Raw genomic sequence first — 72089 nt, 5'->3', positions numbered from 1 at the left:
TCCATACTTCCTTGGCAGTTTCGGTAGAGGATATCTTATTAAACTCATCATTCATGACCATACTGAATAAAGCATTCAATGCCCTGTTGTTGAAGTTAGCCGCCTTGATCTTAGCATCATCCCATTCGGCCAATGCTTCCTTTGGCTTGGTCCAGCCTATGTCCACAGCTTGCCACATTTTTTCATCTAATGACTTCAAAAAAGCTCTCATGCGTACTTTCCAGTATGCATAGTTAGTACGATCAAATAAAGGAGGTATAATCAACGATTGTCCTATATCCATGATAACAGGGGTCAATGAATCACATAGTAAAGATTAACCTTAGTCAGAGTGAACTTGGCTCTAATGCCACTTGTTAGGCCAAGAATGTATTGACCCCTTCTGATAAATTAACAAATTAATTAGCCAAGTTAATTAATTAATTCAATTAACATGCAATACGAGTGGTAGTACAAACAAATCACCAACTAAGTTAATATGCAGCGGAAAATAAAGTCGACACGGTGATTTGTTTACGAATAGGGAAAACCATTAAGGCAAAACCCTTTCAGGTGAATTTAAGATCACTACTCCTGAGAATCCACTATTATCAAAACAAAGGGTTACAAGTAAAGGAATCCCAGTACCTTATACTAACCTACAGTTGAACCCTTACCCCAATATCCAATTGGACTTGTTTTGTAGTAACAATCTCTCATTTTCAATGCACGACTCCCAGTACGTGACTAACTAATTGATGCATGGATCCAAGTACGTGACTAACCACCAATTTGAGAAGGATATTGGCTACAAAGTTCTTCAGTTCATCAATACAATAAAGATCACGAAACTCCTTGGTTACAAAACCCTACGGCATACAAATGTAGTAACTTCTTTAAGAGAAAGATGAACTAAGGCATATGTCTCTGGTCATAATATGCCTGTGAAAAACTTTTGCACTAGGTGTCATTAGCTGTGACGTCCTTTAAAATTATCCTTATATATATTTAGGGTTGTGAGAAAAAAAAGCTTAAAAAAATATACATGAATTGGTGTGAAATTAGATCTGGAAAACTGATTTTCCTAAATCTCGATAGATAAGTTATCTATCGAGTAGTTATTGAGCATCGAGCTAAACAAGCCTTTTAAACCTCGATAGATGCTATTTGTCGAGTTTTAAAATCCAGCATTTCTTTACTTGTTTCTTGGACAGATTTGCATGGCTTAAACACTTCGACTTGAACTCTTGTTCCTTGAAGTATTAAACACATCCTAAATCTAACCAATTACAAGTAAAGTGTGTTTTGTCAAAAGATTAGCCAATCCTAAATGACCTATGTTCCTAACATAATTCACATATGTCCTAACACACATTTTCCACCCTCTAATAATCTCCCTTAACTAATCAAGCCCTTAAACCCGAGAAAGTATAATATCTTCACGATGGACAACATCATTCGTCTATCATTCTACTAAAAAAATTTCACATATTTATTATTGCTAAGTCAGAAATTTTTTTAAACAAAAGCTAACTACTGACTCAATAATTTTAAACAGGTGGAATTCTTTTAGCAGAATGGTGGACAAGAAACGTGGTTCACTATGAGGATTATATAATTTCTCCTAAAACCCTAATTCCCTCTATCTTTTGAATCACACACTTTTCTCAAGTCACCCAATTCATGCATTTATTTGACCCCCCATTCCCCCATAAATTTTCCTTGCCATTGTACTAAGTTTGTTACATATTATACAAGGTAGTTTAAAGACATTCATCGTGAAGGGTAGGATAGTCTTGTGTTTGAATTTTATTTAATTGCATCAAAGAGAAAAATAAAAATGAATTTGTTTAAGGATAAAGTTTAGTTACAAAATTGATTGTAGTATAAGGCTACAACTTTATTCAATATTTTTTTACTAGATGTGAATTTTGACAAATTTATCATTGAATTACATTTTCATAGGGACGGAACCAGGGTTTGAATCTAGAGGGGGCCAAAGCATGAACTAAAAAAATTTCAAGTCACATGGTTTATTAAAAAAAAAAAAGAATCATGGTAGACAAAACAATTGCACTTTATTACCTAAATATTTAAGTCAAGAAGGAAATAATATGAACCAAAAAAGTTGAAAGTTACAGTATGATATTCTAACATTTTCGAAGAAGAAGAAAAAAAGAAAAAAAAAGAGGACTTCGGATCTCCAGATTTTGGGTAATTGGAATTAATATGTTGATTTTATCACGTTGACCAACTCACCAATATGATAAACCCATACTTTTGGATACAATTGAAAATCACATTAATGAAGTTTTCAAAACTTTGTTTGAGGATTTTAAAAAATTGGGATATTAATATTAAGAGTTGGCAATACTATCTCATCAATATTGGCTTCTAAAAGAATTTTGCATTTTATCTTTTGAAAAAAATTTAAATATTGTAATTGACTTTCTCATAATTTATAAATCAATTAAAAATAGTCATAAGGGAATTTTTTTTTTTTCTATGAGATTTTTTTGGTTATAAATTATTGAATTATGATATTCGTGATTTGGGGATTTTTTGTTGTGCTGTATTTGGACTATGGAGGGGCTACGGGCCCAAAGAAAGAGTTAGGTGATTAATTTCTTTTGGGCTATTTGGACCAATCCAATAATTTGAGGGGGGTCAACTATAACAATTTCACATCCAAACTCTTCCCATATACTACTTAAATTTTTCAAAGAAATGGTGTGTGTTTTGGGGGGGGGGGGTGTTTAGAAAATTAAAGATCAATAGCAATGCCATCAATAAATTGTTTAAATTACAAGTTTTTGCATTTTTATGCATAAAATATAAGCTTATAGGTCATATTAGTAAATAATATCTGATAATACAAAATTTGACATGTGTATTAAGAGTATAAAGAACATGCAACTCAACTGTTAAATTTTCAAAATATATAGTAATATTAATGATATTAAGTAACAACTAATATTGTAACTAAATTTTGTTTTTTATTTAATTACTTTTTCTTTAGGGGGTGGGGGTGCTTTTATATAGTCGTCTATACTGAACCTATCATCCCACCGTTGGAGATCATTAGTACATTTTTTTTTTTTTTTTTTTTTTTTTTTTTTTTTTTTTTTTATCTCAAAGTATACTAAGGAATCAATCTTCTTCTTCTACCATTGGATATCATTAGACCATTAGTTTCTTTTTTATCTCAAAGTATACTAAGGCATGAATCTTCTTCTTCTTCTTTCTTCTTTCTTTTTTTGTTTTTTAATTTTTTTTTAAAAAAGGGTACTAGAGCATGAATGATGAATCTAAATTCCAATCTCTAGTACTTGGGAATAAATGCATCCCTAGCTGCTTTATGGAGAAATTCAAGCCTTCAAAATTTTCTAACTCATATCATATGGAATTGAACCATGACCTTCTCAAACAAAATATTGATCAATTCATATCAAATTAAGTTGAAAGGAGATTGTATTAGAAATTTTTTCCCTCTCATTTGTGTTATTTATTTTTAAAGTAGAAAGGAAATTATTATTATTATTTTTTATTAAAGAAAGAAGAGTAATTAAAGCAAACTCTAACACAACACAACCTTTAATTTATTTCATCCTTACCATTGCATACCATTGGTGCGGTTGTTACTCCACAAGTATAAGTGCTTGTGGGGTGTGGGGGGTAAAGGTTAAAGTTCAAGTTTTCAGGAGGTAGTTTTGCACACATATGCACTTAAAAGGCTAGAAAGGAAAAGGAAGAAAAGAATCGAGCCTTGAATCTTGAAAAGTTGTATGCGAAGGAAATGATTCATTTCAAATGAATGAAGCCTATACCATTTTTGGCGTTGAAATGGTTAAACAGGAGAGAGAGAGAGAGAGAGAGAGAGAGAGAGAGAGAGAGAGATATCCTTTTCCAAACTCGAAAAGTGTTTTTATTTTTAGCAGAACTTGGAAAGTTGAATATAGTATATTTATTAAATATAATATGGGTATGGGATTTACAGATTAATTATTAAATTCCATAATCAACTTCTTTGTCAACATCCTAGGGCCGTGTACAACTCTTACACCATTATGTAACTTCATGGCTTAAGAAAGATTTTATAAAGGCGTCATCATATTATAACACTGGTGCACGTCATCATAGACATCACTTGAATAATTGCACCAAATGCCGTGAGGCAAGTAACTTGTATCACAAACCATTTAACCAGATTATATATAATGGGTTCTTTCTTGGAAGGTATTAATTAACTGATAAAGTGTTAGGCATAGTTTGTTAAGTACCATGAATAGTTACATTACCATAAAAGTGTACATTGTAGGCAAAATGATAGTACACTTTCTGCCAAAAAGAAAAATATTAGTCACATTTTTGTCTATAATTTAAAATTTATACAGTATTATTCAGGTAAACTAATCAATGCCCTAAGGATGATCACAGGTCAGTTGGGTTCATGTGATAACTCTTAACCTGTAGCTCGACCCAATCATTTTGGGTGATGAACTCTCTACTTGCCTATGATCGAATGCTTGGTGGAAGTTGATTGTAACTCATTCTTGGGGTGCGAATTTAGATTTTGGTTGAATGGCAAGTAATGATGAAAGCAGTAGCATAACATGATCTCAACAATGCAAGCATGGTATGATTTGGAATTTTGGATGGTTGCTAGCATGATTTTAAAAACCGGATTGTATTGACTGGTCCAACTAGTTGAATCGAAAACTGGCCACCAGTTCGGTCAAGAAAAAATGCCAAAAATTGGCCAAAACTAGGAATCAGAGGCAAATTCGGTTTTGCCCTCAGTCTGGTTTTTAAAACCATGGTTGCTAGCATAAGATGATCTAAATGGCAATGACACGAGACATGATTTGTATAAACATGAGCATACCATGTTCTAGATGATGGTGACACAACAATATCTTGATGGTGGCGAGACATGATCTAGTGCAAAGCTCATCCTCGAGTTGATAGTCGAGATCTAAAATCTTCCGTTCCAAATAAAAAAATACTTTGAATGCTTTAGTAACTTGATCAAGTTTTGAAATACACCATAAATTTTTCTCTCATCCGCCTTCAATTTATTCGGAACATCAATCAACAAAGGTCGATAGTAAAATTAAAATTTTTTACTCAAAGAAAATCAACATATTGTGTAGTCATTTTCAACACATCAACTAAAACTTGGGGATTGTGAGTTGTGGACTCATCCTCACATTGGACGTCGATTGGATCTTCCACAATATTCTCAATAATTACCATCTATTGATTTCTGTCATTATCCACAATTAACTCAATCTTCTTTAATTTCTTTGACCTTTTCATCAAATTTTCGACAAATGGTATCTTCAAGTTTCAATTCAACAACTTGTTGCAAGTCTTGATCTTTTTCAACCACTTCAAAATTTCCTTTAGAAATTGATTTGTGCATCTTGTCAATCCTTAAACCATTTTTTTTCTTGACATATGAACATGGCTGTAATAATTTTTGTTTTGTGGTCTCTCTTTCATGTTTTGAATATATTGCTTTTCATATGAATATACAGATTTGTAATCAACACTTGTATGATCTAGTATATCATAATAGTCATTAGGAAACCATAAATCAATTAACACCTTTTTCATTCTTTACCAAGAGCGGATTGGATGCTAACCTTGACAGTTTTTATTGATTTGAATGTCTTCCCACCATTCCACTTCTTCATTGTCCAATTTATTAAATGTAAGCCATACTTTTTAATCATCACAAATCTTCCAAAAATTAAAATACTCTTCCAAATCAAGAAGCCATTTAATAAAATCCAACTTATGCATCTCTCCATCAAAGAATGGACTTTTCTTGTAGTTAGGAGTGTGTCTTTGAATATATTGATCCGTGTGTTGTGAGATGATTTCCTAGCAAGAAGAGTAGCAATCACTTGCCAGATTTCACGCATATCTTGCTGACTTTGTTCATGAAATTATTTCATCTCTTCACGAAATTGTTAGAACTCGGCCCTAGTGAGGACTAGGTCTTCAACTTTGATGTTGTTGTGGTGGTGGTTACCATCACGCTGGTTAGCCATTCGACCAAAGTAAGTCAAGGTTTTGATATCAACTAATGTCTCAGAAGCCTGAAGAAAGCACACCCGATGCTCTTTTTGATGGAACAAAAACTAAACTGTTAGTTTTTAGTAGTAAACCTCAAATCCATGAGGAGTTTTTTGAATTCAGTAGAGAAAACAATATATTCTAAAATAAATTCTAATTAATACTTAACCATAATGGAAACCAAATTTGACCAAAAAAGTATTAAAAGTACTAAGAATAAGGAAATAAATGCTCTAAACCTAAAATAACAAAAATTACATAAAAATACCAAAATTAATAAATTACATAAATCAAACAATAGATTTTGTCCTGCATAGAAAAATCCTTGATTAATATATGTTTTTCAGATAAAGTGAGCAACACACTAACACCATTTAAAGTTATAGAAATAAAATAAAATTAATGATATGCATACACTATATTTGGTTTATAATTGCTCCTCACCACCATGCCCCACATGGTATTAGTGTTAGATTTTCTTTTTGAAATGAATCCGACCACACATCGCCTAGTTTACTTGGTGTTCGTGAGTATATCAATAGCTCCGCAACTCTAACTGCCTTGGAGTTAGCGTGTTGTTGTATGTTTGTGTGTTATAAAAAAAAACCTGTGTGTGGGTTTTGTCCCACATCACCTAGTTTACTTGGTGTGTGTGAGTATATCAACAACTCTGCGACTCTAACTACCTTGGAGTTGGTGTGTTGTTGTATGTTTGTGTTATAAAAAAAAATCTGTGTGTTTGTTGTATATTTGTGTGCTATAAAAATAAACCTGTGTGTGGGTTTGTCCTACATCACCTAGTTTACTTGGTGTGCGTGAGTATATCAACAACTCAGCGACTCTAACTGCCTTGGAGTTGGCGTGTTGTTGTATGTTTGTGTAAGAAAAAGAAAAAAAAGAAGAAGAAAAACTTGAAGGCTTCACTGCCACTAGTCCAACTTGATATCATGATTAAAGTATTGCTCAAACCTAGTTTTTTATCCTCCCCCAAAAAAAAAAAAAAAAAAAATTATCATAAAAATGGTGACATATTTGCTTACTCTATGATCAACAATTTAATAATTAACAACAGTACCACTTGTCACGATCCCTGTAGTCCTTTGACATATATAAGAGATCGAAGAAGAAGAAAGAACAATCAAAGTCCAATACTCGATATACTCTGATTATCAAAAAAAACCGTTATACTTTTTTTTTTAACTGACTCCAATACCGTTATACAAAAAAAAAAAAAAAAAAAAAAAAAAATCTATCCTTGCGAACATATTGAGCAAAACTAGAATTGTCAAATCTCCGTACAATTAACAGTGAATTTAAAGTATCTCTGCTCAAAGTAACGTCTAAATCTTAGCATTACTTTCTCATTCAGAATATGGTTGTTTTTTTTAAACATGCATAGTGGGCTTTTCCTGTTTCATCGGATTTTTAAGGCATAAAGATTGAAATAATGGTCTTATTCACGTAAAATTTGAAGAAAAATTTCTGGGTTTTGACGGGTTTCATTAGTTATTGAAGAATTGATAACCATTGGTGTAAGCTATATATAGAGTTTGAAAAGTCCTTGGTGGGTTTTATAACTTTTTAGCTGCTGTTGCAAAAACATGGAGACTGCTGACCTTTATAATGCGGGAAATAGTTTTCGAAGAAACAGTTCTTCCATATGGAGGAGTGGTGGCGTGGAAGCGTACTCGAAATCTTCAGGAGACGAAGAAGATGAAGAAGCTCTTAAATGGGCTGCACTTGAAAAGCTTCCTACTTTCAACCGGTTGAAGAAAGGTTTACTAACTTCACCAGAAGGCGAGACCAGTGAAATCGATATACATAATCTTGGACTTCATGAAAGGAAGATTTTGATTGATAGGTTGCTGAAGATCCCCGAGGAGGACAATGAGAAGTTCTTGTTGCAGCTCTGGAACCGCATAGATAGGTATGTTCTTTTATTAGTTTTATCTTCTTCTTCTTCTTCTTTTTTATTATTTTTATTTTTTTAATTTTATTTTTTAATTTAATTTTATTTTTTTTCATAAAAATAGGAGGAGAGTTTAAAATAAATAAAAAAATTGTACCCAGCACACAAAACTTCCAGTTTAAATTATTATTATTATTTCGGTTTGGTTTATATCTTTGGTGAATTTTCTGTTATAAGTCTTCTTGTTTCTTGATATTTGATATTTGTTAGAGTTGGAATTGATGTTCCCACAATTGAAGTTCGATTTGAGCATCTAAGTGTAGAAGCAGAAACCCATGTTGGGAGCAGAGCTTTGCCTACACTTTTTAGCTTCATTTTTAACATATTGGAGGTAACAATTTGTAACACACAACATTTGTCACAATTATATAAATTTGATGTATTTAATCTATCATATATGTTGTCTAGAGATTTTCTTCTTATTAATTTGATTTTTACCGTTTACTTTGCCCTTTGATTTAAAAGGATGTCTTGATTTATGTCCGTATTCTTCCAAGTAAAAAGAAGCGTTTATCCATTCTTCAAGATGTTAGTGGAATCATTAAGCCTGGCAGGTGAGAAGGCAAGCTCAGTTATGAATGTGGGGAATTTTTATTCAATTTAGAATATTGAGGCACTGATTTCTTACTTTGTTCATATGCATTTTCCAGAATGGCATTGCTGTTAGGCCCTCCAAGTTCCGGGAAGACCACGCTCTTATTAGCTTTGGCTGGAAAGCTTGATCCAACTTTAAAGGTGAATAAAGTTTTGATCAAGTCTTTAATCCTTTCATTGGTTATTCTCAATATGTAGCTTTATATTTTCTGCTGATTAGTTTATTCTCCAATATGAAACTGGAATTTCTCCTCTAGTTCTCAGGAAGGGTGACTTATAATGGCCATGACCTGTGTGAGTTTATACCCCAGAGAACTGCTGCCTACATCAGTCAACATGATCTCCATATTGCAGAAATGACTGTGAGGGAAACATTGGCCTTCTCTGCAAGATGCCAAGGAGTTGGATGGCGTCAGGGTTAGTCAATTTATAGGGTTTCCACTTCATATTTTCTTTCAGGCAGTTTAATTTTCAGAATGTGGCCTGATTGATTTGTGTGTAAACTGTAAAACATGAGTCACCTGCATACGATTTCAAAAATTTGCAGAGATGCTAGCAGAGTTGTCTAGAAGAGAGAAAACAGCCAATATTATGCCTGATCCAGATATCGATATCTTCATGAAGGTAAGAAAGAAGCTGCTGTCATTGACTTATTCTCAACCTCAGAAAATGATAGGCAGTTTAGCTCATATTTTCATCAAAGATTATGCCCAAATCAAGATTCAATAGAGTAACTGGTCTAGAGAACTTGCACTCATGGTGATTGACAACTTATGTGTTTTTATTTTAAGGGAGCATCAACTGAAGGCCAGGAGACAAGCATCATTACAGATTATGTTCTAAAGGTAACATCAGCATGGATTGAAAAATTTCCAATAGGTTTCCATAATTTATTATTTATTTGAGTCCACCTCATTACAGGTTTTGGGATTGGAAGTGTGCGCAGATACCATAGTTGGGGATCAAATGGTAAGAGGCATCTCAGGAGGACAAAAGAAGCGTGTTACAACAGGTAAACTCAATTGGAAACACAAATTTACATAAAACTTTTGTTACTTGCGAATTAACTATTTGTCTCCAATAATTAATTCGAAGGTGAGATGCTGGTTGGACCAGCCAAAGCCCTGTTTATGGATGAGATATCTACTGGGTTGGACAGCTCGACAACTTTTCAAATAGTGAATTCAATCAAGCAAAACATTCACATTCTCCATGGAACTGCTGTCATCTCACTCCTTCAGCCAGCACCAGAGACTTATGATCTTTTTGATGATATAATTCTCCTCTCCGATGGCCAAATTGTGTACCAGGGTCCCCGTGAACACGTTCTTGAGTTTTTTGAATCCGTGGGTTTTAAGTGTCCTGAGAGGAAAGGCGTGGCTGACTTCCTTCAAGAAGTAAGTACACATATAGGTTTGCCTGTCTAATCGATTCCAACATAAATAATTGATCTCCAAAATATGAGCATTACCTCCACTTCCCATTTAAATCATTTATGTATAATAAATATTGTAGGTAACATCACATAAAGATCAAAAGCAGTATTGGGCACATGAAAATGAACCTTACAGTATTGTCACAGTCAATGAGTTTGTTGAGGCATTTCAATCATTCCATGTTCGAAGAGGGATTCAAGATGAGCTTGCAATTCCATTTGACAAGAGCAAGAGCCACCCAGCTGCGTTAACAACTCATAAGTATGGTGTAAGAAATGAGGAACTCTTGAAAGCTTGCTTCTCCAGAGAATTGTTGCTTATGAAGAGGAATTCATTTGTCTACATTTTCAAGTTTACCCAGGTGGATTTTTAGTTCATTTGAATCTTTAAATTACCCTTCTTGGTATTGCATGATTTTAACATATCCTTTTCTATGTGCTATTAGCTTACTATAGTGGCACTGATTGCATCAACGCTTTTTCTACGAACCAATATGCACCGCGATTCAGTAGAGGATGGAGGAATTTATGCCGGTGCTTTGTTCTTTAGCGTGATTATAACTCTGTTTAATGGTTTGGCAGAGCTTTCCATGACCATTGCCAGGCTTCCAGTTTTCTACAAGCAAAGGGGCCTCCTCTTTTATCCTCCATGGGCGTATGCACTTCCAGCATGGATCCTAAAGATTCCCATTTCTTGTATAGAAGCTGCTGTATGGGTATTCATTACCTACTATATCATTGGGTTTGACCCAAATGTTGGAAGGTGGGCAAGTAATAATTATAATCAATTTATTGCGAACTTTCAAAGATGTTTTTTTTTTTTGACACATTCTGTTCCGAATGATATATGAATGTATGTACTGCAGATTGTTTAGGGAATACCTTCTGCTTGCATTGGTTACTCAGATGGCTTCTGCATTGTTCCGATTTATCGCAGCAATGGGCAGGAGCATGGTTATTGCTAACACCTTTGGTTCATGTGCACTGCTCACACTTTTTGCACTGGGAGGGTTTGTCCTGTCAAGAGGTATAATATAATAAATTAAGAAATTGAATATACAATTTACAGTTTTTTTTCCTCTTAAATTTAGATGCACCTTCCATGATGCTTCTTGCTTTTTATTTATTTATTTATTTTTGTTTTCCTTAATGCTGCAGCGGATATAAAAAAGTGGTGGATATGGGGCTATTGGATATCTCCCTTGATGTATGCTCAAAATGCAATAGTGGTTAATGAGTTTCTTGGGAAAAGTTGGAGCAAAGTAAATTCTAAAAAAGAGCAATTTTCTGTCTTTTAATTTTGGTGTATCCTCTGATGTCTCAAGTTACTTTCATATTTAAGGTTCTCGCAAACTCAACGGAAACACTGGGAGTAGCAGTTTTGAAGTCCCGTGGGTTCTTTCCACATGCATATTGGTATTGGATAGGCGTAGGGGCAATGGTTGGATTTGTATTACTTTTCAACATCTGTTTCACACTGGCTGTTACTTACCTTAACCGTGGGTATCACAAACCTTTTCAATTTAGTTCTTAATTTTTGTTTAATCTTCTCAATTTAATACTTGTACAAGTAGAAGAAACTTGTGTTACTGTTGTACAAATAATTGTGCAGCATTTGGGAAGCCGCAGGCCATTAAAACAGAGGAGTCTGAAAGCACTGAGCACAATCACAGAACAGAAGAGGGCACTCAGTTACGACAAAGAAGGAATAACTCAACTCATGACACTGAGATAGGTGATACGATATCCTATTATTAGTGTTTTGTGTGTTTTATCTCTTTGCTATCCTTTAGGTGCCAATTCTATTTCTATTGACATGCAGAGTATGGGGATGAGATTAGAACTGGAAGTACATTGTCGAATTCATCATCATTGGTGATAGACGCTGCTGTTGAGGCCAACAAAAGCATGCAAAAAGGAATGGTTCTTCCATTTGAACCACATTCAATCACCTTTGATGACATTATATACTCTGTCGACATGCCACAGGTACTTAAATGAGTGTTTGAAATTGTTTATTGTTTTGACATCCAAATAAAATATACTGTTTTATATGTTAATAAGTGAACATAAATTGTATTCCAAACATATCAGGCCTAGTTTAATGTACTAAACTTGCAGGAAATGAAGAATCAAGGTGTCCTTGGTGATAAATTGGTGCTTCTGGAAGGTGTGAGTGGTGCTTTTAGGCCTGGTATTCTCACAGCTTTGATGGGAGTTAGTGGGGCTGGCAAAACTACTCTAATGGATGTGCTGGCTGGTAGAAAAACTGGGGGATATACAGAAGGGAACATTACAATTTCTGGGTACCCAAAGAAGCAAGAAACATTTGCCCGGATTTGTGGATACTGTGAGCAAAATGACATCCACTCCCCTCATGTTACTGTCTATGAGTCCTTGGTCTACTCAGCATGGCTTCGTTTATCCTCAGAAGTTCATTTTGAAACCAGACAGGTTGATATCTGATACCAAATCTGTTTTGAGCTTTATATTGATAATATTTCTTTTAATGCATCCCATATCTATATACAAGCCAAGACCATTCAGAATTGGTTTTTAAGTCCCCAACGTAGAGCAGTGATCAGGCTGCTGTAATTTCGATCAAGCTCAGATAATTGTAGTTTGTCTTCTCCCTGCTCAGCGTCCAACCTTGATGATAATTAATCTTATATTTACTTTACATAAATTTGTTCATCATGTAGCCAGTATTGTTTCGCTTAAGCTGATAAAATATTTAAAACTCAAGTTACTAATGAACCATTGGCTAAAGAAATTAATATCTAGACAGCCACAAGAAGCAAGAGCATTCCATAATCTTGATTTTTATTCTTGGATGCAGATGTTCATTGAGGAAGTTATGGAGCTTGTGGAGCTTAATCCATTGAGGCTGGCAATAGTTGGGTTGCCCGGTATGAGTGGTCTCTCCAGTGAGCAGCGCAAGAGGCTAACCATTGCGGTTGAGCTAGTGGCTAACCCCTCTATAATATTCATGGATGAGCCAACATCTGGGCTAGATGCAAGAGCTGCAGCAATTGTTATGAGAACTGTTAGGAACACAGTGGACACTGGAAGAACAGTTGTCTGCACTATCCATCAGCCGAGCATTGACATATTTGAAGCATTTGATGAGGTGAGAAATCTGAAAATCTAATGGATCGCAAACTTGGGGCTTATTATTTGTTCCTTCTCTTCTAATACTTTGAATATGATAAATAAATTATGGGGTTGCAGCTATTCCTTATGAAGCGTGGGGGACAAGAAATATATGTAGGGCCGCTGGGTCACCATTCTCATCACTTAATCAAATATTTTGAGGTAGAACGCAATGGACCCCAAAAGTGTGTGTGTGTATATATATATATCAGACTTTCAACTTCAAATCTTAATCTGAGCTGCAGAATATTGATAGGTATGCCTTGTTCCTTTTCTCTAGGGAATCCAAGGAGTCAGTAAAATCAAAGACGGTTATAACCCAGCAACTTGGATGTTGGAAATTACCAGTTCAGCACACGAAGCAGATTTGGGGGTTGATTTTGCTCAAATATTCAAAAATTCAGAACTCTATAGGTATGTATGTTATGCAGCACAGGACTAGCTACCAATTTTCAGATAAATGCTAAGAAACCTTGTGAGTGTTATGTGGCTTAAACTTGTTGCTAAAAGCTTATACAACTGTGTGGCATGTGATTCAGGAGAAACAAGGCACTAATCAAAGAACTGAGCACACCTGCTCCTAATTCAAAGGATCTCTATTTCCCTACTAAATACTCTCGTTCGTTTTTCATCCAATGCTTTGCTTGCTTATGGAAACAACATTGGTCATATTATCGTAACACGCATTACACTGCTGTAAAAATTTTCTTTACGGCTTTCGTGGCATTATTGTTTGGGACAATGTTCTGGGACCTTGGCTCCAAAATGTAGGTTCGAGAACTTAGAAATATATATAAGCTCAAACTCTTATTGCTTAATTTTCTGCATTATGATTCAACTCTGTTTTGCAAATTTCAGCTCAAAGCAGCAAGATCTATTTAATGCAATGGGTTCCATGTATGCTGCTGTGCTTTTCCTTGGGGTCCAAAATGCTTCCACTGTGCAGCCAGTAGTGGCCATCGAACGAGTGGTGTTCCATAGAGAAAGGGCTGCTGGAATGTATTCAGCCTTGCCATATGCATTTGCTCAGGTAAAAGGGTCATAAACTCCTTTTACAAACTTCATATAGATTAATTCTCTGTAAGTTTATTCAGTTTCTATATGTCTCACTCTCTCTTTTTCACAGGTTGTGATTGAGCTGCCATATATCTTTGTACAAGCAGTGGTGTATGGTGTTATTGTTTATTCAATGATTGGATTTCAATGGACTGTCACCAAATTCTTTTGGTATCTATTTTTTATGTACTTCACTCTCTCGTACTACACTTTTTATGGCATGATGTCTGTGGCTGTGACACCAACACACCAAATTGCTTCCATTGTTTCCGCTGCGTTTTATGGGATATGGAACCTGTTTTCTGGATTTGTGATCCCAAGAACTGTATGTGCTGCTGCCTTCTAATAATTTTTCTGACACTATGTTTCATTTGTACTAGACATATGTTGATGACTTGATAACTTTTTTTTCTTTCTGTCTCTACCTTGACAACTTCAGAGGATTCCTGTGTGGTGGAGATGGTACTCCTGGATATGTCCAACAGCTTGGACTTTATATGGACTTGTTGCATCACAGTTTGGAGATTTGAAGAACACGCTCGACACAGGTTTAACAGTGGAAGATTTTGTGGAAAGCTACCTTGGTTTTAGACATGACTTTTTGGGTGTGGTTGCGGCTGTGGTTGTGGGATTTGCAGTGTTCTTTGCCTTTATCTTTGCCTTTGCTATCAGGACAATAAATTTCCAAAAGCGATAGGATTGTCTCTTTGGTTACTTGGATAGAATTTGCACTTCACTATGTTTACAAATTACCCGTGTTGTTCCTAATGTCTTGGCATATCTGTTGCGCAGAGGGTAAAATGCCTTGCAAGTAGCCCTCTCTTCTACAATTGTACTTTTGAGTTTCATTTGTCCACAAACCTCAAGGAGGAGAATTTTCTTTTGTTCATAATTTGCAAGATTTTAAAATTTTTATTTTTATTTTTTTTATTTAAGAGATGGAATATTTAGTTAATAAAATAACGGTTTGAGAGGTATAGAATTAATTGTTGTATTTATAAAAACCTACACGGGTTGGGGATTGACATTTCATGGGGAGTGTAATTTCATATATAGTCAAGGGAGGGCGACAATAGAGGGAAGTTTGACTACTCGTGATGGCGACAAGCAAGAAGTGTTCGTGTGTGTTCCTCGTACATGCTCCATGTGTCTTCGAAGTTACTACCAACCAATGGGATTTTTAGGGTGTTTGTGATTGGTCATGTATGTGCATATAATTTCATTACTAATCCTTTTTTTTTTTTTGTTTTTTGAGGGGAAATTTCATTACTAATCCTAGATTGAAAGAAACCACAAGAAAAATGAAATAGGAACAAAATCTTAGGAAACCTCCCATCAACAAAAAAAAATCTTAGGAAACCTAACACAGACTATTGATGGATATTTATTTTCCAAAATCAACACTATTTGGTTGATTAAAATTGAGCAGATTTTCCAATTTTTGAAAAATTTATGGGTTTATTGGCTTTTTTTTTTTTTTTTTTTAATAGAAAATCAATGGTGTTTTTATTATGATTGGCACTCTTTTGACCCTAAACGAGATGGATTTTCTAAATTATCAAATCAATCATATATTCATAAAAATAAATTAATTTTGATAATTATAAATTAGGAGAAAATGCCATTTGTAGTCTCTACCTATATTTTAGGATCACAATTAATTTATTTCTTACATTTTGGTAAAAGTTAATTTGATCTCAATTAATTTTAACTAACAGTTAATTTGGTTCCAACCATTTAACTCACTAGTGGAAAATACTTACTAGACAAATGGTTTGTATGGTTAACCTAACAATATAAATCAATTAATTATACATTAAAAAAGCCACATAAACAAGTCATATACTTAACTAGCCCAATCAAATCTTGCCACCTCAATAGAAAAAATTTGAACTCACCAAAGCACTAACAAAAACCCTAAAAATCTCCCTCTAAATTCTCAAATATAGTCACCAAAATGATCCAAGTCTCTGACAAGACAAGCGAACTGTGTCAAGAGATCCTGTACACCGGAGCACGCACGGTCCCACAAGTTTTCCTAGGAGTGGAGATTTTGTTATGTTTCTTTATATTTCTCCTTATACATAACCAGTTTACAGTTCTGAAAATAAAAAGGTTCACGACTTTATTAGTTCTCCAACACCACCTTCTCGATTTACAACTTAACAAATCTTGGATTATAAATCAATGAATTTTTTATCGGTCAAAAAACACATTCAATTGATCGAAATTCTAGAAATTTCAAGTTTTGAAAAACTGTAGAAGATTATGCAGAAACAACTCAACCCAAGTGATTTCATGAATGAAATGCATGAGAATGAGTTTAAATATTTTTCAAAAACATAATTTTTCAACCCAGAACTTCAAAACAAGATTTTCAAACTCTTACTCCAAAATTTTCAACCCTTGAACATATTTTGTATCAAAACCATAGAATATATAATTTTGGATGGCCAAACCAAATTCACATACAATTTCATTTACAAAGTTTAGCAAAGAATAACTTGTGAAGTGTGTGCAACTAGTAATATCATGAGATACTTGTGGGGTGATATGTAGATAGTAATCAATCACAATATCTACATTATTCATCTCATAAATTTGAAAGTAACTATCACCTAAAGAGTTACATCATATAACTCCCACATTTCCTAGAAAACAAGCTTGCAATCATGCATATATATATATATATATATATATATAGCCAAGTATGCAGAAATTTTATTTTTTATTTATTTTAAGGCTACACCTTATTTTCTTTTTGTGCATGTGCTACACTTTCTCTAGCACAAAATCTTATGATATGCACTAAGGTGTTCATGATTGGCTAGTAAACAGTGGTGAGATTGTTATTTATGCCTTTCTCTTAGGATTTTTTAGTCCTCACAATCAAAAGCATGTGACTTCAAAATTAAGATCATGTGATCAAAAACAATAAACAACTCACTCAAACATGCACTACATAGCTAAAACTAGCAAAGTGCATAAAAATAAGCCTATCTAAGCTAAACAAGGTATATAGGCATGTTATGCAAAGATAATAGGCCAACCTCAATTACATATCCATGATGTGTAATACAAAACACATCCTTCCACTTTCCTCTTTCCTCCTTTTAATTTTTTAAAAAAAAAAAAAGAAAAAAAAAAAAAAGAAAACAAAAACAATCTAATACGAAATGCATGAATGTAATGCAATGCAAATCCTAGAAACAAAAGAAAACAAGAAAGAAAAAAAAAATGGTCACAAAGGATTTTGAGATGAAGAGCAAAGACCATGTCAGAAAGACTCAATTAGATTAAGCCTTTTGCATCCATAACTTCTTAGATGCAACTTTGGTTTTGGAGTTATTATTCAGATTAGAATGATGAGCAACTCCAGCATTGGTATAAAGGTTTAAAGCCTTTATCAATTCACCAATAAGTGCCATAAAATCTTGTGCTTGAGGCACAAGTACTTTTTACTTAGTTGCTTGCAACTTGAAATAGTTTGAGTGAGAATGCCCAGCTTTTCCACAAAAATGACAAACCCACAAAGGTTTATCATGCTTCTTACCCTTAGGTAAGTTAGGACCCTTAGGCTTAGACTCTTTAAGATCTACCCTAATCATCCTAGGAGTAGGAACTTCTTCTTTTGGCTTTACAACTTCTATCTTAGATGGTTCAGAAGATGGAACAAAGTTTGTTAAATGAGTTTCAGACTTAGAGATGCTATCAACAAAAGCCATATCTGATTTGTCTAAGGTAGACTTTTGAATACTCAACATGTGATCAAGTTTAGAACTAGCATACTTATTTGACTATTCTCTAGCAAAGTTCTAGGTTCTTAATTTTTTCAACCAACTTAATATTTTCAGCCTTCACCTTATTTACCAGTTTATTAGCATCAAACAAATTCAGCAACAAGTTTTTCTTTTCTTGTTCAAGAATGGCTATCTTCTTTAGCCCTAAATCCACACTCATTGCATCCTTTGCAGCAACTTTGCATAGCTTGTTATAAGCTTCTTGCAAGTCAGCACTCTTAGAAAGTTCCCCATCAGAAGGGTTCTCTTCAACTGAATCACTTTCATTAACTATAGTAGTTGTGAAAGCAAAGAAGTTTCCATCTTCATCACTTCCAAAATCGTGATCAGAAACTTCACCACCACAACAGGTTACAACCACAGCTTTACCCTTTGTTCTCAAGAATGTTGAACATTTTGATTCACATGACCATACTCTTGACAACCAAAACATTGTTGACCTAGAGAATTACTAGAAGATTGACCAACTTTTTCTTTTGATTTTTCAGTATTATTGGTTTTAGTTGGTTCATTTTTCTTAGAATTCTTATGTTTAGCGTTGTTTTTACTTCTTGTCCTTCTATTATTATTTTTGAGAAAGTTTCTAAAGTTCTTGGCAAGATAGGCAACCTTTATAGAAGAGAGTTCATTATCAAATCCATTATCATCAACATCATCAACTAACTTAAGAGCCATTAACTTGGATTTGTTAGTTTTGGGTAGGTCTAACTCATAGGATTGTAGAGATTCTATAAGTTCATCAACCGGGATGGAGTCCACATCCTTACTTTTAGAAATGGCAATTACTTTAGGTCTAAAGTTCTCAGTTAAGGATCTAAGAATCTTCTTAACTATCTTAGGTTGATCATAAATTTCACCCAAATTATATGCAGAATTAACAATATCATTTAGTTAAGCATAAAATTATCAAAACTTTCATCCTTAGACATTCTAATGCTTTCAAACCTAGTAGTCAACTGCTGCAACTTGCTTATTTTGACTGCCTTTGTGCCTTCATGCACAGTTTGGAGAATTTTCCAAGTAGTATGGGCAACCTTAACATTTTTGACTCTCCTCAACTCCTCCATAGAAACAACATTAAAAATAGCATTCATAGCTTTGCTATTAAAAGCGGTTGCATCTTTTTGGGCTGTTGACCACTCATTACTAGGAGTAGTCGGTTTCTCCCATCTATATTCAGCGGAGTTCCACACTTTCTCATCTATATATTTCAAGAAGGTTTTGATCCTAACCTTCCAATAGGCATAGTTATTTCCATCAAAGTGTGGAGGGATCATAAGAGAGTGATCGTGTTCCATGACAATAGGGGTTAAGGATCAACTCTTAGATTAAGAGATCTAACATAAGAGCTAACCTGTTCTGATACCACCACAATATGTTTAGCCTAATATCAAACTAAATTGATCAACAAGATTTTTATTCAAGATTAGGTTAAACACAAATAAACATAAAGCGGAAAATATAAAGAACACAAATAACTGATGACCCAAGAAAACCAAACCAGTGAAAAACCTGGGGAGGATTTGACCTAGCTATCCTCAAGGTAAAAACAATCCATTATAAAAGAATTTAAGTTTTACAAAAGGACTTAGATCACTAACATCCTAATGCTACATCGAGTAGAAAACTTACTACCACGACCACGTGCTAGCTCTGAATCCACGGATTACTTCTTTCTTTGAATCTGCTACAGCATGAGTTCTCCTCCTACTTGTTACTTTGAGACACCTCTCAAAGATTTTTTTGTTCTTTGAAGGTTCTTTATGTAGCAACTAAATCACCACCAAATCTTGATATTGGTAAAGCTTTTCGTGTGTTCTAAGGTAAACACCTCTTAAATCTCACACAAGAGCAAACACACACTTATTCAGAGACTTCTAAAATGTGATTAGGGTTTTTTTCTTTTATACTAGGAGTGAAACACTTAACCCTACATGTCATATGGGCTTGGGCTGCATTTGAAATTTTTACAGAATTTTTTGATCTGTGATTCTCGATTGATTGAGCCTTACTTTCGATCGATCAAGCTCTGCAATTTTGTATAGTAAATTTTTGCTTGATTCAAACTATAACAAATAAATTTTAAGCAAGCCTAAACCAACATATACAAAATAAAGTTCTAATACATTTAGTTCCTAAAGTCTTAGAACCTAGCATAATCAATTTATTTATATTGTTACGTTAGCTATGTGTGCGTCAATAATGTAATTGTTTATCATGTAGGCATTTTTCATTAATGAGTTAATGGCAAGGACCAATTGATAGCAAGTTAAAAATAATAGAAATTAAAATGACTACTATCAAAATGTAGGGGGCAAATTAAATGTGACTCCAAAATGAAAGAATCAAAATGACATTTTTGCCTAATAATTATACAACTATGTTATGGGGACCAAAATAGCATTTTTAATTACTCTTAAGTCTTAAGGACCGACCAAATAAATTAAATTAAATTCCATATATTCATGCAGCCATGCTTACTTTGAAAACAATTTAAACCAATGAAAATTATTCGTTCATGGCTTTATTAAAAATTTAATTTTCACCAAAAAAAGGACTATTTTGCCCTTAAACTCATGATGACCCTTTAGAGCACTAGCAATGGGGGTGTAAAAAACCCCTCAATTGCTATTTTAGCAACTAAGACTCAAAAATACAGTTACATCTGGGTATGGGAATTCCAAATTCTGAAGCATCTGTGAATGGTAGGTGTCTATATTTACAACCTACTGTTCATCAGATTGCAAACCAATAATAATATATTTTATTCCTCTCTCTCTTTCTGTGTTTTGCATTCTCTCCTCTTTCTCCCATCTCTCTTCTCCCTTAGCCCCTTTTAGTCTTTGAATCTATCTCCTCTTTCAGCTCATCCCCCTTGTAAATCATAGAATGCTTATTGTAATAGAAATAGATAGTTGGGGTTGTTGTTTGGTGGGTTTAGGTCAGATTTGGTCAGCGTTTGGGTTGGATTTGGGTGGCGTTTGGGTGGTGGATTTAGGTCTAGTGGTTGTGATTTTTTTTGATGGGTTGGGGGATTTGTTTCGATGGGTTTGAAGGTGAGTTTCGATGTTTGCTAGGTTTGTTTGGTAGTGGGTTTTGGTGAGGATGATGATGAGGAAGAGTTAGTGAGAACAAATGGGTTTAGGATGAATAGAGATAGTGACCGCAGAAGCAAGGGATGGCAGCGATGACGGCAGCGGTGGCTTGAAAACTGAGTCAGTGGCTATTTGGTGGTTGTTTGGTGTTAATATCGTATTTTGCCCGCCCTCGATTTGCGTGCCGGACCCCGAAAAATCCAAAAATATTATTTTCTCTCCATGGGGCTGTGAAGACATCCAAAATGACATGGCACAACCTGTTCAGGTATCGGAGCACCCGAAGTGCCTCTTTTAGCTAAAATGACCAAAATGTCCCTAGTTAACCCTTGGTTTGACTAAAGGCCAAACGAGGTCAAAACCCTCACAAAACAACATTTGTCATAGTTTTACATCAAACCCGAGTTTCCCGGAGATTTTTAACAACTTTGACCAAGTTTGACCCGAAGTCAATCCTAGATGGGCCCAAAAACCCTAATTTTGATTTGTCTGTCAAAACGGGTTGAAACCAACACTATTGTGAAGATTATCAAATTCTCATTCCAATGACTATTCATGGGTCAAAATTAGAACGGTTGAGATGTCATGAAAACTGGGATAATGCATCGATTGATGCACCATTAGCTTTTGAGAGCCATAACTTTTAATTCGACCGTGGATTTTCAGGATCCATAACTTTTCAAAAATAGGAAGTCAAGATCTTTCCAAGGGTGTCAAGATCAACTTGATTAGAGGAAGTTTGGGGTTGGTGCCCCTTGAAGGGTCGTCGCCTCAAAATTCACCCGGGGGCTATAAAAAGCCCTAGGCAACCTCCAGGCTAGAGGAGATTGATTTTTTTTTTTTTTTTTTTTTTTTTTTGAGTTTGGCTCTCTGCTTGGTGTTTCTACTTGTTTTTCCCTTCCTTCAAACACAAAAAACACCCAAAAAATACATCAAAGCTTCTTGATTCTTCTCTCTTCACCAAAAACCCAAGGTATTGTTCTTATACCCAATCTTCTTCTCCTTGGTTGTATATCTTGGATTTGGGGTTGAGGGGTGTGGATATACATTTTTAACTATTATCCACACCCTTAATCTTCTAAATCTTTTTCTAGCATTTATTTTGCTCTTTTAGGCCTTAATAACATGATTTATTGCTTTTCTAGAATGTTGGTTGCCTTATTTGTGTTTTTAGCTTAAATCTCTTTGCTTTTATGCTTTTTGCTGTGTTTCATGCTTAGATCTACATCCTTACATGCTTATATGTTTAGATCTCCATGCTTTAGGTTTTATGAATGTTTTCCTATGTCTTGTGCCTCTTTTTGTTCTATGTTGATGTTAGGGTTACATGTTCACATGTTGAATAATGCTGTTGGCTATGCCTTGCTCAGATCTATGTGTTTATGCACTTTTTTCCATGTTTCATGCATAGATCTACATCTGTACATGCTTATACTCGGATTTGTGTTCTTCCATGCTTTTATGCTCGCATTCACATGCTTAGATGTACATTCACATGCCTATATGTCTAGATCTATGCTTTCATATGCTTGTGTGCTTGGATATATGTTCTCTACATGCTTTATGCTATCTTCCATGTGCTTGTGCACTCCATGCCATGTTTGCGTGCCTAGACCTAGGCTATGTTTGTCATGCCATGTGCTATTATAGCCATTTTGTTGCTTTGTCTTTCTTTCTTGTGTTTTGGCCTATTGGTTCAGACCCAATCTAGACCCTATGGTCTTTGTTATTGTCCATACACCTTGGCCCATATCAAAGGGTTTGGATCACCCCTATTTGCATGTCTATGCTTGCTTCCATGCTCTATGCTTGTGTTAGCCTATCTAGTTTTAGGCTTTGCCATGTTTGATATCCTTAGCGGGTTTGTGGTAGCGTGGTTAAATCTGGTTCCCATGAGGCCTTATTTGGGTGTAACCACTTAGGATGCATCGCCACGATGCTGGTTGCTTCATGCACACCTTTCCCTTTTGTTGCTATGTGCGATGACGTGCTTACTATGCTTGTTTGTGCCACCTGTTGGCTTTCTATGCATCTTTACACGCTTGCTTACACGTCCATGCATGAGTCTTGCTTGCTATGGAAATTCGATCCAAACCTACATTTGTCCCTCGCGGACACCACCTTTCGTTTGCTTTCTTACTTGTTTGCTCGCTTTCTTGCTTCTTTGCTTGCCATGCCTATGATGCCTATCCACTTTATGCTTTTTCATATGCTCTTTGCATCCTTTCCTTCCACTGCTTGTCTGCTAGTTTTTTTGTCTTTGCCTTTGCATGCACACACATGGAGCAAGGACACTTGGAGCAAGTACACTCGGGCGCAAGCAAAAAGGGCGCGGATGCAAGCATGTAGATATAAGCCAAGCGGCATTGTTCAGTAGATTTAGGAGTTTAGCCTTTCCCTTTTTGTTTTGTACTCTTTTAAAACCCCCTTCCTCCTCCCTTGCTTTTTTAGATGGGTTGTATTAGGTATATCATGCCAGGTACCATTCGTCCTCATCTCTAGAGTATGGCGACCCTTGTTTACTTTCTTGCACCTATATTTTGGGCTATGCTCTTGCGATGTAGGCATTTACTTTCCTGCTCTATGTGCTTGCATTGTGCATGATGTATGTATGTATGTATATATATATATATATAGCTGCTTGCCCCTTCTGGTGTGATTGTCACAGTCCATGTCACCTAAGGCAAAGTGATGCTTAATTTTTGCTGCGAATGTAAGGTGACGTGCCACCGGATTTTCGTCATGGAAATCTAGCACTTTGCTCGAATGCCTAAGGAAAGCATAGATTGGGACCACACTTATTCAAAAACTAAACCTCAAAGCCCCCACGCATGCAAAGCCCCGAAAGCCAGTGCTAAAATCATGTTTTTTTACTGTCAATCTTTGAAATTAAGGTTTTATCAAAACAAAGGATTGTCCTTAGATAGGCGTTGTGGGGTGCCTAACACCTTCCCCACACGTAACCAAACTTTTGAACCTAAGAATCAAGATTTTTTGCCATCCACATTAGATTAGGAAAAATGCCCTTTTTCTTAACATAGGATTGGTAATAAAATCAACTAGAAATAGGTGACCAATCACACCTTAGAAAAACCCAATGATTGGTGGCAACTCTATTTACCTTTGGTATTCTCTTAAAATTTGGCCCAGATTCCTGCCATAATGCCAAAGGTAGACCTACCTTCCTCCACCGAGAGAGAACCCAAACTTCTGCGCAAACCATGCCACACACTACACATGCACACACCGTGCAATTCCATTCTCGAGGGAGGGGCCTCCAATGGGCCCCCTGCATGCACGGGAGCATCGCCACAGCGGGTGGTCGAACAAATGCTTGACGATGGTTCTCTGTTTTCAAGGCCGGGTGTCGACATTTGGATCGGTGATTGGCCAAATCGGTCTTAGATGGGTGGCTGGCTGTAGATCGACTTATCTATCTTGGATTTCGGGTTGTAGGTTGTTAGTGGGCATTGGGTGGTCGTGGGGCCGTGGGTGACAACTCTAGTGGGCTGACTTTAGGTGGGTGGATAAATGGTTGTTTTTTGTGTGTTTGGTGGTGGGTCTTCTGGTGGTCTTATGACGGTGGTTTGGTGGGTCTGGTGTAAGCAAGTTTACTTTGTGGTAGTGTTTGGTATGGGTATGTTGGGTTGTTTTTGAATTTTCTAGTTGAATATGGTTTTTTATGGTGGTTTGCTTGGTCAACAATGGTGGTATATGGTGGTGGTTTTGATTGGTAGCAGAGGAAAGAGATAAGAGAGAAATAGATTTTTTATTTAATATTATTTTATTGTGTTGTTATATTATTTTAATCGATTGTATGTAAAAATAAAAATTGGGATGTATGGTGTATTGTAAAGTGAGTTGGTATAATAGCAAAAGCAAGATTTTAGATGGTAAAATGTGACTTTTGTACCATACCCATTGTGAATGCTCTTATAATGTGGAATTTTATTTCAGATCAGATATGAAATTTAATATTTACCTAAAACGATGATTTAAGATTTATCCATTTCGATTTTATTTTTTCTAAAATATATAATTTCCAACTTCCAAGGTTGCAAACACGAAGTGGGATGTCTAGAAATAGCCAATTGTGATTTTTTTTTTTCTTGTTGAAAAGCCATTTGCGACTTTGGTGGAGGTAATTGAGAAATTTCATTTATAAGGCTTGACCAACAGACCAAATTCAAGCCAATGTGAAAAATTGGTTGAAATGCGCTTGAATATACTCACCAATTAAAAATTCTAGTGTTAAGCCACAGTTTCTCTGTCGCTAAGTGTTGTTGCCCATTTTTGACAAAAAAGGTACAACAGTAGAAGAAGCCCAACAATGAGGAATGATGGAAGAAAAAAGAAATAAAAGTGGTAAAAGTAAAGTAAATGGGCCGATGAAGCCCAAGGAAAGAGGTAATAAGCCTAAAGGGCCAACATGGCATGAATGACAACTAGTAGGCCCATAAGCACAACAAGAGGTAAAAGTAAAGCAAATGGGCTAGGGAAAACCAAGGGAAGAGGTAATAAGCCCAATGGGCCAACATGGCAAAAATGATAGCCATCAGGCCCATAGGCACAAGAAGAGGTAACCATTGGGTTAGTGGGTAATCTTGGAGGAATGTCCCCAAGAAAAAAAAATGGTTGGTGAAGCCTTAGGGACAAAAGGGAGAAATCCCATGGAATCAAGTAGTATAAAAAGAAGAGAGATAGCCCTAAGTAGGGGGAGGAAGAATCGATGGAGAGGATAGGAAGAAAAACTTAGAGTAATAGAACAAAAAAGAAAGAAAGTGGTAAATAATGAAGAGAGAAAACATGGCAGAAAATAGAAGCAAGCATCAGTAGACCATCTTTTCTCTCCCTCTTGACACTCTCACCCCTTGAGACTCTATAAATCGAATCCAAAACCATTTAGGCCCTTGCCCTAGCACAAATAACTTCAATGGTAGAAACCTATAATGAGGTTATCTGTGTTGCTGTTTGGTTCCCTTCTTGAACTTGTTTCTATTGAATCACTTAACCCAAGAATGGAAGGGTGAACTAATAGTATTACATTTGCCTAGAGTTGTTGCTATTGCCCTGCTATGGCTACTTTTAGCTTGTTTGATATTTTCCGTTACTATTTGTTCTGTTGCAGTGTTTCATGCTACTAGTTATTTTGCTATAGTATCTTTTGTTATATTTGTTGTATCAGTTGTTCTGCCATAGAGTCTTTTGATGTGTTAGTCGTCCTGCTATAGGATTGACTACTATCTTGCTGTAGTAGTTGCTCTGTGGTAACACATATTATTAAACTTGTTGTACCATTTCTCCTGCTTTGGCATTTCTCTACTATGTCTATTGTAACAGTTACTTTGCCATAACGTCACTTGCTGCAATCACAAGGATGCCCAGCCTGCTGCATCATTATCTGTTTTGTCTAAACATTGGGCATGCCTGGGTTTGGACTATGACCCCACAAGGTTAGTCTCGACTCCCTTACCCACTAGTTCATAGGCCTTGGTGTAGTAGAATGGGTTTTGGCCCATTAACGCTAAAAGGCATCCACACTAAGAAAATTGGCCTTTCCTTCTTCTCTTAGATTATAGAATTTTCTGTCCCTTCTTGTGAAGGCATTTTTGTTCTCTTGAAGCAACAATGTTGCCTCTTAAGCTAGTGGGTTATTTCTTTGTGGGTTATAAGGAAAAAATCTTATCATATAACGAACCTGCCTGTGTTATACATGGAAGAGTTAACGAAAACATCCTTATCTGAGAAGGAAAGCACTGGTTTAATCCTTCCAAACATGCAGCGTTCTTCTGAGTTTATCTTAACAGCAAGTTTCTTGATCTCAGTTTTAAATATGGAGACTGTAGCGAGAATGTTTAAACAACTTTGGCATTCTACCAGGAGATTGAAAATCAAAAATCAGAGAAAGTTTATGTCTAATGTTGCAGCGTCTCCCTTCATGTTGGTTGAAGGTGACAGCAACTTAGATACGGCAGAAGTCCAAGCAAATATGGAAACTGAAAATTCAGGAGGAGAGTTTAATGCTAATAACTCCTCCAAATTAAATACTTCTTCGGTTATGCAGCTTACGTTACTTGTAGCGAGTCTGGCCCAAGATACAAGCAACTCAATCCCACAACATCTGCACTCACTTAATACTAACATTACTCAGTTGGATGCTAACTTCCTTTCCAAGTTGGTAGAGAATGGCCAAGATATTCGTAAGTTTGAGCAAGTGCCTAGCAACACCACAAGTCCCCTAATGAGTCATGTGCCTGATGTGGAAAATCAAACAAGAGAGTGTGCTCCCCCAATTTTTAATTCTGATACTTTAAATTCCAAACCAAACCCTAGTCCTTTGCCACAACAAAGGAAATGGACACGCTTTCAGAGATGATAATAGCTTAATTTTGCATATTTATATCATTATTAGAAAGCATTATCATACTTATTTTGAGTTAATTCATGCATTTTATAGTTGATTTTGGAATAATGCTAAATAATCAATTTTGTGCTTAATTGAATTTTAATGCGTGAATTTGTCTTTTGTAGGATAATGGAATTAAATAAATGGATTTATGCAAAGAAGAAAGCTAATGGACTTTAAGTTTACAAGGGCCATGATGAAGTCAAAGAAGGCAACCCATTAAATTCAAGTCCAATTGGAGCAAGGAATCAAAGGAAATTTGCACCTAATCCAAGTCCAATTCAGATAAGGATTCCAGCTTGCACACCAGTTAGTATTTGGAGCATAAATTTCGACGTAGATGTCCAACCAAGACGATTCAAGTTGGGATGGAAAGCTAACTTAAAGGGCTATAACTTTGTAGTTTACCAAAAGACCAAATTCTGAAGTTAAATGGGCCAAAAACGTCGGTTAAGTGAAGCATAAAAACCTGGGATTTTCTCCAAACGGGAATTCAACTTGTAATAGGATTCCTTGACCTATTTAAAGACTCTTTAGGGTAAAATTCAGAGAGGAGCTGTGTAGAACATAATTTGGGTTTTCTTAAAGTTTCTTTACAGTTTTTAGAGTTTTATTTGTGTTATGGCTTGCTAGAAGCCTTGCTAAGGCAAGGGGTGAAACCCAACCGTTTATTGGTATGTTCTTAACAATTATTTATTGGTTTTAATGCTTATGTTTTTATGTTTTTGATTGTTATAATCATCTAGAAAATTGTTTAGTTTTGTATAATCCTTTGATTTATCGTAGACTCCGGGCACGTTAAATGCTTAGTATTCCCTACGAACTAATTCACTAGTTTTGTTTTGCCTAAAATCAATCAATTGCATGAAACTACCTTAGACAATTAATTCTTGAATTTTTATTGTTAAATTATCCGACTAAGATCATCCTTCGTATGGATTTTAGTTGAGTTATAAAATAAATATTGTTAAGACTTCCAATAGATGTGTTGTGTGTGGATCCCTAAACTTTAGCACCTTAATATATTGTTATTTTCACTCAATTTAAATTACCTTTACCAAACTACCAAAAATCTCTTTAGTTAAACTTTATTATTTTAGTTTTATTCTCTTGTGGTTTGCTAATCAATTCCCTTTTCCCTGTAGATTTGACCTCGGACTTTCCGAGTTATTACTTCGCGACAATCCTACACTTGGGAGCATTATTTAAGTCGCAGCAAGAGATCAACAATATTGGAGAACAATGAAATAGATGGCTCCTTGGTGATGTTGGGCAAACAAACAAAGGAAGCAATTGTTTCTCATCGGAGTTACCTAATAAGTTTCAGGTTTCAAAGGTGGATGGTACCACATCATTTATATTGGTGGAGGCTGTTAAGAAGCCCCGCCAAGTGCAATGAGTTTGTTAGTATGGAACTGTCAAGGACTTGGAAACCAACGCACTAGAAAAGAGCTCGAGGATTTGATATGGGCAAAGATCCCTCTATTGTGTTTATAGCTGAAAAATGGTGTAGACACCGCATTTTATATCCTTTACAACTTAAGCCCCCATTCCCCAATAATAATGAAATTCTAAAGGCCAAGGTTGGTATAGGGCTCGGTTAGATTGAAATTGACTTGAGAAAAATGTTTTAGGAAAAATATAACTTTTTTATGAATAAAATAAGCTATTTTTGGAAAATAAAGACTAAGGAAATCCTAGGGCATGTGTATGTATACGTATGCGCACACATGCTTCATGCATGCATACACATACACGGGCATGCGTACACATGTTAGGGTTCTGGAAACTATGAAAGATTCTGCATTAAAAATGGATTTTGGAATGAATCCCACATCAAATGGGAGCCGTTCCAAACCTCTATTTTCTCACTATATTAAGCCATACATAGTAGCTTTTCAAAACACACAGAAAATCCTAAGGGACAATCTAAGATTCATTAGACATAGTGAGTCAAAGAGAGTTTTTTACAAAACATCCTCAAGTCAACATTTTTCTGATTAAAACCTTTTCTGGCCTTGATCTTGGAGTTTTAGGATTACTAATCAATTTTGTATTTGATTGTGAATAGAATTGATTGAGGGGAATGGTCAAAGTTAAGCCAAGGAGCTTTGTGTTTTTGAGGTATAAGTTCTAAACTTTTTTTTCCCTTTTCTTAGCCTTTTCTTGTTTTTCTTCTTTAAATATGCTATAATTTGTCTGCTTACTTTAGGTTTTCTTTGTCTTTTGATATAAAGCATGTTAGCTTGTTAGATTTAAAGTTTTTGTTCTACTATTCTTATGTTTCTGGGTTAGGTTTTTTAGGGCGTGTATGCGTACACATTTTTGATGCATGTGCATGCATACACGAAGTATGCATATGCATACAAATTAGCTGTGTACGTAGGCCCTATGTATGCGCACGCATACTCTGCCCAGAAAACCTTAATTCAATTTTGTTTGCTTTTCTTTTGTTTTCTTTTACATGTTGAGCCTCTGTTTAATCTCTTTTTTCTATCCTTAAGTTCTCGTCTCTCTGTTTTACCTCGTTTTAATTTGTTTACCTCTTTGATGCTAGGTAGGGTTTTTGATCTGTTCATTTATATGAACATACATTCACATGTCCATGTCCATGCATTGATGCATAGGTGCTGTGGTGGAGTAAGGTAAGTTATGGATTCACTTGAACATGCATTCTGAATATGTGTTTTGATGGTGGATATGAATATGTTTGTTTGGATGATGTTTAGATGCAATCACATGTTTGCCTAATCTTACCATTCCTATGTTTCTGCCTTGATTCAATATATACATGCTTCTGCCTTGGATGTAACATGATGTTATGTGTGATAGATGTATGTTAGAATGTGATATGTAATGCAATGCCATGATAAATGTATGTTAAGGTTTGGGATGAAATGCCTTGTTGTTTGCTAGATGCATGTTAGTGTGTGTGTGAGTATAGAATGACGATATTTATTATGCCTTAAATGAGATTAAGACCTAAGACAATGAATGGAAATCTACCCTCGAGTCGGGTGGTCTTGGGTGCCGAACACCTTCCCAAGCCGTACCTAAACTCCAAATCCATACTCTAGTAGTAAGATTAGTCCTTCCACGACGGGCGCTTTATATATGGTTCCTATACTTAATCTAGGTGGCGATTCCATTTCTTTTCTTCGCCCTGGTCCACTTAGCCGAGGCATACTCCCCTCTCGTTGCGCCTACACATGGATAGATATGGCAAGGCTAGACCAGTTACAAAGAAATATTAATTTTGAACACAAGTGGTTTGTGGAGCAAAGCACTCAAGGTGGGGGCTTGGTTCTCTTTCGGAAGTCCATGATTAATCTTTCTGTGGAGGATTCATCCAAGTACTACATTGATGCACTCATAAACAAAAAATACTAAGGAGATATGGTGTTTCACAGGCTTTTACGATGAACCAAAGACTTGTAGATGGCCAAAGGCTTGGGCAAAGCTTCGAAGTTTAAATTCCTATCCCAATATTCCCTGGTTATATGCAGAGGATTTTAATGATATTTTAAAGCAGAATGAAAAATTATGAGGAGCAGCACATAATCACAGTCATATGCAACTTTTTTGAGAAGTAACAAACGAATTTGAGTTCATTGATCTAGGTTTTGTTGGCCCAAAATTTACATGGAGTAGACATTACAAAGATGGGTACTTATTTTGGGAAAGGCTAGATAGAGGCCAAGCCACAAACAGTTGGTTACTTAAATTCCCAGGTTCTTGAGTTTAACACCTAAGCTATGATTCGCCAGATCACTGCCCTTTACTTATCAATCCTATGATTATTGAATTTCCAACACAACAAAAAAAAAAATTTAGATTCTACGAGATGTGGCTTTCTGACAACCGACATGGAGAAACTGTTGAGGCAGCATGGAGACAATCTCTCAACCCAAATTCTAATAGTGAGGTCTTGAATAGAGTGAAACAATGTGGTAAGGACCTCAGGACCTCACATGGTGGAATAGAAATTGTTTTGGTAGCATACGTAGAGAACTGGAAACGAAGAAAAAAATGCTTGTTCAAGCCGAGAATACAATCCTACAGGGTGGGAATAATTTAAGACTCAAAGAGCTCAAAGCCAAGATTAATGTGCTGCTTGAAAGAAAGGCTCCAATGTGGAGCCAAAGGTCTCATGTATTGTGGGTGAGCCAGGGTGATAGTAACAAAAAATATTTCCATAGTTAGGCTATGCAGCAACATAGGAAAAACAAAATTACGGGTATTAAAGATGATGCAGGAACTTGGCAAGACCAACTGGATGATATTGCAATAGTTTTGGTTAAATATTACCATGACCTGTTTTCGTCCTTAAGGCCGAACCATTCAACATGTGTCCTGGATCAGATTCAACCCGTGATCACTCAAGAGATAAACAATCACCTCACAAGCAGTTTTTTAGAAAATGAAGTGGAAGCGGGCATTGAAACAAATGGCCCCACCCAAGGCTCCTGGACCAAATGGCATGCCTCCCCTCTTCGATCAACATTTTTGGCCAATGCTCAATAGTGACGTCACTTATGCAGTCCTTTCTTAGCTTAATTCAGGTGCTCTACTTAGCTCGGTAAATCATACCTTTATTACTTTAATTCCTAAGAGCAAAAGTCCTAAATATGCACTTGAGTTTCGACCCATTAGCCTATGTAACATCTTGTACAAGACTTTCTCTAAAGTATTAGCAAACTAGTTGAAAAAAGTCTTACCAGCTATCATTACAGAGCATCAGTCAGGCTTTCCTAAAGATCAGCTTATATCTAACAATATTCTGGTTGCTTTTGAGACATTACATTGTATGAAAAAACATAATTCATGTACCAATGGTTACATGGCGCTCAAACTCAACAATAGCAAGGCATATGATAGGATAGAGTGGTCTTTTATGGAAGACCTCATGAGAAAGATGGGATTTGATGTGAAATGGATTGGGCTTATCATGGTCTGTGTGAAGATGGTCACCTATTCCATTATTGTTAATGGCAAGCCAAAACAGTTTATCCAACTGACAAGGGAGACTAGGCAAGGAGACCCTCTTTCATCTTCTCTTTTTTATGTGTACAGAAGGGCTGCATGGGATAATAAACCAAGCTATGATCAAGGGAGAGATTACGCGTTTTTCTATCTACAAAAGAGGGCTAAAATTGACAAATCTATCATTTATGGATGATAGCCTATTGTTCTGCAAAGCAACATTTGAGGAATGTGGGAAAGTAATGCGAATCCTTTCTACCTATGAGGAGGCATTGGGGCAAAAAATTAACAAGAACAAGATAATTTTGTTTTTCAGCAGTTCAGCCAAGGAAAACATAAGAGAAATTATTAAAGATGTTTTAGGGGTTCAAGAAATTAAGCAGTATGAAAAATATTTTGGGCTACCTTCGTTGGTGGGAAGAGGAAAGAGAGCATGCTTTAATTATACTGAGAAAAGGGTTTGGAGGAAACTAAAGGGTTTGGAAAGTAAGCTATTATCACAAGCTGGCAGAAAGTGTTGCTTAAGTCAGTAATCCAAGCGATTCCTACATATGCTATGGGTGCTTCAAACTCCCTATTGGTCTATGTCATGAAATTGAAGGTCTAATCAAAAGATTTTGGTGGGGACAACGTGGTGACCGGAGAAAAATACATTGGGTAAAGTAGGATGAGCTAACAAAGGAGAAGGCAATTAAGGGAATGGGCTTTCGTGATTTGGCCATGTTCAATGACTCTCTTTTGGCCAAACAAGCTTGGAAGTTGCTACAAAATAAAACATCACTCTTCTATAGAGTTTTTAAAGTCAAGTTCTTTCCTAACTGCACAATTATGGAGGCTAAAGATTCAAGATCTGGTTCTTATGCATGGAGAAGTATTCTCAAAGGTAGAGATGTAATTCAAAGGGGCTTAAGGTGGTAGGTTGGTGATGGAAGGAAAATAAAAATCTGGCAGCATCATTGCCTATAGATTAAACACCCCACTACTCTAACTTCCCCTATCATTGAGACAATGGATGAGGCTATCGTAGATATTTTAATTGATCCCCATACTCGACTGTGGGATGAATCCATGGTAGGTGGGATTTTCATTCCACATGAGGTAGAATTAATAAATAAAAAAATTCCTTTGGCTCGGATTTCATTGGATGATGTTCTTTGCTGGCCTTTTTCTCAGGATGGGCAGTACAATTACAAGTCAGGGTATCCGTTTATAAAGCATGAGGAAGCTTTTGCTTTCAATTTGGCTTCTGCGAATCAGGACTGAGAGATGTGGAAAGGATTCTGGTCTTCATCTTCTCCAAATAAAGTGAAAAACCAGCTTTGGCGTGTCTACAAAAATTCCTTGCCCACTAAACTTAATTTATGTCGACGAACCGTCATTGATAATACTCTGTGTGACCAAGGCAAAGTAGCTACAGAAACAATACTACATGCATTGTGGGAATGTCCAGTTTTGGACGAATTCTGGTCTAACATTAATTTGTGGGATTCCCTAAGAGGGATTGCGTTTGTTGACTTCAACGATCTGGTTTTGTGGATTTTGTTGAATAATAAAAATCTGAAGATGTTTGAAATGATTGTTTGGTCGATTTGGAACCAAAGGATTCAAGTTCAAGTCCAGCAACCACACTGTAGCCTCAACCAACTGGCCCAGCTAGCTAAAGATTGGCAAGATTAATTTATTGCTGTCCAATCTCCTCTGAAATCTAGGACAGCTCGGTAGCATCTCCATTGGCACTCTCCTCCACTTGAGTGGCTCAAAATAAACTTTGATGGAGCCTTATTCATTGCCAAAAAAAAAAAAAAATCTGGAATTGGAGTGGTAATTCGGATTGGTCAAGGACTCATTCTTGCCTCTCTTTCTCAGTTGCTTCCCAGGCTTACACAACAATCGAAGTGGAAGCTTTGGCTGTAGTAAGGGCTATACAGTTTGCGAGGGAATTGGAAATTTCAAAGGCAGTCTTGGAAGGGAACTCGAAGATGATAATAAATGCTCTCAAGGATGACAAATCTTCTTTGACAACACAGCTTGGTTCTACAAGATGCAAATTTTATTTCCATGTCTTTTACTCAATTACATTACTCTCACATTAGGAGGGAAGGTAATATGGTTGCTCACAATCTAGCTATGTATGCTAGGAAATTTTCAGATTTTGTTGTGTGGATGGAAGATGCTCCACCACAAATTTACAATGTAGCTCAGGTAGATTTCACTAACTTTGATTAATAAATCAATGTCTTCTTCCAAAAGAAAAAGAAAAAGAAAAAGAATATACTCACCAATTGCACGTGAGACGTATAACATGGCATCATAACACTTTATATATATTTGGTTAGCTCTTAAAAACTAGGGGATACTTCATTTTCCACTCCTTTGTGTGTGTTTGTTTTTCAAAAAAGAATGAGTAATTGTTCTACATTACTTAAGAGATTTTACTATGTGTAGAAATGGCAACGGAGTGGGTATGAGGTAGGTTTCCTATTCCCTGCTCCCGTCCTATTTTTGCTGCGGAGTGTTTTTTTAAGTTATAAGAAATACAAAAACAATTCAAACATAGCAATATAACAATTACAAAATATAAACAATGTAAATATTAAAACTTAAAAGTATAAATTCAATAATACAATATATAAGAATACCATAAACTTAAAGTTAGAAAGCTAAAAACACATATGTATGTCTTATAAAAAATCAAAATTAAATAAAATATAATTGTTAAAATATAATGGGGCGGGTGTAGGGGAAAATGTTAACCTCCAACCCTGCCCCATTTGTTGTGCAGGTCAGGTAAAAACAGTCCATTAAGGGTAGGTGAGGCTAATACCTATAGGCACGGGTGTAGACACCACATTTTGTACCCCTTACAACTCAGGTCCGTGTTCCCTAATGATGTTGGAATTCTAAAAGTTCAAGGTTGGTTTAGGGTCCGATCATATTGAAATTGACAAGAGGAAAGCATTTTTGGGAAAAATATAACTCTTTTATGAACTAAATAAACTATTTTTGGAAAAGAAATGCCATAAAAACCCTAGGGCATGGTTATGCATACAAGCGTATGCGCATGCATGCTTAAGCTCTGCATGCGCATGTTAGGGTTCTAGAAACTATGAAAAACAAGTTTTTTTTCTACATTAAAGATTGGTTTGGAATAAATCCCACATCATCCGAGATCCATTCCAAGCCACCATTTTTTAATTATAAAAAGCCTTATATGGTACCTTTTTAAAACACACAGAAAATCCTAAGGGAAAACACAAGATTCACTAATAGTGAATCAAAGAGAGAGTTTTTGACAAAACATCCTCAAGTCAATATTTTTATGATTGAGGCCTTTTCTGGCCTTGACCTTCAAGTTTCAAGTTTACTAATCACTTGTTTATTTGATTGCGAATAGATTGACTAAGAGGGACGGTCAAAATAAAGTTAAGGAGTTTTGTGTTTTGAGGTATAATGTTCTAGTTCCTTTTCTTTTTCTTTTCCTCATTTTGATCTTCATTTTCTTGATTTTTTTTTTTTTTTTTTTTTTTTTTTTTATGTTATAATATGTTTGTTTAGTTTAGTTTTGAATAGCTTTTTTGTTTTTAAGTATGTTAGGTCGTTAGTTTCATGATTATGTTCTACTATGTTCTTCTTTTTCTAGGTTAGGGTTTAGGGTATGTATGCATATGCATGCTTACTGAATGCGCACGCATACTCGAATTATGCATACGCATACAACTATGTTGCACACATAGGCCCTATGTATGTGCACGCACACTCATGCTCAAAAACCCTAATCCAAGCATTTTTGGTTCTATTTCTTTATTTTACTTATATAATATGCCTCTGCTTTGCCTTGTTTTATGCTTATGAGTCTCTGCCTCCATGTTTGTTTACTTTGTTTGTTCTTTGTATGCTAATTTAAGGCATAATCTTTTTGTTTTGTCATGAACATGCATATTACATGTCCATGCATTGATGCATAGGTGCTGTGATGCGGTAAGGTAAGGGATACATTAACATGAACATGCATTTGTTTGTGGATGCAATGTTTTGTCTTGATGAATATGATGTGAGTTTTGATAAACATGATATGCAAGTTTATACGTCATGCCTTGGATATGATAATATGCTTATTTGATTGCTACCATGTCTATGTTTCTACCTTGGATACAATATAATACCATGTATGCTAGGGTTTGGGATGATATGATGCCATGTTGTTTGCTAGATGTATGCTAGTGTGTGTGTGTGTGTGTGTGATTTTGTAATACAAGTATTGAGTATGTCTTTAACAAGATTAAGATGTAAGACACAATGAGTGGAAGCCGACTCACGGGTCGGGTAGTGTTGGGTGCCTAACACCTTCTCATTCCCATATCTAAACTTCGAACATGTGCTCTGGTAGTAGATCAGTCGTTCCACGGAGGGTGCTGTATTTATGGTTCCTAGACCTAATCTAGGTGGCGATTCCATTTTCTTCTCCACCCCAGTCCACTCGGTCGAGGTGTACTCCCCACGTTACACCTATAGTAGGTTTAACTTGTCATCCCTAGTTATGTGTAGTATAACTTGCCACATGGCTTTTAGGTGGGTTTATAGTGTGCCTTTTTGTTAGAATCTCTTTCCCTCTCACTTGTGTGCACTTCTTTCAATAAAAAAAAGGACATTACACTTTACCACCCTAAACTAACTCTACCTATTAACTTAAATGGAAAACCATGTCATGCCCGATTCATAAGACCTTTGCATCTTACTTAAGGTTGTTGCTTCTAGTACAATAGTCATACCAACTTAGGGAATTTTTTTTTTTTTTTTATTTTTTATAATCCTACTCAAGGTTGTTTTCTTATTCCTTTGTGAATTTCTTTTATGAACTTTTGGTTGATATAATAATCTCATTTCACAATTTTTTTTTTTTTGAAAATAAAAAAAATGTTATAATCATTATATTGTTATCTCCTTATATATCAAAATTTATTAAAAGAAAAACAAATGTTTCCTATTTTGTCAATATCATTTAAGGTTTGAACAAAGAAAATTGAAGTATTGAAAAAATGAAAGAGAAAATATTGAAGCTAGAGTTGATAAAAAAGAAAGGTGGAAATTACATTTTATCACCTAAACTATCTTATGGGGTAAGTGTACACTTACCCCATAACATACAAGAATGCATGATTACTCCCTTAAGAGCATTAGCATCAAAAGGTGTAAAAATGGTTAGTTTAACACACAAAAACTCACTTTTACTACTTTAATATAGCATTTGACAATACACCATACATCAAAAGTTCTATTTTCATCTTCTATTCATTTTTTAATTCATTTATCGCTTTTTCTCTTTTCCTCTCCATTTCTTTGCTACTCTTCTCTACAACTATTGACAAAAAAAAAATCAAAACTCAAATTCACCAAACCCAAACCCACCAAAATCACCCAAAACCAAAACTCAAAACTCAAAAATGAAAACATGTATAGGTAGATATTTGAAATGAACCACAAAATCAAACTAGCCCAAAAAAGATCAAAAACAGTCTACCAAAATCACCTAAAAAGTATTGGACCACCGCCACTATTATCAAATCGATCACCTCCATGCCACTACCAAATCGGACTTCCAAACCCACCACCATGCAACTAGAACAAACCACCAAAAACACACGAATCACTGCCATCCTACTTGATCTACAAGGAGTGATTGAGAGAGAGTGAGATAGAAGGTCTGATGAGAGAGAAGAGAGAAGTGAGAAGATGAGAAAGAGACAGAGAACTGAGAAAGTCAGAGTCAATACTAGAGAGGAGAGAGAAGATTAATAAAAGTGGGTTTTAATTTTAGCATTTAGGATCATACACTTCTACTATTAGAAGCGTACGATCACAAATGCTAAAATGTTTTGGCATATGGAACATTTGGTATAATGGTGTTTTTGGTGTTCGATGTACTAAATGCTAAAAGTTTAGCATTTAAAACACTTGATGCTAGTGCTTTGATGCCTCTCTAACTTGAAAATTTTAAAATAAAAAAACATATGAGTAAATCTCTCATTAAACCAAAGTGTGAATAAAGAGTATAAAGAGTAAGTGAATCTCTCTCCAAAATCAACCAATCATGCATTAGGATCCAAAAAGAGAAAATGAGGAACCAAAAAAAGATTGGATCATTCTCAAAATCCTTCTCATTGAACGCATATTAAATCTTTCAATATCTTGCTCTATGTACAAAATATAGAGATAATAGCCCATCATGCATCCGAAAACCCCGATCTAAACCCTATTACCCAACCACAATTTGCCAACAAGGAAGAGAGAAGTTACTGTATGTAATCTGACTTGAGCCCACTGACAACAAAAGTAAGATGATAGTTGTACAAACTCAACAAAGAAGGGGAATAAGAACAACACAATCAAAAGAGGTTGTTCTTCCACCACCTCGGTGTGTGTTTGGTTGATTTAGTGTTTGGGTGTGAGGGAATCAACTTGGAATTTTGAGATTGGATGTCGGTTTGACTTGGTGTTGTGAATTGGGTGTGAGTTTGACTTGGTGTTGTGATCTTGGGTTTTATTCTTGGTTTGATTGATTTGGTGTTTTGAATTGGGTGTGGGTTTGATTTGATGTTGTGATATGGGGTTTTTTCCTGGGTTTGATTTGGTGTTGTTTGGGTTTGTTGTTCATTTGGATTTGTTTTTTATCTCAATTGGTTTGTTGTTTATCTCATTTCCTGGGTATGATGTTAATTTTTAGGTTTATTGTTCATTTTGTTCATATTTTTCTCTCTCCAACCAAAAAGGATTTTAGAGAAAATTGGGGATACATTTTAGGTTTGACAAGGGCATTTTGGTCATTTTAAGTGGGGCTAGTGGGTTACTATTTAGGCAAGTGTCATGTGCAACTCACGTGACTACATATTCCGTCCAACTTACCTGCCACAAAGTGTTACGTGGGTATTAGTTTGAAAAGGTGATGTTTACTCTTGTAGTTCAGGGGTGAGTGCATGTAAAAAGAGGTATAGTTTATGGTGATAAATTATAATTTTTCACCAAAAAAAAAAAAAAAAACATTATTGTTGTCTTTCAAAATTGATACTAAAAGATAATGGCTAATATGACCATGAATTCTTTCTGTAATAATTCATTATCGTTATAAAAATTTTATAATAGAGAATAAAATATAGCGATAATTGTACATTATAACATAAACTTATGTAAGTTTGTATTTCATATCTCTCTAACTATTAGGCTTCATTTCATTTATAAAAGAAATCTGGAATTTGTTTTTAAATAAAAATTTAAAATTAATAGCATAAAGGAAAAGAAGAGAAAAGGAAAATAGTGCATGTGCGGTCCCATTTAAAATAAATAAATAATACCACACATTCACTATTCACCCATCACCACATATTCTCTTGAGCACCTACCACTACACTTTTCTATATAAAAGGAAGAAAGACTATTTGGAAAATGACAAAGTTTAGCTACAAAATTGGTTATAATCTTAGGCTATAACCTCACTCAATAAAATAAAAATTGTTACATATTTTGAAAATCTAACTATTGAATTGCATGTTGTTTATGCTCTTAATACATATGTCAAATTTTGTATCAATTGGATATTATTTATTATATGATCTATAAGCTTATATTTTATGCATAATTTTAAACAACAAAATATTGCAATTTAAACAATTTTTTAATGATATAGTTATTGATCTTTAATTTTCTAGAAATTTTGCAAGCATAAAAGATATAAAAAGAAGATGTAATCTAATGGTAGATTTGTCAAAATTCACCTCCAAAAAAAAGATATTAAGTAAGATTATAGGTTAAGGCTACAACTAATTTTGTAGCTAAATTTTGTCCTTTGGAAAAGGGGGGCTTACTCTCCCTCTCACTATTTTCTTCTTTATAATTTTCTTAGAGCACTGACCCTTTTAGGGACTATCTCTCATTAGGCCAAGGAAATTTTCTAAAGTACTCTCTATAACCCTTACAAAGACACTTTCTAGCTTGGCTAAGGAGCATTAGGCCGAGGACTCCCTTTGGATGAGGAGATTTTACAAAGTATTCTCTCTAACCCTCACAAGTATTTATGTAACTATTAGGCTTCATTAAATTGATATGTGAAATCTAGATTTTCTTTTTAAAAAATTTAAAAATTAATAAAGAAAAGGAAAAGGAGAGAAAAGAAAGATAATGCATGTGCTAGGTCCCATTTTACAAAAAAAACAAACAGAATCACATATTCTCTATTCACCCACCACCACATATTCTCTTGAACACTTACAACCACACTTTTTATATAAAATGAAGAAGCACCATTTGCAAAAAGTGTGCTTACTCTCTCTCTCTCTCTCTCTCTCTCTCTCCTTCTTTTTAATTCTCTTAGAGTTCTGATCCTCTTAGGGACTATCTCCCATTAGGTCAAGGAGACTTTCCAAAGTATTCTCTCTAAACCTCTCCGACTTGGCCAATGAGCATTAGGCTCAAAGCCCCTTTAGTTGAGGAGATTCTACAGAGTACTCTCTTTGACCCTCACAGGTATATATCTAACTATTAGGCTTCATTTCATTTATAAGTGACATCTAGATTTTTTTTTAAAAAAAAAAAAATTAAAAATTAAATTTTACAAAAAAAAAATAAAAAAAGAACCACACATTCTCTGGAGATTCTAGCCTTTTGCCCTTAATTTTTAAAAAAATTTAGCAATATGCCCCTATTTCGAAACTATATAAGGATATGCCCCTGTTTCGATACTCAATTACCTTAAAATCGAGTTTCAATAAAATACTCGATTCGTAAAAAATCGAGTTATGCCCAATAAAACTACAACAAAAAAAAAAATGCATGGAACTCGATTTTAGGGAAGTCGAGTTCCAAAACGCCGCTATAGGGCTTAAAAACGCCTTTATAGGGCTCCTTGAACCTGGAATGGGGACTTATAAAAATTTTTGCAGGAAAACGCCGCTATAGGGATTTAAAACGTTACTATAGGGCTTAAAAACGCCACTATAGGGCTCTCTGAACTAGGGATTATAAAAAATTTTGCCAGAAAACGCCGCTATAGGGATTTAAAACGTCACTATAGGGCTTAAAAACACCACTATAAGGCTCCCTGAATATGGGGCAATTACACTTATAAATTTTTTTTTTGCATAGAACTCGATTTCCTGAAAGTCGAGTTCCATGAAATTTTTTTTTTTTTTTTTTAAAAAGTTTGATCGGGCATAACTCGATTTTCTACGAATCGAGTATTTAATTGAACTCAATTTTAGGGTAATCGAGTATCAAAACAGGGGCACGCCCCTATATAGTTTGCAAACAAGGGCATATTGCCAATTTTTTTAAAAATTAAGGGTAAAATGCCAGAATCCCCCACATTCTCTATTCACCCACCAACACATATTCTCTTGCACACTTACAACCACAAATTTTTTTATATAAAATGAAGAAAGACCATTTGGAAAAAGGGTGCTTACTCTCTCTCTCTCTCTCCCCTTCTTTTTAATTCTCTTAGAGCTTTGATCCTCTTAGGGACTATCTCCCATTAGGTCAATGAGACTTTCCAAAGTATTCTCTCTAACTCTCATAGGGACACTCTGACTTGGCCAAAGAGCATTAGGCTCGGACTCTCTTTAGTCAAGGAGATTCTAAAGAATACTCTCTTTGACTCTCACAGGTATTTATCTAACTATTATGCTTCATTTCATATATAAGTGAAATCTAGATTTTTAAAATTTTTTTTTTTAAATTAATAAAGCTTGGAAAATGAGAGAAAAGAAAGATAGTGCATGTGGGGGGGGGGGGGTCCCATTTTACAAAAAACAAATAGAGCCACACATTCTCTATTCGCCTACTACCACATATTCTCTTGAGCACTTGCAACCATATTTTTTTATATATAAAATGAAGAAAATGAAGAAAGACCATTTGGAAAAAGGGCTCTCCCTCTCTCTCTCTCTCTCTCCTTCTTTTTAATTCTCTTAGAGCTCTGACCCTATTAAGGACTATCTCCCATTAGGTTGAGGAGACTTTCCAAAGTATTCTCTCTAATCCTCATAGGGACACTCTTTGACTTGGTCGAGAAGCATTAGGCTCAGACACTCTTTGACTTGGCCGAGAAGCATTAGGCTCAGACTCTCTTTGGTTGAGGAGATTCTACAAAGTACTCTCTCTGGCCCTTACAAGTATTTATCTAACTATTAGGCTTCATTTCATTTATAAGTGAAATCTAGATTAAAGGAAAATCTAAAAATTAATAAAGAAAGGGAAAATGAGAGAAAATAAGGATAGTGCGTGTGTGGTTCCATTTTACAAAAATATATAGAACCACACATTTTAAATTCACTCAATTTCTCTTGAGCACTAACAACCACACTTTTCTATATATAATGAAGAAAGACCATTTGGAAAAAGTGGGCTTACTCTCTCTCTCTCTCCTTTTTAATTCTCTTAGAGCTTTGATCCTCTTAGGGACTATCTCCCATTAGGCCAAGGAGACTTTCCAGAGTATTCTCTCTAACTCTCATAGGGACACTCTTTGACTTGACCGAGGAGTATTAGGCTCGGACTCCCTTTGGTCGAGAAAATTCTACAAAGTACTTTCTCTAACCCTCACAGGTATTTATCTAACTATTAGGCTTCATTTTATTTATAAGCGAAATCTAGATTAAAAAAAAAAAAAAAATTAAAAATTAATAGAGAAAGGGAAAAGAAAAGAACATAAGGATAGTGCTTGTGGGGTCCCATTTTACAAAAACAAATAAAGCCACACATTCTCTATTCACCCAATTTCTCTTGAGCACTAACAACCCCACTTTTCAATATAAAATAAGAAAGGCCATTTGGAAAAAGGGCTCTCTCTCTCTCTCTCTCTCTCTCTCTCTCTTAAATTCTCTTAGAGTTTTGATCCTCTTAGGGACTATCTCCCATTAGGCCAAGGTGACTTTCTAGAGTATTCTCTCTAATTCTTACAGGGACACGCTTTGATTTGGTCGAGGGGCGTTAGGTTCGGACTCCCTTTGGTTGAGGAGATTTTATAGAGTACTCTCTTTGACCCTTACAGGTGTTTATCTAACTGTCAAGCTTCATTTCATTTTTAAATGAAATCTAGATTTAATAAAAATAAAAGTTAAAAATTAATAAAGAAAGGCTTAAAGACAGAAAAGAAAGATAGTGTGTGTGGGGGTCCCATTTTACTCAAAATAAATACAACCACACATTTTCTATTCACCCAACACCACATATTTTCCTAAGCACCTACAACCACACTTTTCTCTATAAAAGAAAGAAGGAAAGACCATTTGGAAAAAGGGGGCTTAGACACACACACACACACACACACACACACACACTCTCTCTCTCTCTCTCTCTCTCTCTCTCTCTCTCCTTATTTTTAATTCTCTTAGAGTTCTAACCCTTACAGGGATAATCTCTTATTAGGCTGAGGAGACTTTCCAAAGTACTCTCTCTAGCTCTTATAGGGGCACTCTCTAACTTGGCTGAGGAACATTAGGTTGAGGATTCCCTTTGCTGAGAAGATTTTACAGGGTACTCTCTTTGATCTTGATAGGTACACTCTCTGACTTGGTCGAAAAGACTTGCGTGAGGATTCCCTTTGGCCAAGGAGTATTAAGCTGAGGACTCTCTTTTACACTCTTAGGTACACACTTTCTGATCTTTTCAAGTAACTTCTCTTGAGGACACTCTCTATGACTCATGATGTACTTAGCTTCAACAGAGCCTCCTTTAATTAACAAATTTATTGTAAAAATGTCAACAAAATCAGATTTGAACAAACTACAGTGCCAATAGAAGAAAAAAGAATTTAAAAAAAAAAACAAAAAAAAAAGGAAAGAAACTAGGAGACAATTTGGGTAGAGCTCTATTTTAAGTATAGTTCTTAGGGAAAAAACTTCCATTTGTATTATTGATTTTTAATGGGGCCAAAAAAAAAAATAATAATAATAACCATTCATAGAATTCCAAATGGAGGTCAAACGAAAAGTTCGATGGAAACTTTTATGGAGATTTGGCCACATAGCAATCCTAAAGAAAATAAAATCACGATAAGACTTGGTTATCCTTCTTTTAGTAAATTTTTTTTTTTTTTTTTTTTATATTATACTTTTACTAAATATTATAAAAGGTTTTATTTTTATGGGATTACTAAAACAAAGTTGCTATAACAATTAGCACTTTTTTGATAAGAGTGATTTTAGGATACACTACAAAAGTATTATAAATTGTTTTATTCTTTTTTAAGAATCAAATTGGTGTGTCAATTTTGAAATACCAAACAAAATACTTTCATCAAAGATATGGCTAATTACACCATTCATATGTGAATATTTAATAGTAATATTGATGGTACCTTTAAAATTTCATTATGGAAAATGATGTGTAATTAAGTATGATTTTTTAATCCTTAAATTTTTGATAAATATGATAGTATGTCAAATCTACAGTGGACACTTGCTGTGATTATCACTTTACAAGTACAAGCTCTTATGGAATGGAGGTTAAGGGTCAGAGTTTAAGCCTCCAGGAAAAAACTTCACACTCGTACTTGAATTAGGTTAGAGTAAAATTTCTACCTACTATCAATTTTGTAGTAGAATATTGGCATGATGGTAACTCTACAAGTACAAGTTTTTGTAAGGTTGGAGGGGGAATGGTCGAGGTTCAAGTTTTTAGAAAAGAATTTCGCACACATATATTTAGCTTATGCTAAAGTAGAATTTCTACCTCTAATAAAAATATATTATAATTAGACTAGAGTAGGATTTTTACCTCTAATAAAAAAAAATTATAGTATTTTGGTTTTTTATGTATGTAGAGATTGAACCTAAGATATTTTATTTGATAATAAGAAACTTTACCAGTTGAGTTAATTGGAACCTGTTTATATATATATATATATATATATATATATAAAGTGGGATATCAAGAAATAGTCACTTATGGTAGGAATGGAAATGTTTGGCAAGACCTATGAACATTACATTGGTTTTTATGGGTTAGGGTAGGGCCTTAGTAGAAATATGATAAGAAAGTAATATGATAAGAAACGTATTAGAAGCGGGATGATGCACTTAACCCTCAATTGACATGTTTGAAATGTTAATTTATTCATGTTGATGTGAAATGACCCAATTATTCATGTATGGACTTCATCTTGGATGTTATATTTTTTTAAGAACTTCTTTCTAGATGGATGATACTACATTATGGACTTAATATTTATTAAGTACTTTGATATTATTTTGAACTTTTGGACGATATATTTTGAGTATTTGATGTTATTATTAACTTTCAAATTGTATGTTTAATATATATTTTTGATGTTATATGCTTGTATAAAATTTGTTGTTTATTAAATTTAAGGTAATATTAATCAGATCAAACATGTTGAAATGAGTTGCTTTTTTGAAGTGGTTTAAATGAGTTGTATTTGTTTTAACTCAACTTGTTTAATATCAAGCGGGTTGAAATGGGTCAGATTGCATTTGTCCACTTAACATGATCCATTTGTTAAACGTATCAAGTGGGTTGTGTCATGTCAACCCACTTCATTACCCGATCGTGTTAAGGTTAGAAGGTTATGAAACGATTATTTAATAGGTAGTGTTAAAGTTGACTCATATCCGTGTGTTTTGACCAAATTACCTATGTAATCATAGTAGAATCCTAGGTTTTTTTTGGAGGTTAATTGGGTTTTTTGTTTTTTTTTTTGTTTTTTGGGGAGGGGGGTGTCTTACAGGGAGCAACACATTAACACTATAGCTTATATTAGATATAAAAATGAAATTAATGATTTCTCCATGATACCATGATCCTTCGCATGAAGGTTTCATAATGTTAGATGTGACGGTGTTCAAACAAAAAAAAAAAAAAAACTGGTACGAAAACACTCAAAAATGGCACTGGTACCGGCCGGCAAACGATTAAAAATGAGAGTGACAGATGGAGAAGAAAAGGTGCATCCGAACATAAAGCCTGCACTGCCACTAGATTACTTGATGTTAATGATTAGAAAAGTGTTATATGTATTACAAATTTTCATGTAAAAACTTATAAATATCTAAATGTGACAAACATATGATTAACAACATAATAAGTCAGTATCTGTAACTTCACTTTGAGTGATCATTGAAGTACATGAAGTTCAAGTAGTTACAAAGTAAAATAGTGATAATTTTTTTGTAGTGTTCTGTCTGTGATTCAAACTCTCACCTATCTCCTTATCTTAAGAAGGTTGGGAAATTTTTTTTGAAGTGCATTGCCCATTATAATGGTGATGACTTTGCTTACTAATAAAGAACACTAGTGGCCAATCATGCAGTTGTTTGACAAAGTCGAATACGGTTAAGGAAAATCGGTTGACGAATCTATGCAATTTAGTGACTGTAAAGTAATATCTCTTCTCCGCTCACTGATATGGTGGTTCTCAGTCCATGGAGCCTCTAGATATTAGTGTCAACTTTCTCTTTCAGAATCTGAATCACTATCTCTAAGAAAGAGAGTTTGTGTATTTATTTATTTATTTTGAACAATTTCAAGTCATAAAGTTTGAGATGTTGGTCTTGTCACAGAGTTTGAAATCTTTGTTGGGTTTTGATTTTTAGCTGTGCTGTTGTTGCGAAAGCATGGAAGCTCCTGATCTTCATAACGCGGGTATAATTGGTAGCTTTAGAAGAGGTAGTTCGTCATGGAGGAGTGGTGGCGTGGATGCTTACTCGAGGTCTTTCCATGATGAAGAAGATGAAGAAGCTCTTAAATGGGCTGCACTTGAAAAACTTCCTACTTTCAACCGGTTGAAGAAAGGTTTACTGACTACAGAGGAAGGCCAGGCCAGTGAAGTCGATATACATGATCTTAGACATCATGAAAAGAAGAGTTTGCTAGATAGGTTGGTGAAGGTCCCCGAAGAGGACAATGAGAAGTTCTTGTTGCAGCTCAAGAACCGCTTAGATAGGCAAGTTCTTTTATCGCTTTTTTTTTTTGGTGTGTTTATTTTCTTCTTATTTAAACTTTATACATAAATGATATGTGACCACTTGCGCAATAGTGGAGTTTGCCACTATAAAAAGTTTACAAATTGTCGTGGCAATATACGCGATTAATGTCAATTCAATAACATAATAAATCAATATTAAATTACTTTTTTGTGATTGGTAACTAATTCATTTGCAACGTTTTGTAGAAAATTGTGTTGTATCCCTATCATTACTCCTTTTTATTTTGGTCTGTATCTTCTATAAATTTCAGTCATAAGTTTTCTTGTTTCTTGTTTTTTGATTTTTGATAGGGTTGGAATTGAACTTCCAACAATTGAAGTCCGATTTGAGCATCTAAAGGTAGAAGCAGACGTTCATGTTGGAAGCAGAGCTCTGCCTACATTTTTTAACTTCTTTTTTAACATATTGGAGGTAACAATGCATAAACACATTCAACATTTGTTATTAATATTATACAAATATTGATTTTTTTTTTTTTTGGTCAATAGTTTTTCTTCTTTTATTTTGATTTTTACTGTTTACTTTTGTCCTTTGATTTTGAAGGGTGCCTTGATTAATCTCCATATTCTTCCAAGTAAAAAGAAACATTTGTCTATTCTTCAAGATGTTAGTGGAATCATCAAGCCTGGCAGGTGAGAAAGCAAGTTCAGTTCATATTCTTGAAATGAATTATAATTATTGGAAAAAATTTTAATTCAATTTAGGCTATTGGTGCACTTGTATCTTATTTTGTTCATATGCATTTTCCAGAATGGCCTTACTATTAGGCCCCCCAAGTTCTGGGAAGACCACACTCTTACTGGCTTTGGCTGGAAAGCTTGACCCAAAATTGAAGGTGAACAAAGTTTTCAACAAGACTTTAATTTTTTTTCATTAGTTTAGCTTTATACTTTCAGTCAATTAGTCTTATTGCGAATACAGAACTTAAATTTCTTCTCCAGGTTTCAGGAAGGGTGACTTATAATGGCCATAACATGCACGAGTTTATTCCCCAGAGAACTACTGCTTACATCAGTCAACATGATATCCATATTGCAGAAATGACTGTAAGGGAAACATTTGCCTTCTCTGGAAGATGCCAGGGGGTTGGATGGCGCCACGGTTAGTCAATTTATAGGGGTTACTCTTCATTTTTTATTTCTCAAAGTTTAATTATAAGAATGAATCATGATTGATTTGTGTGTAATTGTAATACCTGAGTCCACTGCATACTATTTCGGAAATTTGCAGAGATGCTAGCAGAGTTGTCTAGAAGAGAGAAGATAGGCGGTATTATGCCTGATCCAGATATCGATATCTTCATGAAGGTAAGAAAGAAGCTGTTGTCAATAACTTATTCTCTACCTCAGTAAATGATAAATGCTAAATAGTGTAGCTCAAATTAAGATTAAATAGTGTTACCCTTTCTGGTCTAGAGAATTTGCTTTCATGGCGATTGACATGTTATTTGGTTTTATTTTGGCTTCTGCTATTTTAAGGGAGCATCAACTGAAGGCCAGAAGACAAGCATCGTTACAGATTATATTCTAAAGGTAACATCAGCATGGAGTGTCAAAGTTCCACAACAGCTTTACCCAATTTATCAATTATTTGAGGTCACTTCATTACAGGTTTTGGGATTGGAAGTGTGCGCAGATACCATGGTTGGGGATCAAATGTTAAGGGGTATCTCAGGAGGACAAAAGAAGCGTGTTACAACAGGTAAACTCAATTGTAAACATCAATGTACATAAAACTTTTTTATTAAAAAATTAACTGTCTGTCTCTGACATTTAATTGAAAGGTGAGATGCTCGCTGGACTAACCAATGGCCTGTTTATGGATGAGATATCTACTGGTTTGGACAGCTCGACAACTTTTCAAATTGTGAATTGCCTCAAGCAAAATATTCAGATTCTCCATGGAACTGCTCTCATCTCACTCCTTCAGCCACCACCAGAGACTTATGATCTTTTTGATGATATTATTCTCCTCTCCAATGGCCAGATTGTGTACCAGGGTCCCCGTGAACAAGTGCTTGAGTTTTTTGAATCCGTGGGCTTTAAATGTCCTCAGAGGAAAGGCGTGGCTGACTTTCTTCAAGAAGTAAGTGTAGATATAGGTTTGTCTGATTAATCTATTAAAAGAGAAGTAATTGATCTCCTAAATTTGAGCATTACATGCAGACTCTCATTTTGAATCCTTACGCATAATAAAATTTTTATAGGTGACATCACATAAAGATCAAAAACAGTATTGGGCACGTGAAAATGAACCTTACAGTATTGTCACAGTCGATGAATTTGTCAAGGCATTTCAATCATTCCATGTGGGAAGGGGGATTCAAGATGAACTTGCAATTCCATTTGACAAGAGCAAGAGCCACCCAGCTGCCTTAACAACTCAAAAGTATGGTGCTAGAAAAGTGGAACTCCTGCAAGCTTGCTTCTCCAGAGAATTCTTGCTTATGAAGAGGAATGCATTTGTCTACATTTTCAAGATTGCCCAGGTGGATTTTTAGTTCATTTTTATCTTTGCATTACACTTTTTGGTAGTGCATGATTTTGACATATCCCTTTTCTATGTGCTGTTAGCTTATTCTAATGGCACTGATTACATCAACACTTTTTCTGCGAACCGAGATGCATCGTGATTCAATCAATGATGGAGGAATTTATACTGGTGCTTTGTACTTCAGTGTGATTATGATTATGTTTAATGGAATGGCAGACCTTCCCATGACCATTGATTGGCTTCCTGTTTATTACAAGCAGAGGGACCTCCTCTTTTTTCCTCCATGGGCATATGCACTTCCAACATGGATCCTTAAGATCCCTGTTTCATGTGTGGAAGTCGCTGTGTGGGAATGCATTACCTACTATGCCGTTGGATTTGACCCATATGTAGGAAGGTAAGCAAGTAATAATTATAATCAATTTATTGAAAACTTGCAAAGTGTTTTTCTTTTTCTTTTTTCTTTTTTCAAATGATAAACGACGGATGTACATATTGCAGATTTTTTAGGACATACCTTCTGCTTGTACTTATTAACCAGATGGCTTCTGGATTATTCCGATTTATAGCAGCAGTGGGTAGGAGCATGGTTGTTGCCAACACATTTGGTTCATTTGCACTGCTCGTGCTTTTTGCATTGGGGGGGTTTGTCCTGTCAAAAGGTATAATATAATATAGTTTAATAAATTTACTGATCAAATTACTGCTTTTCTCCAAATTAGACTCCTTCCATGATGCTGCTTCTTTTTTTCCTTAATGCTGCAGAGGATATAAAAAAGTGGTGGATATGGGGCTACTGGATATCACCCATGATGTATGCACAGAACGCAATAATGGCTAATGAGTTTTATGGGGAAAGTTGGAACAAAGTAAATTCTTAAACAGAGTCCTTTGTGTCTTTTTCATTTGGTTTATCCTCTGCTGTCTCATGTTACATTCATATTTAAGGTTATTGCAAACTCAACGGAAAATCTGGGACTAGCAGTTTTGAAGTCCCGTGGGTTCCCCCGACATCAATATTGGTATTGGATAGGCGTAGGGGCAATGATCGGATATATATTACTTTTCAACATCAGTTTCACACTGGCTCTTACTTACCTTAACCGTGGGTATCACAAACTTTTTCAATTTAACACTTATAAACTAGAAGAAGCCTATGTCCTAATGCTATGCAAATGATTGTGCAGCATATAGGAAGTCACTTACTATTAAAGAAGAAGAAAATCAAAGCACTGAACACAGTGACGGAACAAGAGAAGGTAGTCACTCACTACACAGAAGAAATAGCTCCGATCACAAAATTGACATAGGTGATAAGATCATCTATTATGTCTGCGTTGTGTTTTTAGCTCATGTTATGCCTCAGGTGCTGAACTGCTGATCTATATAATCTATATCTATATATTACTAAAAGTTAAAATCGTAGCATTTATTGTTGCTATATTCTTATTAAGCCACATCAGCAGACACGTCATTTATTTATTTTTTATATTTTCTTTTCTCTATTTAAACTTTTCTTCCCCTATTTTCATCTTTAAAAAAAAAAAAAACTGTTCTTCTCCCTATTAGTTTACATACCTACTGTGACATTCTTCCAATATTTCCCTTCTTTTTTATTGCCTCTTTATCTTTCCATTACTTTACTGTTATATTTCCTTCCTCTTTTTTATATTTTGACTTTTCTCCCATCCATTTTATTTTATGTAAATTTGATATCATTATCTCATTTAATCCATATCATTATCCACTCATTCATCTCTCTCTCTCTCTCTCTCTCTCGGTGAATTTTTGTTCTTTCTTATAACTCTAATTAAAGTTGATTTTTTTTTAATATATATATATATATATATATATTAAATATCCCATCAAAAAGTCTTCTCATTCCCTTTTATAACTTTGGTTGAATTTTAGTTTGGATTAATACTTAGTTTTAGTGGAAACAAGAATTTGAATATGCCTACCAATTGTTTGAGTAATAAATTATTATAAAGCCTATTATTTATTCCTTTAGTTTCATTTTAATTTTGGCTAAAATAACATTATAATTTTGTAATGAGTTTTGATTATTATGATAATTTCCTTAATCCTTAAGAGATGAGAAATTTGAATAATAAATTTGAAACTTATAAAGTTTAGTTGTATATTAAGCAAATATAATACACTACAATAAAAGTTATAAGAATCACTTTAAAAAAATATTAATCAAACATATAAAAAAATTTTATATATTTGTCAAGATAAAAAGATTAAAAAAAAAAAAAAAAGAACTTGTAGAAATCTTTTTTTAAAAATAGACAATACTTGATGTAATTGTTACTTTTTATATATTACACCTTATTGCATAATATTTATATTCCCTTGCATCATGTGGGTCTGCAGTTATCAATATATTACTAAAAGCTGAAGCGTGGCATTTATAGTTGTTGAGCTCCTGTTGCGCCACCTTATCACCACGTCATTCGCCACATAATTAATATCTATTCCTATTTTTTTTACAAATATATATATATATATATATATATATATATATAATTCGCCACATAATTAATATTTATTCCTATTTTTTTTACAAATATATATATATATAAATAGATTATTGACTTTATATATTCATCTTTGTCGGTTTTAACATCTATATATAATTAATATTTATTCCTTTTTTTTTTACAAAATATATATATATATATATATATATATAAATAGATTATTGACTTTACATATTCATCTTTGTCGGTTTTAACATCTATATATATTTCTTTTTTATTTCCAATTTTCCTATAATTTTTTTTTTTACATTCACTTATTTTTTAAAATATTTACATTTTCTTCAACCTTTCTTCTTCCCTCAACCTTTCTTCTTCCCTCACCTTTTTATCTCCCCATTACCCTTTACTTTAATATTGCTATTCATTTTCTCTTCATCTTCCTTTATTTGTCTCTTCTTATTCCTTCCCTCTTACTATAAATTTGCCACTCTTTTCCATTCTTTGCATAATTTTCTCTCTCTCTCTCTCTCTCTCTCTCTCAATGTTTTGGTGGATTTTTATCTCTCTCAACATAAATTAGAGTTCTTAAAAATACAAAAATTTATCAACCTAAAGCGGAGATGCAATATAAAAAATAAAAAGCTGAAGCGTGGCATTTATAGTTGCTGAGCTCCTGTTGCGCCACCTCATCATCACGTCATTCGCCACATAATTAATATTTATTCCTATTTTTTTTACAAATATATATATATATATATATATATAAATAGATTATTGACTTTACATATTCATCTTTGTCGGTTTTAATATCTATATATATTTCTTTTTTATTTCCAATTTTCCTATAATTTTTTTTTACATTCACTTATTTTTTAAAATATTTACATTTCCTTCAACCTTTCTTCTTCCCTCACCTTTTCATCCCCCACTACCCTTTACTTTAATATTGCTATTCATCTTTCTCTTCATCTTCCTTTATTTGTCTCTTCTTATCCCTTCCCTCTTACTATAAATTTGCCACTCTTTTCCATTCTTTGCATAATTTTCTCTCACAAAAAGGTTCTCTCTCTCTCTCTCTGTCTCTCTCTCTCTCTCAATGTTTTGGTGGATTTTTATCTCTCTCAATGTTTTGGTGGATTTTTATTTTTTATTGCATCTCCGCTTTAGGTTGATAAATTTTTGTATTTTTAAGAACTCTAATTTATGTTGATATGATTTAGTTTTGTGTTTTAAGTTATTATTATTTTGCGCTTTGATTGTTAAATTTTATCCAATTACATTATAAAAAATTAAAGACAGTAGATAAAAATAAAATAGTATTCCATTACATAGCATAATTTGGATAATTTAGTGTTTATTGCTATATCTTTTAATTTTTCTTATTTTTTTCTTCTCTTCCATTTTACTCAATATTGAAATTCAACCACATCCTCATTATCATTAAATTATTTATATTTTCTCTCTCTTTTTGTTTTAAAAAATAAAAAATGTAATATTTTACTTAAATTCAATTAAAAGAAAATTGTGCTCATCAAATTGTACTCATTTTTTTTTTTTAACATTTACACTTTCTTCAACCTTTCTCATTCTCTTTACCTTTTCATCTCCCCAAAAATTCTACCTTGATATCACTCTTCCTCTTTCCTTTTATCTTCCTTTATTTTGTTTTTTTTATATTATCATCCTCTTAGTATAAATTTATCATTCACTCTTCTATTCTTTACATAATTTTATCTCACAGAAAAGTGGTTATTTCCCACTCTTTCTCCCTCAATTTTTTGGTAGATTTTTATTTTTATTTTTCTTGCATCTCTATTTTAGCCTAATAAAGTTTTTGTATTCTTTAGAGCTCTATTTTGGTTTATGGGATTTAGCTTTGTGTTTTAAGTTTTTATTTTTTATTTTTTATGTCTTTGATTGTTAAATATTATCATATTTCATTATAAATAATTAAAAATAGTATATAAGAATGTACTATTATTATATTACATAGAATTATTTGGATAAGTTAGTGTTTATTGTTATGTATTTTATTTTTATTTTTTTTCTCATATCATTTTATTTAATATTTAAATTCAACCACATCCCCCATATATATATCATTAAATTATTTATATTTCCACTCCTTTTTTATTTTTAAAAATTTTAAATATAATATTTTGCCTAAATTAAATAAATAAAATTGTCCACATTAAGTGGAGTAATGATAGGAAAACACTCATTCTCACACCCAATGCATCAAAGGAAGAATGAAATACAAAACAAATCAAGTTAGAAACACTAAATTAAAAAAAAAAAAAAAAAAACTAATAATGCATATTTAATGTCATAGAATCATCATCAAATTTTGGAAAACGATAGGTTGCCAATGAGAGAGAGAGAGAGAGAGAGAGAGAGAGAGAGAGATGGTATAGAAAAAAACCAATACAAAATAATAAAGAGTAGATAAAGAAAAAAAAAAACCAAACGTCAATTAGTAATCGTTGATTGGAAAACAAAGAGGTTTTTAGGAGAAGTAAAAAATAAAATAGAAATTACCGTGTGGAGAACATTAAAAACTTTACAGCGTAGTAACATAAACCGTTAAATTCACTTAAAAAATTAAATCAACAATCAACAATTAAATACAATCATAGTACTAAATTTAAATTTAAAACTAATCAAATTCTAACTATGGAAACCATATTAATCATAAATAAAAATAGATGTTCTCTGATAGTAGTAGAAATTACATAAGAAATAAAGTTAGAAAATTTAAAAATCCATTTTTTGACATTTCATTTAACCTTATATATATATATATATATATATATATATATATATATATATAATTTTCATGCACTATTACTTTCGAAAATCTAATGAATAATGCTACCTCTCATTTATCGTCTTTGTTATGAAAATCATCAGTTAGTAAATATATGATAATGGTAAGAAGCGTTACAAATGAGATCACTAAAAAATAAAAAATAAAAATTAATTAACCACTATCATTATGGAGTAGTAGTCTATAATTTTACGCATCCAAGAAAGTGGAATATATAGAGTTTTTTTAAAGGTATGTGTAAAGATTCACTATGTGTGTGTGTTTGTAAAGGTAAAAAAATAAAAAAAATAAAAATATTAAAAAAAAAGGTATATTTAAGGTTTTTGTTAACTTAAAAACTAATGAAAATCAAATGGTTAATAATTAAAATTATAGTATTAATAAAATATTTAATGCGACCATCCTAAAAAAATTACCGCGCGCAATGCGCGTGTATGCGACTAGTTATATATAAAACTGAAGTGGTTTGACTTTTTGTTGACCTTCTAATCTTTTGTAACATAAACTTTTGAAGGCTCGCAATTTTACACATAATAATTCAAGTATATATTTTTTAAATAGTTTTAAATTCTATTATATATTAAATCTTTTATTTAGAATTTTGTCACATCATATTTTGATTAAATGGTGGATAGATAGTTTAATATAGAAACAATAACATAACAAATGCCTAACAATAACTTTATATTGTTAGATATAACAATAACTTTAATATAACAAATTTTTTATTTAGACAAAATAAAAGAGATAAAAATAATATTTAGTTCAACTTTCCTTTCCGGTGCATCACACGGGTTATTACTTCATATATTTATATTGACGTGCAGAGAATGGTGATGAGATTCGAACTGAAAGTTCCTTGTCCAATTCAACATCTTTGGTGAAAGACACTGCTGTTGAGGCCAATAAAAGCAGGCAAAAAGGAATGATTCTTCCATTTAAACCACATTCCATCACCTTTGATGACATTACATACTCTGTTGACATGCCACAGGTTTTTAAATGAGAGTTTGAAATTGTTTATAGTTTTTAACTTCCAAATTTACTCTTCTATATTCTAATAAGTAAAGTTAACTTCCTGTTCCAAACATCGCAAGTGAATGTATTGAACTTACAGGAAATGAAGAATCAAGGTGTCCCTGGGGATAAATTGGTGCTTCTGGAAGGTGTGAGTGGCACTTTTAGGCCTGGTGTTCTCACAGCTTTGATGGGCGTTAGTGGTGCTGGTAAAACTACTCTAATGGATGTGCTGGCTGGTAGAAAAACTGGGGGATATATAGATGGGAACATTAAAATTTCTGGGTACCCAAAGAAGCAAGAAACATTTGCCCGAATTTCTGGATACTGTGAGCAAAATGACATCCACTCCCCTTGTGTTACTGTCTATGAGTCCTTGCTCTTCTCAGCTTGGCTTCGTTTATCGCAAGAAGTTAATTTTGAAACCAGACAGGTGATATCTGATACCAAATCTGTTTTGGGATATATATTTGTCATATTTCTTTAAGTGCAACTCATATCTATATACAAGCCAAGCCAATTCAGAATTGGTTTGCAAATCCCCAATGTAGAGCGGTGATCAGGCTCTAATTTAGCTCAAGCTCAAATGGGGAGTCTAGACATTCTCGTACAAGTTTGATCATCATTATTGTAGTTTATCTTATCCCTGATCAGCTTCCAAACTTGTTGATTATTATTCTTATTTACTCTACATAAATTTGTTTATAATAAGCTATTGTTGTTCCACTAAAACTGACAAAATACTCAAGTTACTATTAAACCATTGGCTAAAGAAATTAATTTTACAACATCCCCTATAATCTTGATTTTTATTCTTGGATGCAGATGTTCATTGAGCAAGTTATGGAGCTTGTGGAGCTCAAGCCATTAGAGCGGGCAATAGTTGGGTTGCCTGGTGTGAGTGGCCTCTCCACTGAGCAGCGCAAGAGGCTAACGATTGCAGTTGAGCTAGTGGCTAACCCCTCTATAATATTCATGGATGAGCCAACATCAGGGCTAGATGCAAGAGCTGCAGCAATTGTAATGAGAACTGTCAGGAACACAGTAGACACTGGAAGAACAGTTGTCTGCACTATCCATCAGCCGAGCATTGACATATTTGAAGCATTTGATGAGGTGAGAAATGTTAATTGATCAAAAATTTGGTGATGATTTTTTGTGCCTTCTTTTCTAATACTTTTGAATTTGATCAAAAAAATTATGGGGTTGCAGCTATTCCTTATGAAGCGTGGAGGACACGAAGTTTATGTGGGGCCGCTGGGTCATCATTCCCAACATCTAATCAATTATTTTGAGGTAGAATGAAATGGCCCAAAGGCCAAAAGAAAAAAAAAATAAAAAATAAAAAATCAAACTTTCAACTTCAAATCTTAATCTGAGTTGCAGAATTGTGATAGAATATGGCCTTTTCTTTTCATCAAGGGAATCGAAGGAGTCGAGAGAATCAAAGATGGTTATAACCCGGCAACTTGGATGTTGGAAACTACCAGTTTAGCTCAAGAAACAGCTTTGGGTGTTGATTTTACTGATGTTTACAAAAATTCAGAACTCTATAGGTATGTGTTTTACACACGACAGGAATAAATGATATATTTTCTACAACCTCTTAGAAAAATGCTAAAAACCCTTGTGACAGTTATGTCGCTTAAACTTTTTGCTTAAGCTTATACAACTGTGTGGTATGTGATCAGGAGAAACAAGGCACTTATCAAAGAACTGAGCACACCTGCTCCTGAATCAAAGGATATCTATTACCCTACTCAATACTCTCGTTCATTTTCCACCCAATTCATTGCTTGCTTATGGAAACAAAATTGGTCTTATTATCGTAACCCACCATACACAGCCATAAGATTCTGCTTTACAACTATCATAGCAGTGATGTTTGGGACATTGTTCTGGGACCTTGGCTCCAAAATGTAAGTTTGAGAACTTAGAAAATACATAAAAGTTTAAACTGTTTTGTTGTTATTTCTGATTTATAATTCAACTTTGATTTGTAAATTACAGCTCAAAGCAGCAAGATCTATTTAATGCAATGGGTTCCATGTATGCTGCTGTGCTGTTCCTAGGGATCCAAAATAGTTCCTCTGTGCAGCCAGTAGTGGCTGTTGAACGAATAGTTTTCTATAGAGAAAAGGCTGCTGGAATGTATTCAGCCTTGGCATATGCATTTGCTCAGGTAAAAGGGTCCTAAATTCATTTACAAACTTCATATATAATGTCTTAGCCAAAAATAAATAAAAAGGCCTTCATATATAATGAATATTCTGTAAGTTCATTGAGTTTCTATATCCTCTCTCTTTTTCACAGGTTGTGATTGAGCTGCCATATATCTTGGCACAATCAGTTGTGTATGGTGTCATTGTTTATGCAATGATTGGATTTCAATGGACTGTTACCAAATTCCTTTGGTATCAATTTTTGATGTACTTCACTTTATTGTACTTCACCTTCTATGGCATGATGACAATAGCCATGACACCAACTCAACAAATTGGTCAAATTGCTTCCGCTGCGTTTTATGGAATATGGAACCTGTTTTCTGGATTTGTGATCCCAAGAACAGTAAGTGTTCACTATACTTTTCCGGATTGAAGGGTTTTTAGCACTTCCAGATACTGATGACTTTTAATAACTTCTTTCACTTTGTCTTTATCTTGACAATTACAGAGGATGCCCATATGGTGGAGATGGTACTACTGGCTATCTCCAGTATCTTGGACTTTGTATGGACTTGTTGCATCACAGTTTGGAGATTTGACGAATACGCTCGACACAGGTGAAACAGTGAAAGGTTTTGTGGAGAGTTACATGGGTTTTAAACATGACTTTTTGGGAGTGGTTGCGGCTGTTATTGTTGGATTTGCAGTGCTATTTGCATTTACCTTTGCATTTTCCATCCAGATGTTTAATTTCCAAAGGCGATAGGATTGTCTCTTGGTTACTTGGAAAGAACGTGCACTTGCCTATGCTTTCACATGTCTAATTAATGTCTTGGCATATCAGTTGCACAAAAGTGAAAAATGCTTTGCAATAAGCTCTTTCTTTTACTGTTTACTGTGAGCTACTTGGAGCTGGTACTTGAGTGAGGGTTACTTAACCAACTTTTAGCCTTTAGGTCTTCAGTCAAATTGTTGATTTGTGTAGTAAAAACTTATGAATTTACTAAGAGGCTTGAGAATGAAAAATATGTGGTGTAATGGAAATGGACTGTGGTCTTCAATCTTTGTTGCAAACTAAATAATTTTCCGCATGATGTGTGGATAGTTTGCAAATTTATTTGAAATAATTTTTATGCTGTTTAACACCTATTTATAATACTCATTTTGTTGTATAATATTTATGTTTTACCACAATATTGTTGAATGCTTTGAAACTCAATTTTCTTAATTCATATTTTAAATAACAAAAAAATTGTCATAGAATTGGTTTCCAAATATTAAGTGAAATTGCTCTACTAATTTGAATTTTTGAGGTTGGAACAATCAAGATTTTTGGACATTTCTAGGAGACTAACATATCATATTATATGTAGACTTTATTTTTTAAATTGATTAAATGATTTTGAAATTTATAAATTTAAATTCAAAGTATAAAAATACTTTCATATCTTAAAATTTTAAAAATTCAATCAATCTCCCAAACACTTCCTCAACTACTCAATTTTCACAACCAAATACCGACCCACAAATCTCAAACACCCATTTCATTATATCAACGAAAGGAAATCATTTATTAATAGCGGCATATAGAGAATGTGATAAAATAAAGAAAAAAATGGTTAAAAACATTTCCATTTATAAAGATTTAATTGTCTTTAGTTAGGCTTCCACGTAAAAAAAAAAAGAAAAAAAAAACACGAAAAACACTCTAAAATCATCATACTTTCACTTTTTTTTCGTCATAACTCATATCCATATTGCACTAAATAGCAGTAAAAAACTACAAACAAACATAAAAATTATGAGTTCTAAAACATAATTAAAAAAAAAAAAAAACAAACAATTGATCTCGTCAATAATCAATTAAAATGTTTCTTTCTATTTCTATTTATTTCTAAAACAAAATACAACTATGACTTTCTCACACCAAACACCTAAAGATCCAAAGCCAATCACATTCTTTACACAACCCACAACATTTGATCTCAACATCAAAACAATAAGTCGTCGTTGTCACTCAATAAAAAAAATAAAATAAAAAAATAATAAAAAAGGCCATCTTCCTTGATTATAGCCAACTTATACGGGTTAAGATTAGATGAGACAACAAAATTGGAGTTAGGTAGGTGTAATTGAAAGGTTAAAGATATATGACATCATTCTTAGTTGGGAAGTATTTGAGATGAGATGGTATGAAGGGTTGTAGGCATCTATATATATAAAAGAGTAGAAGTACGTACAAGAGGTTTTTAGCTTGAAACATTGAACCACCAAAACAAAAAAAAAAAAGTCTTATAAAGAATCATTATTCTTTAATAAGAAAATTCTTGAAGTTTGAACCAAAGAAACCAGAAGTCTTTATTTTTTTTGTTTTTATCTTATAGCTTTAAAGATTATTTCAATTATCTCTTTAAAGAGAATGCCAGATGGCAGAACCTCATGCTTGCATGATGTCTCTGCTTATATATATATATATATATATATATATATTGATTGATTGATTGATTGATTTGGTCAATGTATCTTACACATTGGATACTTTGCAGCTAGGACTAATAAGGATACTCTTTACTCGTGAAAAGCATGCTGTTCAATGTTCATATATTTGCTTGGCACCCGGAAACTACATTTTTCAGAATAATGTTTTGATTTTGATTACTGAACAAGCCAAAATGTAATACATGGCTCAGCTTAAGTAGGCCTTCTTTATGAATTAAGTATCAAATTAAGTGAAATATGTGAACCACAAATTAATAATTAATCACTATAGACCAGTACGAAACAAATCAATAATCAAAGAGATAAACCAACTTTATTGCATAGTTGATGACAAAGTGGAAAATTGATGAAGAACTTACCAAAGGAAAAAGCATTATGAGCGTTGATGAGTCCAAAAAAAATCATTAAGGTTGTCCATTAAGATAGATGATCTTGCGTCATTAGTAGGCCATCAAAGAAAAAGATATAACCATTCAAGCACATTCAACACATTAAATCATGACAATTACTCACCAGCCTTAAACTTTCATCAAGACTATAACCGTTACACTTCAGAAAATAACCACCTAAAATTATGTAAAGGAATACATTTATGAGAAAAATGGCTACCTAGGTCATTTATAAAATGGAAATTCTACCTCACTTGCTAAGGTAAGTCAAAAAAGACTAGAAAATCTATATACAAAATATATAGGCTTATACTAACTTAAACATCGGAGGCTCCCTCATTAGGCACAACTCGGTGGTCTTTTCGATCAACTCTGCTTTTCTTGCAGATCCTACAAGATCGTCAAAACCTCTGGATTGGATGAGTGACCTAACTGATAATGTTTTACATCATCAAATGTGACACACCCCAAATAAGGAAATCCACTATAAAAGGAGTTTACATTACAAACCTTATATGGTTCCACAAATAGGTTAAGAATACAATGGACCGAATTCAATTAAAACACGAAAGTGAAACTAATAACTTGTTTGGATGGATGGGGAGTAGAGTAGAGGAGAGTAGAGTAGAGGGAGAGAGAGTAAGTTAATGCTCCGTTTGTTTCGATGTAAAATATTTTTAGGAAAATATTTTCTCATTTTACAGTGTTTGTTTTACAGTAAAGTATTTAGTTAAAAGTAAAATATTTTCTATCAACCAAATCAACCTAGACAAATTTGTGTAAAATATTTTGCTTTCAGTTCCTCACACCTTAGTCTCTCTCAGTTTTTGCTCTCCCTTTCTCATGACTACTATACCTATGTCAGCGATGAGGTGGTGCAAATCGTCGATCTGGGTTGGCGGTAGGGCGGTACAAATTGTCAATCTAGGTTGGTGGTGAGGTGGTGCAAATCGTCCTCCCTTCTACACTCTTCCTCATATTCCTAATTTCTTTCATGCCGCATCTCTCAGATTTGGATAGGTGGGTTGTCGGTAGTTGGTTTGGTTTTGAGTTTGGTAGGTGGGTTTAGTTTTGGGTTTTGGTGGCTGGGTATAGTGTTGCTGGGTTTTGTTTGGAGATTGGCGGCTAGGTATGGTGTTGGGTGACCAATGGTCATCGGTTCAATTTTGTACCTATATATAAAGCACCCACTTCTAGGTAGGGATTTATGTAATTTGTTGTTTATGTATATCATCATACTCGTAAGTGTATATATGATGTTCCCAATGTATGATTTGTTTGGACTAATGTGATTCTTAGTATTTGTACATCAGTAGGCTAGCTTTTGTTCTAATGTTAGATAATCTCCTGTGATTGGTGAAGGTTTTTTTCTTGTGTTTCACGACAAACCATAGCTTGAAGGTAGCAACAAGACTTGCTGATTTTTGGTGATTGGACACTCATCTTATAAAATCTATGGAAAATAAAGTAGAAAAAACAAATTTAGTAAAAATTTGCCATTATTCTTGAGATCTTTGGGTGAGCCTTGAGCCCAAGACGAGCTATGACTCTGATATTAGTTTCAGCCACAACATTCTAATCTGTAGATTGCTCTCTTAGCTTAATAACAATTAGTCATTTTGTAAGCCACAAGAACAATTTTAACACAGTTCAATGCATCGAACAAATTCATAGACCAATGTTCAGTTCGTTGGTAAAGAAAGTAGACCATTGTTCTTAAAGGCAAGCCCATATGTCAATGCAGAGAAGCTGAACCACTTAAATGATTATAAGAGCTGAAAAATGCTACTAGGAGGACAATGTGTTATGTTACATGAAACACCTTATGACACGGTCCATTGTCGTTCACATATAATGCAAAGCTTTAAATCAGAAAGGTTATTACCGAAGTGCTTGCATTTGTGCTTGCATTGGTGGTGGCTGATTTTTGCATGCATTTTCAAGTGTCAGGATAATCCAAACACTTGAAAAAAATTTACTATAAAATTTTTTACATGTAAAATATTTTATATTTGAAAATATTTTATTTTGAAACAAACAAAGCGTAAGTCTGCTCGATTTTGATTGATTGAATAGTCGTTAAAAACCTTGTTTGGATCGGGCATCAAGCATATAAAGTAGGAAATGATAAGTGTGCTTCTTTTGCCAATTGCTGGATTTCTAGTAGGACATTTTCCTTACGTAATATGCGGTAGCTAGAATTCTCACATCCAGGGGAACTGAGATATTTGTAGGTGTTAGAAATACAGAATGATTGTATTGTATTTCTTGAATTAAAGAATATACATCAGTGCCTTTATATAGGAGGCATATGTGTGCGGTACAAGTAAGTGTACTATACAAGTAACCTAACTGGGCCTAAAGCCCATAACATAATATACATTAATAGCCCCCCTCAAACTCAAGGTGGATGTGAGACCAACTTGAGGTTGTCAACTAAATCACGAGTGCGTCTCTTAGGAAGTGACTTGGTGAAGATATCTGCAAGTTGATCTTTGGAGGAGACGGAGAAAAGCTTAAGAGCACCATGGACAAGATGATAACGGATAAAATGACAATCAATCTCGATGTATTTAGTCCGTTCATGAAAGACATCATTGTGAGCAATATGAATGGCACTCTAGTTGTCACAATAAAGGGGAGTAGCAGAGGAGGTGGACACACCCAAATCCTTAAGAAGCCATCGTAGCCAAAGGAGCTCAGATGTGGTATCAGCAAGGGCACGATATTCTGCTTCAATACTAGAGCGGGCCACAAATGTTTGTTTCTTACTTCGCCAAGAAATCAAAGAAGAACCAAGGAGAAAGCAATAACCTGTAGTGGACTTGCGATCAGTAGGATCTCCTGCCCAATCAGCATCAGAGAATGCACGGAGTACAAGAGTAGACTGAGCTGAGTAGAAAAGGCCATGAAAAAGGGTACCCTTCAGGTATCGAAGAATGCGCAGAACAGCAGCATAGTGAGTTGAACATGGAACAGACAAATACTAGCTCACCTGATGAACAGCATAGGAGATGTCTGGACGAGTAACTGTGAGATAAACTAAGCTGCCAACCAATCGTCTGTAAAGAGAAGGATTAGACAATGGTTTTCCCCCTGAGGGTGTCAGTTGCACATTAAGTTCAACTGGAGTGTCAACAGTCTTGCTGTCAGTGAGTCCAGCTTGAGACAACAGGTCAGAAGCATACTTGGCTTGAGTAATATAAAGACCATCTATGGAATGAGTAATTTCAAGACCCAAGAAATAGCTGAGATGTCCAAGATCTTTCATCTCAAACTGCTGACTGAGAAAATCCTTGAGTTCTTGAATGCCATTGAGGTCATCACCATTTATGATCATATCATCCACATATAGAAGAAGCAAAATAGTGCCTTTATCAGTACAACGAAGAAATAATGCAGAATCATACGAACTGGCAGTGTAACCCAAGCGAAAGATAGTGGAGCTGAACTTGGCAAACCAAGCTCGTGGGGCTTGTTTAAGACCATAAAGTGCACGTCGAAGATGACAAACCTTGTTTGATTCAACAGAGAGACCAGGAGGAGGTTGCATATAGACTTCTTCACTCAGATCCCCATTAAGGAAGGCATTTTTAACATCCATCTGAAAAAGATCTCATTTACTAGCAGCAGCAACAGCTAAGAGAGCACGAACAGATGAGATACGAGCAACTGGAGCAAAAGTCTCTTCATAATCAATCTCATACTCCTGTGTAAAACCTTTGGCAACAAGACGAGCCTTGTAGCGCTCAACAGATCCATCAGAGCGAGTCTTGATCTTATAGATCCATTTACAACCAACCACAGACTGTCTAGGAGGGAGAGTAACCAGATCCCAAGTATGGTTTTTGGTTAATACATCAAGTTCCTCTTTCATTGCAATCTGCCATAAAGGGTTAGTAGAGGCCTCATGATAGGTTTGAGGCTTGTGAAGTGTAGCAAGGGCAATGTAACAATGATAATCAAGTAAATGTGGAGGAATGGATCTTACCCGGGTTGAGTGGCGAGGTGGACTGTCTTGTGGAGGATCTTCAGGCAGAGCAGGAGCAGGGGACCTAGGCTTAAGGTGGGGTAGCTCGTCATCAACTTGTTCATCTTCAACCTGTCTAGAAGAAGCATCAAAAATATCTGGAGAGAAGTCCAAAGGAGGATCAGAAGTATTTGTAGAAGGAACAAAAGACTCATCTGGAAAGATTTCTAAAACAGAGGAGTTAGTCAAGGAAGAACGAAAGTGAGAGAGTTCAACAAACAATCGGTGTTCCCAAAAGACAACATTACGAGAAACACGAAGACGATGAGAGACAAGATCATAACACCTATACCCCTTTTGAGTGTCGCCATAACCAAGGAAACAACAAAGTCTAGATTGAGGCTCAAGTTTGTTGTGCTCATGAGGCTGAAGAAGAACAAAACAAGCAGATCCAAATGAGCGAAGGTGATGATAGTCAGGGGGTGACCCAAAGAGACGCTCATACAAAGTCTGATTATGGATGACAGCACTTGGAATGCGATTAATTGCATGAACAGCATGAAGAGCAGCTTCACCCCAAAATGGGGCAGGAACTTTGGCAGAAAGAAAAAGAGCACGAACAGTGTCAAGAATATGATGAAGTTTTCTTTCGGCTCGACCATTTTGCTGAGAGGTACCTGGACAAGTTAGATGATGTACAGTGCCATAGGAATGTAACAGAGCTTGAAACGCATATTGAGTATATTCAAGAGCATTATCAGATCGAAAAGTTTTGATACGTTTGGAGAATTGTGTTTCAACCATTTTTGCAAAATTGTTGTATATTGGTAAAATTTCAGAACGAGATTTCATAGGAAAAATCCAACTATAACGAGAATAATCATCAATAAAAACAACAAAATATCGAGATCCACCAATACTAGCAACAGGAGAAGGTCCCCAAACATCAGAATGAATTAACTCAAAAATACTATTAGAAATGGATTCACTGTTATTAAAAGGAAAAGCTGGCTGTTTTCCTAACTGACATGAAGTACAATCAAAATTGTCTTTAGACACAGAACCCAACAGACCCCTAGACGTTAACTGTTGTACCCGAGAAGATGGTGCATGACCAAGACGAGAATGCCAAAGTGCAAGAGAAGGTAGGGAAGAAACTGCAGCAGCAACAGAAACAGGAGCAACAGGTGGAAGATGAAGATTGTCCACGGGAAACATACGTCCAACTCTAGGACCGGTCCCAAGCTCCTGCCCCGTCCTCGGATCCTGCATAATACACCCAGAATAGTAAAAAATAAGGCGATAACCTAGTTCAGCTAATTGTCCCACAGAGCACAAATTATAGGATAGGTCAGGTACATAGAAGACTCTAGGAACAGAAAGGTTAGAGGTTGAAACAAAACCTAAACTATTTCTATGCATGGTGGAACCATCAGCTATATGAATATTTAGAGGATGTGGTGCAGGGTCAAGTTTGGAGAATAAGGACGAGTGAGGTGTCATGTGATTGCAGCAGGCAGAATCAAAAAGCCAAGTTTGAGACTTACCGGGTAGAATAGATAGGGCAATGGAAAGAGATGCATTACCAGCCATACGAACAGCCTGAGCTATGATCTCCTGTAATTCAGTGGGGGAGAGGTTGATAGTGGATACAGAAGACTGGGACTCAGCTGAGGTGGAAGCCATTGGCGGAGTAGGCTCAGTATTAGCAACAACAATAGTAGATTTGTTGCGACGGTAACAAGTCTCAATGGTGTGGCCAGAACGCTTGCAATAGTTGCAGACCTTTTTGTTGGTCTGCTTGCGACGATTGTTAGAGCCAGAGGAATCACTTGATTGCTGAGGTTGCTCTATGAGTGGAGTAGATGGAGTAATAGCCAAAACATTGAGCTTATTCTGTGCTTGAAGGGTTGCAAGACGAGCTTCTTCTCTAACTAACTCATTCACAGCAGTATCAAGAGAGGGAGCAGGATTGCGATTTAGAAGCTGACCTCGAATGGGCTCAAAGTCCTTGTGAAGTGACATCAGGAATTCATAGAGGCGAAATTCATCTCTGATGGAAGCATATTGCTGAGCATCCTTTGAGTATGCCCAAGTTGGATCATAAAGGTTAATTTGGTCCCAAATGAAGCGAAGCTGATCATAATAGTCATTGATGGATTGCCCTGGTTCTTGCCTGAGTTGATGCAATTCAACCACTAACTGATATTTCATGGATCCATGAGTAGTGGAGTACCTTTTGGCCAACATATCCCATGCAAATTTTGCATCATCAAAGCTGCCCAACAGATTGGAAATAAAGGGAATGGAAGTGTTCCGAATTCATGTGAGGATCATGTGGTTATGACTATCCCATTCAATCATGCGACCAAGAAAAACAGCATCTTCTTCACTTGCTCCCTTGACAGGACTAGTGATTGCACCAGTACAATAATGCCAGAGCATGCGACCCTTAAGAAAACTGCGCATAGTTTAAGACCAAGATAAGTAATTTTTATTCCCCTCCAATATAGTATTGATGGGGCGAGGAACAAAAATATCCTTTTTATCCATTTAGAGACAAAATATGCAAAAATAGATAGCAAAAATGAAATCTATGCGAAAAACTGGGTAAGGAGAACCTGGACTAAAAAAGTCAACCCCAGAAAAGTCAACGGTCAACGGTCAATGGTCAACGGCTAGTCAAAGTCAACGGTCAACCTAAAAAGTCAACGGTCAAATCCAGATCCAGAAGATGACGTCAGCGGATGACGCAATCAATGACGTCAACAAGCTGTTAGGGCTAACGTCAGAAATGACGTCAGCGAGACAGGTTGATGCACGTGAGGCGCGTGACGGCGCGTGGGAAGCGCGTGTCGGCGCGTGAAAAGAAGCTGCGGCGCGTGTGCCGCGTGATAGGCGGAACAGCAACTTTGAGCGGTGCGTGGGGGCGCGTGCGGTCTCCGATGGCGTCGAGGCTTCCACGAGTTTGTAGATCGGCGTAGGACGATCTCAATGGTACCTTCAAAAACGTAATCGGAGCAATACTTGCAGCGGCGATGCACAGAGCAGTGGTCTGTGCAGTGTGAAACTCCTTAACGACGGCGGTTGCAGGTCCGGAACCCAAGGACGACGGTTGGATGACGTCGGAGGTTCAATGGCGAAAGGCTGCGACGGCAGTTGTGATGGCGGAAGCGTTGTTAAAAAGGAAGCCACACTAATGAAGACAAGACTGCTAAGAAAAGGTCAGAGCAGTGGCTCTGATACCATGTTAGAAATACAGAATGATTGTATTGTATTTCTTGAATTAAAGAATATACATCAGTGCCTTTATATAGGAGGCATATGTGTGCGGTACAAGTAAGTGTACTATACAAGTAACCTAACTGGGCCTAAAGCCCATAAAATAATATACATTAACAGTAGGAATTGTAATTCTAGAGAATTAAAACAACTTTTTGAAGCAGTTGAGGTTAGGTATTTTGTTGTGTAAGGACAATAATATTCCCTAAGTCTCCAATTTATTACCTTATTAACATAACTCTAAATTATATCCTATATATAGCTATGTGTATGTTTTTGGAAAAAGCTATATTTATGTAAATAAACACAATTGTTATTCAAAGGTATGATGGTGAATCCCCGGTTCGTGAATTAATCTTTAACAAGGCTACGTTTTGGGTGCAGGTTCATGACATCCCATACAGGTATATGACGAAGCAAATGGCTGAATGTTTATGTGATATTATCGGTGAAGTGCAAAATTCTTCTGGGGCAATCGATGATGATGGGGGTCAGTTCATGAGAGTTCGTGTTACTCTTGATATAAACTTACCGCTATGTCGGGGCCGTGTTATTACCCTTGAAAGAGGGGGCAAGTCTTGGGTTTCCTTCAAATACGAGCGTCTTCCGAATCTGTGTTACTGGTGTGGTGGGCTAAGCCATGATGAAAAAAATTCTGACTTATGGATTAACAGTAAGGGTACTCTCAAGGCCGAAAACCAACAATTTGGGCCATGTTTAAGAGCCGCTCCGTACACCTCTGCTGGGAGAGATGTTATCTACGTTCCGGGGTATTATGAGAATCGGTTCTCGAAGCCGGATAACCTGTCACAGCGCCCGGTGGCTGCAGTGGCTATGGAGGTGGGAGTTAATTCAGAGGCGCCGGTGGAGCATGCAGTTAAGGGAAAGGCGCATGTTGAGGAGTTAGTTAATGCAGTATCCGTTTCAAATTCAACCTCACCTGCTGGGATGGAAGGAGTAACGCAGGATAAACTTAATAGCTCTACTCCAAAAATTACGGAAGCAGTATCCCAGACAATTATGGAAATTCCAACGGATCAGAAACAGAGTAATGACAGGGACTTATTCTCGGAAACACTTAAGGAGATTGACGCTGAAATTTCCAAATTTGATTCCCCTAGCCACGTGGATGTAAGTAACGAGTCTTCAAGCAATCATTCTGTCCGTAGTGCTCCTTGCCCCATGCCCCAAGCACGTGACTCACTTAAGCAGCCCAGCTCTTTCCAATTGCAGAATTCGAACCTCACGGAAGTCCCTGTTTTGACCGATACCTCTGTTCCACTTTCAGGTACCTGGAAAAGATTTCCTCGCCCACACCAGGGGGCTGCCTCTTCGCAAGTCCAAAACTCATCCTTAAAAAGGCCTTTTTCTCTACTCCATGAATCAAATGAGTTACCTAACAAAAAACGTTTGGTTTCTCAGGCGAAGTCAGGAAGTATCACTCTATTGGCAGAGACTGATATTCAGTCCTGCCAGGAGCCATGAGTGTCCTAGTTTGGAATTGTCGTGGGCTTGGGAACCCACAGACAATTCGAGAGCTCGGGAATTTGGTCCGGGCACAAGATCCTGCGGTTGTGTTCTTGGCCGAGACATGGCTGACAGAAGATAGGCTGAAGTTTCTCTTGCAGAATTTTGTTTGTGATCAGAAGTTTGTTGTTTCCAAAATAAGTCAGGGGGGCGGTCTTGTTCTTCTGTGGAGGTCTGACTTTGATGTTAATGTAGTGTCTTCTTCAATAAATCATATTGATGCTGTGATTAATTCAGGGAAGGAAAACTCTTGGAGATTTACGGGTTTCTACGGTAATCCCGAGACTCACAAGCATCATGATTCTTGGGCTGTCCTAAAAAATCTGAACCGAAATTCTTCTTTGCCTTGGCTTTGTTCGGGTGATTTTAATGAGATTTTAAGGTCTCATGAAAAGAAAGGTGGTAGAGCAAGACCGGAGGGGCAGATGCGGGACTTCCGGGAAACATTGGATGAATGTGGTTTTGCCGACTTGGGGTTTAGTGGTCAAAAATTCACTTGGTGTAAAAGGTTGGCAGGAGGTGTTATGGTTTGGGAACGTCTTGATAGAGCCGTGGCTAATCAAGAATGGATTTCTATGTTTCCGGGATACTCAGTAACTCATCTTGACACAGTCTTCTCGGACCATAAACCCTTAAGTATTCATATGGAGGGGTTTCAAATCCGAAATCAAAGACCGTGGAGGTTTGAACAAGTTTGGTTGAATGATGAGGCGTGTCGTTCTACGGTGGAAGCCGCTTGGGAGAGCCCTTTTTTCTCTCCCAATCCGATGTCTGTGGTTGAGACTAACGTGAAAAATTGTCAGAGGCAGTTAAAAAAATGGAGTAAGGCATCTTTTGGTAATATATCTCGGGCTCTTGTGGAAAAAAAAAATCAAATCAAAGTGGCGGAAAGGGAGGCGGTGAGAAGTGGAAATGGGGACCAGTTACATGCCTTGAAGGTTGAATTAAGGGAACTTCTTATTAAGGAAGAAAAGCTTTGGCAGCAGCGTTCCAAGTTGCATTGGCTTAAAGAAGGGGATCAAAATACACGTTACTTTCATGGTAAAGCTTCTCAGAGGTACAGGAAAAATTGTATCAAACGCCTAAGAAACAATAATGGGGAGTGGGTTGATGGGGAGGACCAGATTGCTCAATTATTTATTGACTATTACAGTGAGCTTTTCACAACTTCAAATCCATCTCATTTGGCGGAGGTTTTGGAGAATATTCCACAGGTTGTCTCAGATTCTATGAATGTGGATTTGGTGAAACCTTTTGTTAAGCAAGAGGTGGATGTGGCTCTTAAGCAGATGGCACCTCTGAAAGCGCCAGGCCCGGATGGCATGCCCCCCATTTTCTACCAACACTATTGGGACTCCATTGGTGATGACGTGTCTTGTGCTGTTCTTTCCTGCCTCAATTCAGGTTCTATCCCAGCTAGTCTTAATCATACTCATATCACCCTTATCCCCAAAATAAAAAATCCCGAAGGTGTTTCTGATTTTAGGCCTATATCTTTATGTAACATTTTGTATAAGTTAATTTCTAAGGTGTTGGCTAACCGTTTGAAAACTCTGTTGCCATATGTTGTATCAGAATCCCAGAGTGCCTTTCAATCCGATAAGGCTATCTCGGATAACATTTTGGTTGCTTTTGAAACATTACATCATATGAAGATCAAAAAAACGGGGAAGGAGGGGTTTATGGCTATGAAATTGGATATGAGTAAGGCTTACGATAGGGTTGAGTGGATTTTTTTGGAGAAGTTGATGCGAAAGTTGGGTTTCCATGAGAGATGGGTTGATATGGTAATGGCTACAATCAAATCCGTGTCTTACTCTTTCTTGATCAATGGGTTCCCTCGAGGTTTCATTAAGCCTACTAGGGGGCTTCGTCAAGGCGACCCCC

At 35.3% G+C, this 72089-nt stretch overlaps 2 protein-coding genes across 6 annotated transcripts; both read left to right on the top strand.

Moving 5' to 3' along the window:
- The first annotated feature begins 7664 nt into the window (after positions 1-7664).
- Positions 7665-15189, top strand: LOC115992809 (pleiotropic drug resistance protein 1-like). Its single transcript, XM_031117051.1, has 24 exons — positions 7665-7990; positions 8243-8363; positions 8498-8586; positions 8683-8767; positions 8884-9043; positions 9174-9250; positions 9418-9471; positions 9548-9638; positions 9722-10023; positions 10142-10423; positions 10508-10824; positions 10928-11088; positions 11220-11323; positions 11404-11560; positions 11674-11796; positions 11884-12050; positions 12183-12515; positions 12901-13191; positions 13293-13376; positions 13495-13628; positions 13754-13981; positions 14073-14244; positions 14341-14595; positions 14710-15189. The coding sequence occupies exons 1-24, from the start codon at positions 7665-7667 to the stop codon at positions 14965-14967; spliced, it is 4371 nt and encodes a 1456-aa protein (XP_030972911.1). The 3' UTR covers positions 14968-15189.
- Positions 15190-43887: 28698 nt separating this feature from the next.
- On the top strand, positions 43888-59626 carry LOC115992553 (pleiotropic drug resistance protein 1-like). Of its 5 annotated transcripts, none has more exons than XM_031116763.1 (25): positions 43888-44189; positions 47155-47504; positions 47838-47958; positions 48091-48179; positions 48298-48382; positions 48489-48648; positions 48778-48854; positions 49026-49079; positions 49158-49248; positions 49331-49632; positions 49754-50035; positions 50121-50437; positions 50542-50702; positions 50806-50909; positions 50989-51145; positions 51228-51350; positions 56181-56347; positions 56471-56803; positions 57196-57486; positions 57583-57666; positions 57793-57926; positions 58062-58289; positions 58381-58552; positions 58684-58938; positions 59044-59626. In XM_031116763.1, exons 2-25 carry the CDS (start codon positions 47176-47178, stop codon positions 59299-59301), a joined length of 4374 nt encoding a protein of 1457 aa, XP_030972623.1. In that variant the 5' UTR covers positions 43888-44189; positions 47155-47175; the 3' UTR covers positions 59302-59626. The 5 variants fall into 5 exon arrangements, with proteins under 5 accessions (XP_030972623.1, XP_030972621.1, XP_030972620.1 ...); XM_031116761.1 differs by adding an exon at positions 44995-45104 and having other exon boundaries at positions 49026-49248; XM_031116760.1 differs by adding an exon at positions 44979-45104 and having other exon boundaries at positions 49026-49248.
- The last annotated feature ends 12463 nt before the right edge of the window (positions 59627-72089 follow it).

Source organism: Quercus lobata, chromosome 5, assembly GCF_001633185.2.
Source record: "Quercus lobata isolate SW786 chromosome 5, ValleyOak3.0 Primary Assembly, whole genome shotgun sequence".
Classification (NCBI taxonomy): domain Eukaryota; kingdom Viridiplantae; phylum Streptophyta; class Magnoliopsida; order Fagales; family Fagaceae; genus Quercus; species Quercus lobata.
The sequence above is the reverse complement of the archived record's forward strand: the minus strand, read 5'-3'. Positions and strand labels throughout refer to the sequence as shown.

Coding starts and splice junctions, on each gene's coding strand:
- LOC115992809 (XM_031117051.1), top strand. CDS start 7,665: ATGGAGACTGCTGACCTTTATAATGCGGGAAATAGTTTTCGAAGAAAC. Junction 10,825..10,927: donor TTTGACCCAAATGTTGGAAG/GTGGGCAAGTAA, acceptor TATGTACTGCAG/ATTGTTTAGGGAATACCTTC. Junction 11,089..11,219: donor AGGGTTTGTCCTGTCAAGAG/GTATAATATAAT, acceptor TTAATGCTGCAG/CGGATATAAAAAAGTGGTGG.
- LOC115992553 (XM_031116759.1), top strand. CDS start 47,176: ATGGAAGCTCCTGATCTTCATAACGCGGGTATAATTGGTAGCTTTAGA. Junction 50,910..50,988: donor ATGGGGAAAGTTGGAACAAA/GTAAATTCTTAA, acceptor TTCATATTTAAG/GTTATTGCAAACTCAACGGA. Junction 56,804..57,195: donor TTAATTTTGAAACCAGACAG/GTGATATCTGAT, acceptor TCTTGGATGCAG/ATGTTCATTGAGCAAGTTAT.